This window comes from Mesocricetus auratus, unplaced genomic scaffold, assembly GCF_017639785.1.
Source record: "Mesocricetus auratus isolate SY011 unplaced genomic scaffold, BCM_Maur_2.0 Super-Scaffold_6730, whole genome shotgun sequence".
Taxonomy (NCBI): domain Eukaryota; kingdom Metazoa; phylum Chordata; class Mammalia; order Rodentia; family Cricetidae; genus Mesocricetus; species Mesocricetus auratus.
In genome coordinates this window covers 92,599,991-92,660,938 of record NW_024429184.1, presented here as the reverse complement: position 1 = coordinate 92,660,938, position 60,948 = coordinate 92,599,991, and the positions used below count along the sequence as shown (strand labels likewise).

General features: G+C 43.2%; 1 protein-coding gene and 1 long non-coding RNA gene across 2 annotated transcripts; both read right to left on the bottom strand.

The window, feature by feature from the left end:
- Positions 1-6,577: 6,577 nt before the first annotated feature.
- LOC121138841 lies at positions 6,578-19,199 on the bottom strand. The gene is made up of 2 exons (XR_005875709.1): positions 9,618-19,199; positions 6,578-8,669 (listed from the first exon to the last, which is right to left on the bottom strand). It is a non-coding gene; the product is annotated as an uncharacterized LOC121138841 (long non-coding RNA).
- A 5,470-nt stretch (positions 19,200-24,669) lies between these two features.
- Adrb2 (adrenoceptor beta 2) lies at positions 24,670-26,683 on the bottom strand. Its single transcript, NM_001281948.1, is given in 1 exon segment — positions 24,670-26,683. A coding segment is annotated over 1 exon segment (1,257 nt). The 5' UTR covers positions 26,474-26,683; the 3' UTR covers positions 24,670-25,216.
- Positions 26,684-60,948: the final 34,265 nt, after the last annotated feature.

The following is a 60,948-nucleotide window of genomic DNA, read 5'->3' as shown; positions in this document are numbered from 1 at the left end:
TGCCTAACCGCCCACAGCCCCTCTCTCCACTTCTTCCCATCCCCCTTTGTGCCAATCTTAACCTCTCTGTCCCACCTTTGATGATGACTACTGCAACAGCTTCGTTCTCTCCTTTACAATCCACACTTCTTACTGCATCCAGGAGCCTTTGGAACTGTCAACCAGCTTGCACCATTTGTTTGTGTAAGAGCCTTGAAAGACTTCCCATTTTTAGAATAAACCATGTATTCCTAACCAAGGTCTATGAAGCTGAGCTGACCCCAAACAACTCTCCCAGCAATTCCCCAATTGCATCTTTTTTATTTCATTCCAGCCATACTGGCTGCCTTCCACTCATTATAGCAAACAGTTCCTTGCCTCAGGGCTTTTGACTATCCCATTTTCTCTCCTCCTCCTCTTCTTACATCTTAGTTTCCACAGTTCATTTCACCCCAGATTCAGATTTCGGGGTTAGTACCTCTTTACCTCCCCAACCCCAATGTACTAAATGTTCATGAAATAAAGTGAATGAACGAATTCGTCACATTACATCTTTCCAGCAAATTTTTACAAGCTGTAGCTACTACATTTATTTTCTAGTTTCGTGGTTGTCATGTATTTTATTCCATTAGTATGAATGTTGTCAAAACCTCTTACTGGTTCATAGCATGGGGCTTGGCACATGGTATGACCACAGTAATTCTCTGGAAGGGACTGGTGGATAGGCTTCAGAGCTTAGGCCCCTCAATGCTCTCATATCAAATGTTGACTGGTGTTCTTTACGTACTGACATTTCATGATGCCCCACAGACTCAGAATCAGCAAAATGTCAATGTGTATAGGGCCGCTGGGAATTCCATGAGTCACTCAGGGGGTTACTGTTATCTTTGTGTCTCTGTGACCATAATAGGCTTTTGGTGGAGTGGTACTTATTTTTTACCATCTTGAGGACATGGAAACCTAGAGGAAGTCAAAGCACAGCTTCTTCACTTGACAAGCCAGGAACAAGGCATTTAACATCATGGTTTGCTCACTAAGTGCTGGAACATCATGTGAAGAGGTAAAATGGGCTTAGGATACAGTCCAGTGGGTGAAATGCCTGCAATAAAAGTCTCAGGACCTCAGTTTGGGTCTCTGAACTTACAATAAAAATTTCTAGAGGTGGTGGCATGCAGTTGTAATCCCAGGTCTGGGGAGATGTGGAGACAGGTAGATTCCTGGAACTCATAGGTCAGCCAGCTTAGCCTACCTGGTGAGTTCCAGGCCAGTGAGATACCTGTAGTTGCCCTCTGGCCTCTACATGCATGCTCACACAAGTACCACTCCATATAAGCACTCGTGTGTACGTATGCATACGCGCGCACACGCTTGCGTGTGTGTGCACACACACACGTGTGCATACACACATATACAAACACACACACACCCAAAGAGAGAGGGAGAGAGACAGAGACAGAGACAAACAGACACACACACACAGAGAGAGAGAGAGAGAGAGAGAGAGAGAGAGAGAGAGAGAGAGAACAACTTGTATCCTTGCCTAGCAGGCCAAATAGCCTTGCCCCACTGGTGGAAAACCCTGCTGCTGTTTTTGTCCACCAGACTGACATGCCCTGATGCTTACTTAGTTCAGAGCTCTGGCTGTGATCTGCACCTTAAAGGAAGACTGAGACTTAAGACTTGATTCTCATCAAAAGCCCGGGATTAACAGAAAATCTTGTGTCCAGAGTCTGTGCTGCTCCTCACATCTGTTTTCAAAGGTGAGCTGAGTTACTCAAGGAAATATTGTATTCTCTCAAGTTAAAATAGCCTTGGCTTAATGTGGGCTTTCACTATCCATTAGCGGAGCAGAGGGAGGGGAAAGCTCATGAAACAGAGTTGTTAAATGTCATTAGAAATGAGAGATGAAAAGTCCAGAAGGAAAAAAAGGAGGCAGAGGCATCATAAGAAAGGAAGGATGTGTTGGAAGCACAATTATGAATAAGACCAATTTGAAACCTCTAAGTTCAAGGTAAAGGGGATGGGTAAAGTAGGGAGTGCGGGTCTTCTGTGGTTTTGTCTCCCTCTGTTAAGAACATGGCAGGTGACATCATAGAAGTTCCTTCCCCTGTCTAGTCTTATATGCAATGTGAAGACTAGAACAATGAACACAAGAAATTCCCAGAGTTTTACTTACTTCTCATTTTGATTAGAAACTCCAAGCAGATCCGGAGTCTGACATGTTTTTAGTGACAGACTGAGATATTAGTGGATGATTCCTTTACTTAGGTACCTAGCTGGCATAATGAAGTTCCCAGTGATTCCTGGACATTACAACACTCCTTTTCTCATACCCCCAAGTCCACAGGTGTTGGGTTAGAACCAAACATAAATATCGATTAGACATTGGAAATGCAGGTACTTCTAGTCTAAAGCCATTCTGCCACCCACTCCCAAGCCACACAGGGAGACTGTATCAGTCAAGACTTCCATGGTGTTGAATTAGCTTTGAGCTCATTGTAGTCATTTTGCACAGGAAGATATATTAATTAGTGAAAACGGACAAAGTTATAATCGTCTGCAAAAAACAAGTGGATGAACATTGTATGGAAGACACAGGAAACATAAAAAGACCCACTCTTTAAAATGACTTCAGTTTCCATGCTTATCCAGTGGACAAAAGAATTGTGCAGTGACCTGGGTTCAGGAGGCCTCACTGTGGGTCTCCATCTGCTGTTAGCCTAGTGTGTGTTTCTTTACTAACAAAAAGAGAAGGTAAGATAAAATGATCTCTCAGCATCTGGAGAAGCAAGTTCCCTTTTATTGTCATATCAGATGAGACCTCACCTATGCTATGCTCGGTTTTCCTCCCAGACCGACCTTCAGCCTCTCTCTCTCACTTCACTTGCTGCCCTTGTATTCCATCTGCTGGCAAGCTGCTTGTGAGCCTCGGTGTTATACTATGGATCCGATACATGCTCTGAAACATTATATGGTGAAAACTTGGTCTTCAGCTCAGCAATGCTGATTGGTGAGGAGTCAGTCAGCTGTGGCTTGAAGCCTCTGACACTACAAGCCATAGTAAGTCTTTCCCGTCTGAGCTTTCTTGGGTGTTTTGTCCCCGCTATAGAAAGCTGAACAACACACTTGGCATTTTCAATCGTTTTCACTCAATTTCTCTTCTCAGCTTTGTTTTTCTTGTTTGTGGCTTCACTCCATCTGTCTCCTCTCTGCAGTGCAGTGGACTTGGGTTTCCTTAGATGACAGGATCCCTTGTCATCAGGAGGCCTTCTGGAAGGCTGGCTAAAAGAGAAGACTTGGAAGCCAGAATGATGGGTATAAGTCCTGAGTCAGTGGTTTTCTAGTTGTGTGAGGACCCATGCAACTCCCTGGTGGTGGTGGGGCCTTTACCTGGGACTAAGCTTCTGCTTAGTTTATTCAGTTATAGAGGGTAATAGCGCTTATTGTAAAGCTTCTAGGTTGACATACAGAGAATGATTTCTTCCATCTCAGTTAGGCACAGACGGAACTGGCTGGCTGTGGAATAACTATCATGGAAATCACTAGCAAGAAGGAATGTAGACAGCATGCCACCATGGTGCATGCATGCGTGCATGCGTGTGTGTCTGTGTGCACATGCATGAAGATAAGTGTGTACACTTTACTATTAAATAGTTTGAGTCTTCCTACTATTATTTAAACCTCTGTAGTCTTGATCATCTAGCTTCTAGCATAGAGATTGATACTGCAGGCACTGGTGTGCTGACATTTAATCCTGGCAGGGATTAAATTATGTAATGCATTCTGTGCTTAAAACAGTAGGAGGCACATAGAGAGTCTCTTTGAGGTGGGGGTTATTATTACTTTCCATCATCTATGTTCTCCAGAGCTTTGCACTTTCTTATCAGAGCAATTACTATGTTGTCTTATCATATTTTGTGTGTTTATCTGTGTTAGCTGTGAGCTAGTGGAGAATGGGGAACTGTTATGGACTGAATTGTGTTCCTGCAAAACTCCTATTTTGCAACCTTAGGCCTTAGCACCTCATGACTGTATGTAGAAATAAGGTTTTGAAAGAGGAGATGAAGCTAGACAGAGCCTGTGAAAGTGGTCTCAATCCACAAAGGCTATTTCCAGGATAAGAAGAGATACCGAGTTGGGGTATACACAGACAAAAATACCAGCACAGCAGCAACACCAGGGTGGTTGTGTACAGAAGCTCAGGGTTGCCAGCCCTGCAGATACCCTCATCTTAGCCCACCCGCCCCTGCCTCCTCCCAGCCTCCAGGGTGGTTAGAAAATAGAAACGTCTATTGTTTAAGCTACCTATTCTGACATATTTTGTTATGGTAACCCATTAAGCTAATGTTGGAACTAGACTTTTGTTTATTCATCCGGCAAACACTTAGGGAACATCTACAATGTCCTGATTTGTATAATAGGATATACAAGACCGATAAAGGAAGGCAAGATAAAAAACAGCCTCTGCTTTCAGGAAACTTTGAGTCTGATGGGAGAGACTGATAATCAGAAGATGAGAAAAGCCAGGATGGTTTGTGATGACAAAGAAGGGGTCATGTGCTCAGAGTGGAGTCAGGTGGGAGCGGACGAGAAGGGGTCGTTCAGATGTATCTGCCTCTGACACTGTGGCAGTCAGGGCTCACACTCAGTACTCTACAAGGCTGTTGACTCTTTACCAGAGGAGCCCTAGACTGCTTTATTGCTGTGACACAATATCTGACACACAGGGGGAAAAGGTTTATTCTACTTCATGGTTTCAGAGGCTTCCATCCGTGATTGGATGACTTACTTTATGGTTTTGGGCCCACGGCAAAGCAAACACTCCATGGAGAAAGAGCAAGAAGGAAAGCAGCCCACAGTGCATTAGCCAGGAAGCAGAGCGGCGGGAAGAGGGCAGGGAAAGCTATCTCCTTTACACGCCTCCTTCCCCACATCAACCCATTTCCCCCGAGGAGGTCCCACCTCCCACTATCTCACAACTTCCCGAGAGTCTAGTGAATGTTGAACTCACTTATGGATTAAAACATGGCTTAGGGCAGAACACTTGTGAGCCAATCATCTCTGAAATACAGAGATCCTCACAGACACTCAGAGGTGTGTTTTGCCAGTCTCCCAGGGATCGCTCAGTTCAAGTCCGCAATCAAGACTTATCATTGCAGAAGCCGGTTGTGTCTCTGTTGTCTATATGGGGATGCATGGCTTCCTTAAGTTAAGGAAAGAACAGAGGGCCAGGTTGCCAAGGGTAGACTGTATAGGGCATACGGGAGCTGAGGCAGTAGAACAGTTGATAGATTAAGAGGAGAGGAAGTGGGTTCTCACTTCAGCCCTGCCACAAGCGGGCTGTGACCTGGGTCCACGCCCTTCCCCTCCCTGGACCTCCGTTTCCTCATCTTCAAAAACAAAACGGTGGAGGTACTTTATCTCTTAGGTCCCTTGTGGCTTTTTGAAGTCTTTCCTGAAATCTAGCAATTCTGGAAGGAGGGGGAAAGGACAGAGAAAAAGAAGAGGATGGAGGAGACAGAAAGAAGGTTGGCAAGCAAGAACAGCAAACAAAGAAAGGAAAGAAAGAGAGAACTAATGAACTCGAGTGGCAGGTGGGACCCAGCTTGTGGTTTCCCACCTATCCCATGTGCCTTAGCAATGAAGGTAGCCCAGGCCCCGTGGCCATTCATGGTAGTGATGAATTCAGCTGTCTAAACCTTGGCTCCACCAAGATATACAAACAAGCAAACTCTGCAAACCCTCCCTGGCCCAGTTTGATTACATGCACACAGGGAACAATAATATGAAAAGCACGTGGACCCTGTGTGGACTAAATAGAATGATGATCGACACACCTTTTATATAGAACCCCGTATGTGTACTTTTGTTAGTGTCAGCATGGGTACAACGTGGGACTTGGAGAAACAGAATTTTCAATTGTTTTCCAGGTAGTTTTTGCAAGTTTTTTTTTTCGAGATAGGATTTTTCTGTATTGTTTTGGAGGCTGTCCTGGAACTCACTCTGTAGACCAGGCTGGCCTCGAACTCACAGAGATCCTCCTGCTTCAGCCTCCCGAGTGCTGGGATTAAAGGCGTGTGCTACCAACGCCTGGCCCTTCTGCAAGTCTTTATACACTCACTAATATGCTGTCCCAGAGCTATATGTGAATCCCACCATGAATACGGTATATTTTTTGTGTTTCCTGTGTTATTGGATATGAAGGAACAAATCCCTTCAAGAGGATTTGGGGGAAGTCAATGGGTGGTATGCAGGCCTCTCTCTCCTTACAGTCCTATGTCAAAGCATGCTCTGTTAGCTATAGATTACAAGAACCGTTATTTTCTTCAGGTGTGGCATTAATCTCAAAGGGTGGGGGATCCTGAGTGCTCACAGAGAAGGCATTAGCTCAGTGGGACTACGGAAGCAGGGCCTGATTTTGAAAATGTGGAGAAGGCATGGAGGCCGGGAAATACACATTACTCCAAAATGGAAGCAAAGGTCAGGGTCACGTTATGGAGACATCAGTCAGAAATGGGCAGAAGACTGAGTAGGGTGGTGAGGCAGAGTCCTCAGTGGAGGTGTGAAACTCTCTGTAAGCCATTGAAAATTGGTCAGATTATGATTGCATTTTATTTTATTAGTTTTCTGTGTCTGTGTTAGCGTCTGAAGGTATGTAACTGTGTCATGTGCATACAGTTCCTGTGGAGACCGAAAGAGAGTGCCGGATCCCTTGGAACTCGAGTTCCACGTGGCTGTGAGCTGCCTGGTGGGTGTTGGGAACTGGGTCCGTGGAGCCATCTCTCCATCCCTACATCATTTTCCCACTTTAGATCAGCAAGCCATAATCATTTGTGCGCAACCATAATGTTGAGTTATGAGTTTAAGGATCATGGAAGTAATAGGCTGATGACTCCGATGGAGTCACACTTTGTAGAACACCTAGGACACCATCTCCCCAGACAAACCACGTATTCTCACAATACTTGAAAACATGCTTCACTAGGTAAAAGTCACCCAGCCTATGCAATCTGCTTTTTGTTTTCTAATTTGTTTAAGACTTGGTAAATGCAGCTTGATGAATGGACTTCATGCTCCACTGGTGAGCCGTGAGCCTTCCTTTTGGGTGAAAAACAATGATCTTGCAGAGTGGTTTCCAGAAGAGGCACAGAAGATAATTCATTAGGATGTAATGAGAATGTAGAACAGCTGCTGGTATTGTCTTGCATTTGTTTCTGCCCTAGAATAGTCTAGCTGTCTTGGGAAGGCACTGGCCACAGTAAATCGTCACGTATTAGAGGTTCACTGGAAAATCTTTACTGATGAAGTTAGAAAGCTGAGAGTCTACAACCTCGGCTATCTCTAGGTGAGCTTGATAACTGGACAATCACTTACAATGTGTCCTTCGTGAGTTTCTCGAAAACATTACAGTTCAAATCTCTGTCTTTTAATTTGGACACCGTGGCAGTTAATCTTTGCTAATTGACTGGATGGAGGGATAAAAAAAAGATTAGTAAAACACACCTCCTGGTGTGTTGGTAGGCCATTTTCTGAGATTGTTGACTTGTGGGGCACCAACTGAGGGAGAAAGACTCATCTTGAGCATGGGTTATGTTAACTAGTAGGCCGACCGCCATGAAGAATAAAAATGGAAAATGGAGGAGGCTACCCTGCACTTGCAAGCTCGTCTTTCTGAGCAAGTGTGTCCTTTGCAGCTGCCATCGTCCAAATCAGACCCCAACCTCGTGAGCCTTTGACTATGAGTCACCGTAGCAACTCTCCAGGGAGTTTCTAGGCTGATAGCCTTGCATGAGAGGTGCATCATCGAGTACTTGTTCCGAGACACACAGTTTCAGGACTAAGCAGCCAGTGAGCACTTCACTTCTCCAGCATGCAGACAGAATCACAAGCAATGGGCAAGGCGCACAATTTCTACAGGACTTCCCAAACGAAAATCTTTATTTTTGTGTACTTGTACCTTTCCTAAAATCATGGAAACTCTTCAGACACAGGGGCCCATATATGCGCAATCATTCACACATATGTACATGTGTATATGCATGTTGTATAATCGATTCTGCTCCTCTGAAGAACTCTGGCTAGTACTTGCAGTTCAAAACTCACTCTGCAGCAGGATATCAGCTTCTCTGCATGGAAATGACTCCACCTGGCCTGTGAAGAGTGGCGTCAGCCCTCAGTGCAGTCTTCATCAGGGTTTGCTATGGGGTGTCTGGGCCAAGACAGTACTCAGGTCTCAGTTTCTTTATAAAGGGAGAGAATGTGTTTGCTGTCTTTGTGTTCCTTTCAGCTCTGCAAGCTCTAGGTCTGTATTTGGAAATTCCTTAATCTTCTGTCCTCGGGTATTAGTTGGTTTCAATAGGGAAAGTTTTGTGTAAAGGCGACCAGGTCCTGCCTCTGTTCTCCCTTGATTAGCTCCAGCCGTTCACGAACACTGGCATCAGTTTGTGTTCCAAACGAGAAGTTTTAGAAGCACAACCACTAACTACTAACCACAGACCTTTGACTTAATGATGAGGTCATCATCGAAGTCAGCTGGACTGAAAGAAGCCACAGAAGGCATAGCAAGTTAAAGACGGGTTCTGTTGACACTTCCTGGAATGCAGCTGAATACCTCTTACTCGACTGCTCCTGGTTAGGAGCAAGTACTGCAAGTGTGAATGGTGTACAAAGAAAATGGGCCAACTGGGGAGCTGGGGGAAGACAAATCAGTTTAAAAGCCTGTTTTATAACATGTGCAAGTACAACACAACGGTAAGTAGGAAAAGCAGCATACAAACCATACCTTCAATTTTATTGAATATATACTGCATATCACTTATAGTATATATTACACACACATGCATTTTATATATATGTACACACACATTAATTTTTAACATCTGCCCATTTTACAGATACAGAGACTCATGTCACTGAACTGGCAAACTTTGGGGGAAAATGATTTTACTAATAGGTTCCTCATTTCCACTCTACCCCCAGCACAGAAATGTACCCCAGGCTTTGTCATTCCTAATGTGGATGCTTCCCCACCACAGAGACACAGAAGCCCCAGTCTTAGAGGCCTGGCACAGTTAGTGCCCACAGTCTAGGCTACTACTCCCTGCACCAAGGTCCCAGGTATGTTGGGCTTCTCTTTGCCCCCTGAAGACCAGGACTCTAGGAAGCCTTGCTGTTCCCTTGGGTGGAACTTCTCTTCTCCCTGCTCAAAGACACCATACATGGAAGGTGGAGACATGGCCTGTCTAGCCTCAGTCACTGGGCATCTTCACATGTGTGCCACTCACTGGGTCACTCGATTTCACCTCCAGTGTCTAGGGCATAGCTGACTCATCCTTGATATGCTAAGAACTGTTTGCTGCGTGACTGGGCCAGCAAATGCATGCTGGGGGAAACCTAACAGTGCTAGGTCATATGAAGAAGCAAAGAAGAAAACATCACGCTTCTGAACACTCCTTTTGAATACAGTTTCTGTTGGCATTAGGAATAGTGCCTTTTTCTCCCAGATCATCTCTCTCTCTCTCTCTCTCTCTCTCTCTCTCTCTCTCTCTCTCTCTCTCTCTCTCTCTCTCTCTCTCTCTGTGTGTGTGTGCATGTGTGTATATGTGTGAATATGTGATTTGTTCTCAGTATGAACTTACCTGCTGAGGACTTCACTCTGAAGACAACAGGGAGACAGAGAGAGCTCTTTCTGCAAAGCCTGGCCTTGGCATTTCAGAAACTTCACACGCAAACAGCGAAAGAGGCAGCTGCCAAGAGAGAAAGTAGGGAGACAGAGAAACACGAACTTTTAGAGACCCCTGAATGTCATGATCCTAGAGAGAGAGAGCCCACCTGGGACAAAACGGAAGCGGCTCCTGGAAGGAGCTCCCAGTTTGCACACAAGCACCTGTACTAGTCCCTTGGATACTGGGAGATGAGAAAGTGTGGGACGTGGCCTATTTATAGTTGGGGGAAATGAGGCACAAAGAAACAACGTGACTCATAGGCCAAGGATTTCTGACTTCAGAGCCTCCTCTTGGCTAATGTGAAAACCAGACTCCACTTACAGAGTCATGTAGTGAGGGAGAAGGCGTCTGCTTGTGCCAAAGTGACAAGGAGCACCATGAGTAGGGTAGGCTGGGGATGAGGGGACAAGCATTCCCTGCAGAAACTGTGACAAATGCTCTGATACCTTAACCAATGCTCCTGTAATCCAAGAAGGACTGCAGTGGGCCGCAGGAACTCATGTTAGGAAACAGAACCGATCAGACAAAAGAACTAATCAAAACTGGAGTCAGCCAGATGATAATCCGTGTGGAGAGTGCACAAACCCAGGCAAAAATAGATCAGAGACACTTTCCCAAGAGACACAGAGCTCAGAGATCCTCAAGTGAGGGATGGGGAGGATGAAGATGGGGGTAGGGTGAGAGTCACACCCAGCAGACAGAAAATAAGCTGTTGCCAGTGGACCCAGCATATTTCCTTCCAGACAGTTCTGGGATTTACGTCTTTACTATAGGAACACGGCCAAAGAACAGATGTCAGTCAAAGTGATTTCAGGGCACCTTTGCACACGCTGGCACACACGTGAAGTGTTCAGTTTGTGATGCTTTCCTTTGCTAAGTGGTGTGCATGGGTAGCATTCTTGGAAGAATTGCATTTGCGCCTCCAAAGGCACAGCTCAAGGAAACTTCCAGCAACTTTTTGCTTCACCGTCAAGGAGGATTAGGGACTGTGGTTAAGGCTGCAGATACTTTCCACGCTGGAGGAGGAAGGACTGTTGTCTTTTAATGTGTTTTCTCCTACTTTCTTTGCCCCAGAGTGTTCTCAAAGGAAGGTGTTAGAGAGCAGGCGATCTCCAGCTCATCCCTTCCGTTGGGGCCTGATCTTTTGGCACACGGATTAGTGACTTTCTGAAGAAGTCTCAAGTTCCCTGGAAGCTTGCTCCTGTGTGGATAGGAATAAACACAGTCACTCACAACATCAACTTTTACTGAGTGTCGGTTGCAGGAAGTCTGTGGGGTTCTTTTTGTCCCTTTTGTCACTCTTCATTTTTCCAAACAGGGAAATGTAGGCACTGTCGCTTTAGACTTTATTTTTTTTTTACAAGGGGAAATAAAATTCACTCAGGTTTGGAAGCTTTCTCCAGGTCACAGAGGCCAGGAGTGGTAGAGGTGGGACTTGAACCGTGTTGGAATACCTTATTCCCCATGTCTCGGATACCCAGTAATATGGGTTCTATCAAATTCCACAAGATCAATCTCACAATACAGACTCTTCTGCACTCTTTCTTCTCTGCCAAGTGGGGTCACAAGCTTTAGGTATGAACATCCGAAGTTGATAAGCCCCTCCCAGAGTTCCAGGGTGATTAGACTATAAAAAGGCTTAGATGAGAGCGTGGGTCATTCCAGTTAGAGGACTGACATCCCTGAGAAGAAAAGTGTTTGGCTTACAGATGTTAGGTACTGTGTTAATGGGAGGCATAGAAGGGATGGATATAGGTTTCAGAAAAGATACAGAACACAGGGATAAATGAAGCTACATTGTCGCAGCCGTCAGAGAGAGCTTCCTACACAGAGCAAGGGTATCCTCTAGTGTCCCCGGCAAGATTCCATTTCTGATTTAGTAAGTCCCCAGAAATTTACTCATTAGCTCTGTACCGTTCCAACTGTTAGAAAGGTCTAGACTTCATGTTGGACCAAGCACCTGCTTCCCAGATGGCTGCATTCCTTGAGCAAGTATCTGCCCTTCGGTTTATAGCATCTGAGTTCCATTTCCTCCTTACCCAGCAACCCACTGGGTATATGAAGACAAGTTTCAGTTTTAATGCTGGTGTTCTCCAAAGTGTGCTGAGGAGAGCAGTTGGTTTGCATGATGTTACTAGGTGTCCTTATAAAACAAACAGATAAAACTGGCTCCATAAATAGCATCTGTGGGCAAGCCAGGTTAAACCAGGCCAGTCAGGTACACTTCCTGTAAGGGTCTCAGAGCTTTTATGACACGGCCAGAGCTTGGATTCCAAAAAGGAAATACAGGACAGACTGTTCCCTAAACCTTTGACCTTGGAGCCTTGCTTTCCCCTAGTTTACCCTTGGCTGATTCCCGTAAGCACTAGGAGATATGGCTTTAGAAACTCCTTCTGCACATCTAGGTACTTGCTGTTATATTCCCACGCTGAAAGCTGTGTAACCCTGCTACTTATTTACTTATTCAGAGATTTTTCTTGCCATCTCCGATTTTTCCCTCTATGTAGTTCCAGCTGTCCTGGAACTCACTCTGTAGACCAGGCTGGCCTTGAACTTAGAGATCCACCTGTCTCTACCTCCTAAGTGCTGAAACTGAAGGTGTGCACCATTACCACCTGGTGGTCAGTTACCTTTGAATAGCATGGAAACATGCATGAATCATGCAAAGTTCAGGACAAATTTACAAAACAAATTATCTGCTGTACATCTGGAATTCAGATTTAACTGGGTGGTCTCCATTTTAATTTGCCAAATCTGACATCCCTTTACTTGAAAAAAAAATGGCCATGTTGTCCCCCTGCAGAATAGGACAGACCAATACTGAGGCACTGCTTTTCCGTGAGATATTTTTAGGGGAGAGGTAATTAAATTTTTATGGATTATTAGAGTCCAGTCTGAGGTTGACAGACACCATATACCTATTTGAATCTGCCAGCAAAATCCAGAAGACCATTTCCCACCCTTCTTCCACGCTCTTAAGTATGTGTGTGTCTTGCTGAATTCTAATTTTAGAGCCCTAGGTGGCTATGTGCTATTGCTAAATAGCCCTAAATACTTTTATTTCTAAGTCTCTTCTCACTGTCTGTCTTCCTATTTAGACTGAAACTAACAAAAGCAAGACAAGCCATGCATCTCTCTGCTCTATCCCCAGGAGATAGCAACGGCTTGGGCATGGAAAAGTGTTCAGCATGAATGAATGAATTACTCACAGTCTCCCTTGGAAAGCTGGGTAAACCATATTGGTTAATACTTGGAGAAGAGATTGCCAGCCCTTTTCCTCCACTCTGGGATGTGTCATCCACCCCAGACTTTCCCAAACCTATTAATGTACATGCCACTCACCTGTGCTGAAGGCGATTCTGTTGAAGGATGTTGTGCAAAACAAGAACATCTAATTGCTATGATTAAAATAAAACATTTCAACCACACACAAGCTGTTTTGAAGAAGAAGTTGAACTACTTCCCGGAGCCTGCAGTTTTTTTTCTTTTTTTCTTTTTTAATTGAGGTGTGGAACTTGGCCCTTAAAATGGGTTGGATCATCTCCAGTGGGTGTGGGGTTGGGGCAAATCAGCTGGGTCTTCCTACAGAGATGTCCTGAACTTGGAATCTGAGGTCCCCTCTGGACAGGCATGGGGGGGGTGGGACCTGGGGTTCTGTCACTTCACAGTGGGGAGCAAGTAAACAAACAGAACACGGAGGGTTTTGGGGGCTTTGCTCTTAGCCATGTTTGCTAGAGCTGACCAAGCTCATGACTTATCATCAGCAACAGCATTCTGAGGACAGTCCCTGGGGCAGCCGCCTGCTTATCTTTAGCTTGGCACCTGTGGCTTCAAGGCTGGGGGCACTGTTAATCCTGACTAAGAAAGCAGAGGACCCCGGGGGAGGAGTCCTGGGTCTCAGGAGAGTGACAAAGACTGGGAACACCATGGAACTGGTGTTTTTGAAAGATTAGAATGAAGATTGGAATTGAAAATCAGCTCTGCCCTGTGCTCAGGCTAGTCTTTTAACCTCAGTCTTCCTGTCTGTAAGATGGAGTTCCTGTACTACCTTAGGGTTGTGGTGAGGGTTAGACACAATGGCCACTAGAATATCCTTTGTAAATTGTGGAGTAATGGGTTGGCCTGGAGAATCAACGCTACCCAGTGTCCACTTGAACCCTGCTGTCTTCAGCAGCTTTGATGAGGCTGGGAGGTTGCCACCAGGATTATAAAGAACAGTGCCCAACTGAGGAGAAAGAAACATGTTTCCTACACCGCCTGAAGCAAAAGGAAAATATTCTGGAATTCCTCTTAATTATGGAAGAAAACATTTTCTAAGATAATTTTGGAAAACAAAATATGAATGGGTATCCTTGGGATATCAACAAATCCCTCAGAGACAGCTCTATGAAGACAGGAGCTCTAGGTAAGTTTAATTCCTACCTAATGTCTCAATGATCTCCCTGGAGTCTGTCATTAGCTCTGTCCAAGGCTCTCCCTGGCTTTGCTGTTAAAAAGGAGCCCAAATGTACACACGCATCGTTCCAATGCACGTGCTATGGCTGATAAATTCCCTACTCCTTCCTCCACTGTGAGATGCTACCCCCATTGGAGAAAAGGACACAGCCATCATTGATGTCACATGTCACAGAGCTTCATGGCTGTTCCTACTGCTGTGCCAGCAGGTCCTCAAGTCCCCTGATTCCTCCATTGTGCCTTGTGTTTACAGCTTAGGGTTGCCCACTGTGTGCTAAGAGTACACCAGCTCACCAGCTCATGGCTGCCAGAGGCCCTGCTCACAGCCCTGAGAAGGCACAAGGCAATCTTTATGCAACCTGACCTGCCCATCCTCCTCTCCTTGCCCAGGCCAAGAATAGTCAATGATCATGTTCTGGAAGAAACCCCACCTTGTCACTGGACGCTCTGAGCCAAGAGGAGGAGGAGGAACAGTGCTGGAGGCACATGCATGATGCCAGTCAGCCAAACTCAGAGGAAGCAGCAGAGGCAGAGCGCTCCTTTCAAATCCATGACTTTTTCAGGGTTTGCCCCCAAGGACTGGTTTAGGCCTGGTAAAGAGAGTGCTCCTCGCCCCTCAGTGCCCTCTAGTGCTCTCTCTTTCTCCGGTCTTATATGTGACACATGTTTGTAAGATATGTGAGAGACAGTGTAATAAATATGTATGTAAATATGCATTTTAAAGAAAGCACTCGGCTATGTAAATCTTCTGTGTGCAGTGATGTGCGTGGAAATCCCTTTAAATATATCTTTAGCGATAGCTCTCAAAATATAGACCTGACCGCTGTGGTAAATGCATCATTGGTGTAGACATGCTCTTGGGATAAAGACCGAGATCCTAATGCTACCCGAGACTCTTCACGGTGTGGCTGCTCCCTTGCCTGCAGTTGCGGGGACACCACAGCTACTTCCTCGTGTGTCAGGTGCCCTTACTTACATGTACTTGGTTTCTCTGATAAAAGAGACTTCCTCTTAACACAAGACACTGCACATGCCCTTCTCTTCAGGTGGCATTCTTCCCTCTCTGCCCTCTTCTAGGAGTTATCTACTTATCCTTTGGATGTCTGCTGAATCTTCATTTCTTTGAGGGTAACTTTACAGACTATTCTGAATTAGTTGAATTCTCTAAACATTCCATATTACTTTCATAGTACCTATTATAATTGCAACTTTATATAGTCCCACAGTCTATTTAGTCTGTGTGTGTGTGAGTGAGAGAGAGAGAGAGTGAGAGTGAGAGAGAGAGAGAGAGAGAGAGAGAGAGAGAGAGAGAGAGAGATGCACTGGGAAGTGGGTATGCTTTTTAAAGAATTATCTTTCCCATAATGTACCAACAGGAAAAAAGTAAACTTTTGTTGGTGTTGTTAATTCACCAATTTTCAGTACCTAAGATCTTCCAGGCACATAATAAGACTTCAGTAAACATGTAATGGATAAAGGGTGTATACACTTGTATGGGGAGGGGGGCTGGCACCTGGACCTGTGTACACTTAGCTAGTAGTATGACTATGATTACGTGATGTGGCATGTTTTACCTACTTGAAGGATACAGACGTATGTCTAGGAATCTGTGTGGTGTGTATGTGCAGAGGAGAGTGTTTAAGACTGTTCTTGTTCTACATATTAAAATGGAAACACACGGAAAAGAATGAACATATATACACACCAGTGCAAATATACATACATGAACATCTTTGCTCATATGCCTGTAGACGTCTGCCTTATTTCATTTTCTGATGCTATAACGGAACACACGAGACACTTTATAAAGAAGAAAGGTTTATTTTAGCTTATGTTTCTGGAGGCTAGGAAGTCCAAGATTGGTCAGCTGCATCTGTTGTCTTCAAGCTCGATAGGCAAACAGGTATGAACAGTAGAGACAAAACAGAAGGGGAAGCATTACTTTACAGCAGCATGTTCTTGTGAAAAATGATCCATTCCCTGGAGACTGGCATTATTCCTCCTTAATAATGTAACCACCCTGAAAGGCTCCACCTCACAACACCACCAAAAAGGAAATCAAATTAGCATATGACTCTTAGAAGAGACAAGCCATGTTTAAAAATACAGCAACTTCAATGCAAGAGTCTGTGTGCTTATTTGGGTGTGTGCAACCATGGGCACATCATACGTGTGAGTCACGCTATTCTCTGAATCTGGGTGCGTCTCCTTTCAGACTTCTAAGTAGGAGCATTTATGTACATCAAGAGAACTGATTCATATAGACCGTAATGTGCTTTGACTTAGCCCAAGGTAGACCACTGTGAAGGAAGGAGCTGTGGGCAAGGAACCAAACTGAGGGGCTACCTCGCCACTCCCATGCAGAGGGTTGGGGAGCTGGCAACAGTTGGTGGTGTTTAATGTCATGTTGTAACTAATCACAATTGTATTAAATGTCTCGATTCTGGAGACATTTTATTATCCTCTTCCTCTTTCATGTCATGTTTTATCACTGTTAAATGGTTTCCACTTAAATTGTTTTATTAGAGAACAGAAGAAAATCCTGATTCTGTTTATGGGACAGAGTAAGGTCATGTGTGTGAACACACGATAGGAAGCAGGACTCTACAGCCATGCCTGCACTTCATGATCGGGAGCAGGAAGGGAAGACGGCAGCTATATGATGTCCAGGCGCCTGTCTGTGGTTCTGGGAGCATCTGTTCTAAAATTCTCTGGAAATCTAGGACAAATGCAGTTTTCTGGCCTTCAACTGCATTAGTACTAGCTAAGAGTCTCAGAGGTGGGCCTTGGGGATATGTGTTTTCTCAGGAGGGCCCCCCAATCATTTTTTTGTATGTTTTGTATGTTTGGGGCCCACTTTGATAAAATAAAATGGTTTCAAGAAACTTAAAGTAACACTAAGACCCCCCTCTCACAAACCTGTAGAAAGAGATATTGCCAAGAAGGACAAATTCACCCCCTGGAGGGAGACCTTCACCTATGTCAGGCTAATGACACTAGATGAGGAGGGATTTGCCAGGGGACTTTGTAGGCAGTGAAACAAGAAACCGAAACAAAAAGTCTGTGAGCAGAGTTGACAGATTATAATACATATCAGAAGAACTGTGAGTTTCTAGAAAAAAAAAACCACAACCAGTCAAAAAAAGAAAAAAGAAAAAAAGAAAGAAAGAAACAGAAAAAACAAAACAAAAAAACCAACGAATCCCAAAGCTCAACAACAGATGGTTAGAACGCTCTACAGTACAGCAACACTAAAGGGGCTTTTTTATAATGAGAACGGCTAGCTAGTAGACCAGCAAAAGAGCCAGATGACAAAGAAAATCCCCAGACAAAGGCACTGTGGCTTTTCCGCACAGGCCATAGTTTTCAAACCCAGTGTGGTGGAGCTGAGAAGCAGGAGGGGAACTCTAGGATCCCGGTTCTGCTGTGTCATGGGTGTTGCTGTTGTGATTTTAAGAGTTGTTTTCTCTTCCTGGATATGAACACATTTAGAAAGTCCAGCTTCCCCTCAGAGTGTCTGAAAAATGAATAGAGCAAGCCAGGAAAGGCTTTCCTCTCTTGGCCGCTGCACTACCTTGCTGGGCCATCCCAGTCACTATACGCCTGGGTTGCACAGATAGTGAGCTCCAAGTGAGATGGAGTAAATCGGGGTCCATCCTGGGCTTCTGCTGCTCATGCTGACCAAGGCAGAGAAATAGGGAAAGCATATGGTGTTGAGGTGTCAAGGTCTCAGGGAAAATGGAGACTTAACTCACTCCAGTGACACTTGGACTATACAAAAGTGGTTGATGCTGAGGGTTCATGGAGTTGACACTTAGTGACAACCTACCTAGATGGTTTGGGTTCTCTCTGCTGTTCCCAGGATCACAAATGAATCCAACCCTTCAGAGACATGTTCCTGGAGAAAGACAGTTATGTCCCTCCTTCCTTTAGATCCTTTACATAATCCCCTTGTAGTGTGTGTGTGTGTGTGGGGGGGGTGTGGGTGTGGATGTGTGGGTGTGTCCTCTATCTTGCCTGCTTCTCCCCAGGGAGTAGAAGCAGGCATGTCCTAGGGGGCTCTGGTTTCACTCTGGCCGGTCACGTGACCTTGGGCAACTTAGCCTCTTCAAGTCACTTTCCTTATTCATAATGTGACAACAAACACAATGGTATTAGGTTTTAAAGCCGCTTCTGGTTACCAGATGAAAGCATGGCAGCTGTTGGGGCAGTGTTTGGCCCCGAGGGGGGTGCGTAGCTATTGCCCACCACCCAGCCCAGCTCCCGAGAGGTGCTGTGGAATAGGAGCCCTACTGACATGCTTTCCAGTAGCTGTCGGTTACTGCATGACTTGAACAGACTAATCTGAACAAATGTCAATGGGCAGGGCTAGGGGCACGGAAAAATGCAGAAAGAAAACTCAGTCCCAAGAGTTCAGTGGGTTAGTTTTCTGTGTGCTAAAAGCAGGCCAAGATCCTGCCTTCACCAAGATGTAGTACAGAAACAGCTGCCTCATCCTTTTGCAAGGATGGGAGCAGGGGGCATTCTGTTTTATTCACAAGGGTTATGTCTCTGAGAAACACATTCTTCAAAATGTAGTCTGATTTTTCAAAAATTCTATGTGTGTCTGTCTTTGAAAATAGCAGACCTGAATGCTATTTAAAGAGTGTTCACAGATGCTCATTTTGCTAAACCCCAAGGAGCTTTCTGAAGTGTAGACTCTTGGGGATTCAGGTCAGGCATTCTGAGTCCAAGTTTTAAAGAATGGCAGTTCTTTTGTACTCCAGCATGTGACAGGTTGGGAGGACTCTGCCACCAAGCCAACAGCTCATCAAAAACGCTGGGATCTGGTTCATGCCACATACAGAAACACTTGGGAGAGCATTTGTGAAAGTATTAGCAGTGAATGCAAAGCGCTGTGAATAATCTAATTGCATAATAGTTTAAAATACATGTATGTGAGGCCGGGCGGTGGTGGCGCACGCCTTTAATCCCAGCACTTGGGAGGCAGAGACAGGCAGATCACTGTGAGTTCGAGGCTGGGCTGGACCGACAGCCTCAAAAACAATACAGAGAAACCCTGTCTCGTAAAAACCAAAAACATAAAAAATACATGTATGTGGCTGGGTGTTGGTGGCGCACGCCTTTCATTCCAGTACTTGGGAGGCAGAGGTGGGTGGATCTCTGTGAGTTTGAGGGCAGCCTGGTCCCAGGACAGTCTCCAAAACAATACAGAGAAACCTTGTCTCAAAAAACCAAAAAAAAAAACCCCAAAAACATGTATGTGCACTTGTGTAAGCATACTTCAAACTAAGATGGAAAGCATGTGCATAAAACCCAACAATGGCCATCTCTGGACGATAGCATAATGCTTGATTTTGCTTTCTTGGTGCTGTTGTATGTTTTAAAGTATTCCATATTAGGCATTTACTACCCATTTAATGAGGGGGAAATGTGCTTTAAAATGAAAGGCAAAACAACCAGATGTGCAACATGGAAGACATCCTGGACTCCTACAGATGCTGGAGGATGAAGGAAAACTAGGAGCTCATGGAAGTCAGAGTACCTCTCTGAAGACAAGATAAAATGTGTAGAGAGAGGAAGTGGCCTGGCAGAGGTTCCCCACCCTGACCAGTAGTGGTTGGGCTACCACAGACCTTAGGTCTCTGGGTTGGGGTCTAGACCTTTTGGAGTATTTTGTGCTGGCCAGGGAACTGCCTCCCTTCCTTCCTGCTCTGTGAGGGTGACTGACAGACCACAGGAAGTGTGGTGATTCTGAGGGTAGAGAAGGATGTAATAGCCTTTGCAGAGAGACCTTTGCAGCTCCCATTACTCTCTCCGTGGGAGTTAGTAGGTCATTTGCAAGAGGCATGGGAAGAGCAGCTGATGAAAAGGTCTAACAATGTGGAAAACTGCTTAACCTTATTGCTCTATTTCTGGATGCTCCCCGTGGCCTAGCACGGTTGAGACCCTGGTTTCCCCGGGAGGTTTCCCAGTTATGGATGTGGTGAAACCTCTGAGATCCAGAGGAATTGGGGAGAAGGCCAGCTGGAGTGATGAACACAGGGCAATCAGGTCTAATATTTTCAAGAAATGGGATCACAGATGGAAGAAGCCTGGCCCAGCTTGCTGTAGGAGACTTAGTGCTTCGTCCTGAACAAAGCTTCGTCTTGGATGCTTCCGAAAATGGAAGGCTCATTACTCTGAAAGGCAACCTCTTTCGTGCTTAGGAAAGTCTTCTCTTACCTGCCCTGGAGTCTGCCTATCCATGAGCCCATGCTTGCACTCCAGTCTTTACAAACAATAGACACTGCCTTGTCCTCACACTGTCTTCCAACACTTGATAGCACTTCGCAGCATGTCCTGAGTGGACTCACTACCCTCAGAATACTCAGCTATTATTTCCATAACAAATGTCATCAACTCTAACTAGAAACATGAGATATTTAGAAATCTCTATTTAGCCTCTACATGAACTGCTGTACAAATTCAGGGCTTACTTAGCACAGCTTGGAAACTATCTGTAGTGGCTCCATTATGCAGACAAGTAAACTGAGGTCCCCCGAGGAAACTGCCTTACTGGACTATAAAAAGACAGAGAGAGAAAGAGAGAGGTTGAGCCGAGACCTATTTATCCCCACCCCAGTAGTAAGAATTGAAGTAAAAAAAATCTTCTCATTTCACCCACCTCCTATTGTTCACAAGACACCAGCATTTCTTTTGTTTTATTTTTGTTTTTGTTTTTCCAAGGACAAGGTTTCCCTGTGCAGCCCTGGCTGTCCTGGAACTCACTCTGAAAAGCAGGCTGCCCTTGAACTCACAGCGATCTGCCTGCCTCTGTCTCCTGAGTGCTGGGATTACAGGTGTGAGCCACCACTGCCTTGAAAGACACCAGCATTTCAAGCTCCTGAGAGTGCTTGGAAAATTTGTTCTCCAAAGTATTTTAAGCATTTCTCCATTAAATTCTATTTGTACTGTCTGTCAATAAAGTAAGGCATAGCACAGAACTCAGCCTGTGCGGCTGACAGGAAGAAGGGAGGTTCTACTGTTAATGAAAAGTGTCACTCAAAGTCCTCCTTGCTCTTCACAGTCAGAAAATAATTGCCCTTTGCCTTACAACAGTAGCTCAAAACAGACAGCACACCTCTAGGACAGCTCAGACTGGTGTCCACAAGGCTCAGCGATGCATTCAACTTACAAGACCTTCCTGACTTTGGAACCGAGGGTGACTTTGCCGGGACCTGTGGCAGCCTGTGCTTCGGTTTTACTCTATTGTGTTCACTTTCAAGTTTCATATCCTTTATTCTAGTTGACCTCATCCTCTAAGAAAAGCCAAAGGCAAGACCCAGAGAAGTCAACTAGGCCCTTCAGTGATTGACTTCCTGACCCAGACCCCAGCCATGCAGCAGTCGCATGTTTTGAAGGGACATTCCTCCTTGCCCCACCCATGACAACCTCCCTCTTCTCTCAACAAGGTATTGCGTTTCCAGTCCTGACACTTGTTTTGGCACACATCATGAGCTTCTCCCTGCCCCCTGCCACTTCCTGCTTTGCCTGGGTGCTAGGCTCCTTGTGTTCTCGAATCACACAGACCTAGGTTCTGATATTTACTTGGCAACTAGGTGGCCGTGTGGCTTTTTGAACATCAGTTGCTTTATTTGCTGGATGACAACTATTCTACCTGCAAAGGGAACCCAGTACTCAACAGTGGCCTAACATAACCGTAGCTTTCAGTTCGATTTCATGGCACATGACTGTTTAGCATTATGTATCATGCTCCAGAAAGAGGAGACCACAGCCTATACTTCTCTGACGCTGTACACAGCAGGTGTGCTACAAATACTCCAGGACTCCTTCTGGTATGGACGAACTTGGCAGCAAATCTACAAACAATCTCAGCAGCATGTAAGGACAGCTCCTACTGCCAGGATCCTTTCCCCTCCTAGATTCCTTGCCTCAGTAATTATCTTGCAGGCAGGCCCACCCTGTCCGCCGCCACTCACACCTGTCAGCTTGAGTCTCAGGATAAGGTTCTCATTTGACAGACCCTGAGAACTTGCTGTCCAGGCAAAGAAAACTTTATCGTGATGAATCCAACACAGACCTTATGTAACTGGCATGTCAACAAACAGGAGACACGGAGGGACAAGGGAAAACAAAACTACATAAAAGGTGAAAGACAAGGGATTGTGACAGGCCCATGGTGTTCTTGTTTTCCAAGCCCCTTAAACCTGATCCAAATTCTCAAGCTTAAAGCATACCTAAAGGGACTCAAATATTGCAAAAGTCTCCTTTAGCTGAGAATTGATGTTAACTTTCATAGCTGAAATTCTAACAAAGTGTTAGAAATGCCTTTAGCCAAGGGTATTGTATGCATAATATTAGCTTATTTATTAATAGTTTTTCCTGTCTATTTAATTATCAAATGAGAGGCATGTTTTTAATATATACTATATTTAATACACACACACACACGTGTGCGTGTGTGTGTGTGTGTGTGTGTGTGTGTGTTAAAACTGTGAGGGATTCTAACTGAAGTTTTTTGAAATTACTTGCTGGTTATAAAGAGTCAGGGGATCATCCAACTTCCCTAATGCTGGGAATAACCTAGTAGATTCTTCTTAATAAAGCCAAGTTCTTGTTCCTTTTGCAGACTATTTATTTAGTCGATGGTTTTTGTATAAAAGACGACAACGACAACAGTATGGTATATCCTCAAGGAAAGGCTCCATAACTCAGATGAGGGCAGAGCTCAGTGGTGATGCTATCAAGGGCACATAGTAGTTGGTGGCAGGCAGTTGGGCTCCTGGCTTTCCCCTGCTCTAAGCATCTTTGGTCACTTACCTTTGGCAGTTTCCTCTATTAGGCTTTCAGGCTTGTCAGATTACCAGCCCTTCCAAATTGAAGACCTTGTAAGGCTATGGGGGTACGTAAAGAATATCTGGAGAGCTTGCTGTACCTTCAAACATGAGGCCCGGAGGAGGAGGAGACTGTGGTATGAAAACCTTGACCAAAATGTGTTTGCACAGAATAACATACATTGCACTTTGCACAGCATGGGTTTAGCCTCCCTTTGAGAGATCAATGCGCATCAGAGGTCCCGTCACTGAGCTTTTGAGAAGCTAAGGAGGCCAGTGTTGGGGACCTTGGACAGTAGGGGAGAGAGGAGAAGTAGTGTCAGCTTTAAGAGCAGAAGGAACGGCATCCACCCTTGCAGGCTGATCTTTCCAGCCTGGTGTTGCAAGGGAGGACGATTCACTCCATGAAACCTGGGCCACGCTCTGGCTCCAACACACAGGCAAAAATAGAATGGGGCTGCGAGAAGAAACGTGTTTACTTTTGTGATTTCCCTCTGTGCCTCTTAACAGTATTATAATCTCTCTGCAAACAGGCAGTGAGGGCCTGCGGGCCTCACCTCTACTGATAAACCCTCCCAAATAACTCGTGCATGAACCTCAAGCCTTAACTTCTTGTGGCAACTACCTGGGCAGCTGGAACACAAGTTTAGACGGCAGGTTCATGAAGAAGAAGGAAGAGGGGTTGAGGGACGGCCAAAACCGAGTGAACTGGGGACAAAACAAACAAACAAACAAACAAAACCAAAAAGCAAAAACCCTCTCCTAGGTGTCAACAATACAGCATTTGTAGTAAATAGCAAAACCCAGCTGATTTATGTTTTCAAAGTCTACAACAGGCTTTCTGCTAAGGACTACTTTATCCTGAGGGGGTAATAGGTCATAGTTGAGGTTATTTTGGGCTATGATTTATAAACTTGAGGGGTGCTACTGGAATTAACTGGGTACAGGTCTGCTGCTAAGTATCCTATAATACATGGAAATGTCAGGCATGAGAAAGCCTGATTTACACAGAAGTGCAGAGAACCAGGGGAGAGGGGACCAGGACATCAGGAAGGAGGGAGGAGAGGCTGAACCCTTGTTCAGGGTATGAACTATTCACCAGCAATCTTTGAAAGCTTTGCTCTCTATGACCGAGGTCTCCGATTTCCTTTGGAATTCTGAGATTCTTGAATAGCTTTACACAGAACATCTTCCTCATTCTGAATACACCAAGCCCTGCTGCAGTACAAAGGGCACTACTGTAAAAGACGCCAATGATATAAATCCACACAGTTATTAAACAAGTAGGGCTGGAAGGTGGGTGGCAGGAGCTCGTGGGAGAAAACATATGCCCATAACTCTCTCTCTCTCTCTCTCTCTCTCTCTCTCTCTCTCTCTCTCTCTCTCTCTCTCTGAGTCAGGGTTTCCGAGGTGACAGCAGAGAATAGCAACTGTAGGACACACTGGGTTATGCCGAGAGTAGGCGGAACTGATTTGGGGCACAAGTAAATTAGGAAAGACACAGGAGATCCAAAGGCACATGGAAGGGCTAGGCAATCAGGGCACGCCATTCTGGTATCTTCCACATTAAACCACTCAGCAGTTGTGACACACAGTTACCTGTGGTTTCCAGTGGGAAGGACAAGGGCACTCCAGAGTCAAGAGGTTTTGGAGAAACAGGTGCAATGAAATCATGGTCAAACAATTTATTTACTGTAAACTTTAGACTTTGCTCAAAAAAAAAAAAAAACCAACTGAAGCTGTCCCTCAGATCCCTGTCTACACACTCCATTTGAGCAAATAAGTGGAGCGGGAGAGAGTATATATTCACAGCAGAAAGGTCCAAGACACAGGATTGACAAGTGTAAGGGTACAGGAAGGAAAATTTCCTTCAGGTACAAATTACTAGCAGCGTATCCCCTAACACTTGACGAGTGAGGTAGATGCATGGGAAAATCATCTAAACATACAGACAGTCCTCTAGAACCAACATACTTCAGACAGAAACTTTTAAGTTCCACGCAAAGAGGAACTGAATTGCACAAGAAACAAACAAGCACTCAAGTACAGTTTCTCTCCCTCTCTATTTTTGCGGCTTAAAAAAATAAAATAAAAAAGGGCAGAAGGATGCTCCCCTTCTGCAAATCTCTATACAGTTTTATTCTAAAGTTATTACACTCAAGTTAAATAGTCTGGTTAGTGTCCTGTCAGGGAGGGGTCTTAAAAAGCAGAAAGCCTGCATTACAGCGGTGAGTCATTTGTACTACAGTTCCTCCCTTGGGAATCAAGGCTAAGGCTAGGCACAGTACCTTGACAGTTCACAAAGCTTTCCGTGCCTGGGGGGTCCTCACACAGCCGTTCACTTTCTTTTTCCTGCCCCAGCTGACATCCACTCGCCTCCCCCATGTAGTCTGTTTTGCCATTACTGTTGCTGGAGTAGCCGTTCCCATAGGCTTTTGAAGAAGACCTGCGGAGGCATAGAAGCTCCTGGAAGGCAATCCTGAAATCTGGACTCCGACAGTAGATGAGGGGATTGAAAGCAGAATTGACATAGCCCAACCAGTTAAGGAGGATGTAAACTTCCTTAGGGATGAGGTTGTCCTGGATCACGTGCACGATGTTGACAATGAAGAAGGGCAGCCAGCAGAGGGTGAATGTGCCCATGATGATGCCTAAAGTCTTGAGGGCTTTGTGCTCCTTCAAGCAGAACTTGGAGGACCTTCGGAGTCCGTGCCCACTCCGCCCATCCTGCTCCACCTGGCCGAGGTTTGGGGAGTGGAATCTTCCCTCAGATTTGTCTATCTTCTGGAGCTGCCTTTTGGCCACCTGGAAGACCCTGGAATAGACAAAGACCATGACCACTAGAGGCACGTAGAAAGATACAATGGAGGAAGCAATGGCGTAGGCCTGGTTCGTGAAGAAGTCGCAGCAAGTCTCCTTGTGATAGCAGTCGATGGCTTTCTGGTGGGTGGCACGGTACCAGTGCATCTGAATGGGCAAGAAGGAGGTAAGGCCGGATACAATCCACACCATTAGGATGACCATTCGGGCCTTATTCTTGGTCAGCAGGCTCTGGTACTTGAATGGCGATGTGATAGCAATGTAGCGATCCACTGCTATCACGCACAGGGTCTCAATGCTGGCTGTGACGCATAACACATCAATGGAAGTCCAGAACTCGCACCAGAAGTTGCCAAAATTCCACATTTTCATAAGGATGTGACTGGCCCCAAACGGCACCACCGCTAGGCCCATGACTAGATCAGCACACGCCAAGGAGGTTATGAAGTAGTTGGTGACAGTCTGTAGCCTCTCGAACTTGGCAATGGCTGTGATGACCAGCACGTTGCCAAACACGATGGCCAGGACGATAACCGACATAAGGATGGCCATGCCTACCACCCATGCTTCGTCCCGTTCCTCAGTGACATCGTGGTCTGGCACATGGCTTCCGTTGGTTGTCAGCAAGAAGTCACTGTCGTTCCCGGGTGGCCCCATCGCTGGCAGACGAGCAGGTGAGCGCACCGGCTTTCTGGTGCCCTGGCGCTCTCAGCGGGTGCACCTCCGACGGGGCGCAGCCGGCCGGAGGCAGACTCCTGGAAGCTTCATTCAGCGGCTGTAGGTGGCTGTGCTGGGGGCGCGTCCTGCACACTCAGCTCGTGGGGTGCCCGGGGCTCGCGGTGCCTGCTAACAGCAGCTTGAACGCTGGAGAAGCAGCCTTGCTGTGCGCCCTGCCCGTTATGTGCACCGGACTTTAGGGGAATTGCTCGGTGACGTGCAGCAACTTTGAGCCAATGGCTCGGTCGCATGCCCAGAGGGGCGAGGCACCAAGAGCCAACCCTCCCTGCCTAGCCCGCCTCCTCCTGGGGTTGGTCCGGGCGGGGCCCCACTGCTCCCCGGAGGCCAAGCCACCACTCCCTCCCAGCTACCCTAGCGGGGCCTCAGAGACAGAAATCTGGGCTGCTGTGCGATCCACCAACCAAGCGCAGTCTGGAAGTTCTACCTGTTGGTACAGGTCACCTCTGCGGGCTGAGGTCTCTGGATGCAGGGTGGCACACAACACATTTTCATTCAGGAAAAGAGCAGAGAGACTGAACAAGCACACTTGGACACGACACACAGGAACAAATGCACCAGACTGACATGGACATGCTCAGACTTATGCCGAACCACAGCCACAGACACCAAGACACACCCGCGCCCGCTCACGCTGGAGACGACAGCTGTCTCCTGGTCCAAAGCAGAAAGGTGGCTATAAACAAACAAAGGGACGCCTAGAAGCACGCAGAAAGAAATGCACACAGCGCTCAAGTGGAGATGTGGAGTGCAGACCGTTTAGACACCCACGTCCACATCCAGGTACCACCCTCCTGAAGCACTCATAAATGACACCCTCTTTTCCCATTTCCAGACTCTCAGGATATTCCCTTTCAGTTAGCTGGCGAGAGCACAGGACGGGTCTTCAACAGCTACAGTTTCTCAGCACACTTTTTGAGAAATACATTTTGGCATCCTCTCCCCTTAAGAACTTGCAGGCACTGAGGTAGTAATTTGACTCTTTGTATTTCATTAGGAATCGAAGTATTTACACATTTTGGGGAGAGTTAGGTGGTTTTATTTTTAATTCTTGGGAGTGTTGCAGCATTTTCTTGTTATATGGTGGATATCTGAGAATACGTTGAAAATGAAAATTTAGTATTTTCTTTTTACATTTTTAAAAGTGAAATTCATTTATTTTACACGTTTTATCTCTAGGTATGTCTGTTCATCGCATTTGTTCTTATTTTGGAGGTCAGACGAGAGCATCAGACTCCTAGGACTGGAGATACAGACATGTACCAGCTCACAAACTGACATGTGGGTGTTGAGGACTGAACCCTGTTCCTCTGGAAGAGCATTTAATGTTTTTAACCGCTGAGCCATCTCTCCAGTTCAGATAATTTTCATTTCAAACAATTTCTTCAATAGCTCCATTGCAACTATAAAAATATCATTTCATGTGTTGGCTGGGTAATTTGTTAATCTTTTAAGCTGTGCCATGTGAACCTGCTACTGTTGGACTATTTCTGTCTTTTAAAAACCCATAATTTCATATAACATCTATTAAAAATATGCTCTATGGAGACCATTTTAAAACTGCAGAAAGTAAATGATAATTGTTCTCCCCTTTAAGAAAAGTCAGACAAAGACTAAGATTCATGAAATACTATCCTGTGCATCTGACAAATGATTTGACTGTTGGGAAAAAAATAATTTTCTGGGTTTGATTTCATGTGTGTTATCATTAACAAACTGCAAGTCTTTCACACTGCATAACAAAACATACTTTGTAGATTACATAATAACATAACAATAGCTGACATTTAGGGAACATTCTGCTATGTCCCCTTTGTGCATTATTGCATTTAATTCCTCCCACAGTCCCATGGGGGATATTTTTAGCTCAGTTATCCAATGGGGCTCAATGGGGCAAATAGCTTGCCCATGATCACTGGTGAGGCTGTACCAGAAGCTGAGTCTTAACCTAAACCTGTCTGACTCTAGGATCCATTTTTTTCAAACTTTCTAATGTACTGTGTTATTCCATGAAGAAAAAGGAGAGGTGGGTGTCTAGAAGAAACCTACAGCTGGGATTGGAGCCCTGTGGTCCTGGTGCTCCTTGGAAGTTTTACTTTTGTTTTCCTTAGTCAAACCACAATGAGAAGACCAAGTTCCCTCGATCTCTAAGGGGGTGCGTGTGTGTGTGTGTGTGTGTGAAATGATAAAGTGTGATAGTCATTTTCATTGGAATGAATGAGAATCAAATGCGATAGAAACTATGAAAGTGCTGTTACTTAGATAAATGTCAGACCAATGTAAGTTTGCTAGTGAACTTTATATCATTTACTTAATCCTTTAGAACATATTACTAGTTTCCTCCAGCAGAACTATAAAATACTTTATGAAAAAGGTAGGTGCAGTGTTTACTTCAGAAATTGAGCTTAGAAATGAAACCTCCATGGACCTTTTTACTTTCTTCAGTAGCACACACTGGTTTTTTTTGACAAGTGTCTCAAAATATTTCCCATAAAACCCACAAATATCAATTAAAGATCTATTATGTTCACATAGTTTTAAAAATACACCCACCTCATATTTGTGTTTTCCAAAATTGGCTCTGGTCTGATGCATTTTAGGAAGAGGCTTTGTGTTATGCAACAACCTTTCTTTAAATACACATCTACCCTGAATTGTGGAACTAGAACATTTAAAACATACTTCCTGTTTGAGTGAGGGTATGGAGTAAATAAGTATGCAATTTAATCTACACCGAACAACAAAAAAGAATAAGGCAAATCCTTTTTAGGAAAAGCACAGACCAATCTTTTATTTGGTATACACTTCAGTTGCCCCAGACTTTAACTAAATAATTTGGGAAACATCTTTTAAAACCTCACACATACTAAATCAAGAAGAAATAACATTCAGCAAAAAGGAGGTCCTGTGACGTTTCTCAGCAGTTTTGATAAACAGACATACTCTTTCCTCCTGTGGTAGAAATTTCAGAATGTTCTTTTCTTGGCCCTCCTTTTAGAATTCTAAGTCTAGACACAATTAAAATAGGGATGAGCTTAGGAGATGGTTTAGTCTATTTCCTCAAGTTTGAAAAAAAAAGAGGGGCCTGAAGTGAAGAAGTCGGGGAGTGTCCTGTTCAAGGTGTTAGGGAAGTTAAGAGTCCAGCTCTGTCCTCCTGGCTGTGCTTGGTTTCCGGACCCAGCAACTATGATTTCATTCTGCAGTGAATGAGACTGCTATGGCTGCTTTCATGGAGCTTGAGACCTTACAGAGCTAAGTCATACAACAGTAGACTAAGCCACCTTTATCTGATGTAAGAAAAGTCAAGCTCTTTTATGGTGATTGATAGTGTCTAATTACATGTTTTGTCAATCCCTTAAGACACTGATTTGTCATTTCCTGCCTGCCAAACAGGAATAGAAGGCATAGTTTGATTTATCTAGTGAGTGTTTGAACAGGAGCAGGGCTCTGTGTTGCCAGAGAATGCCCTCACACCAACCACTGGACAGCCAAGGAACCTCCTCCTGGGTCTTAGCTCTGACAAAAATTCTTCCATCTTTTCAATTCTTAGATAGGGAAACATCTGTGGAATTCTTTTGTTTAACATGCCCATCTTTTAATAATATCTAGACAGGGTTATCTCACTAAACTCGTATTAAATGAAATTAAATACATGTGCATACTTCAAAAAGAAATGGTTATTTCTATTGTCCTATCTTTTTTGCATTAAAAGGTAGATATAGAATGCATATTTATCTCATTATATCATATGTGTGAGAGGACCCTTTGGGCATGAGTAACATGCAATTTAGTTTTGATTTGAGTTATGATGAGAGTAAACAAAACTCCATTTCCTTGAGAAAAGGAACAAAATTTCCAGGGAGAAGAATGAATCTGAAAATTATTATTGCTTATATTTGAGCTGTCTAGCTCGATGGGGTGGTAATGGCTTGGGGTGAAGCATCTTAACTTCTTACACAGTGTTTTCCCTAAAGTCTGGGAGAACCATTTCTAGTAAGGAAAAAACCCACCAGCTTGTTGTATTTTCCCCACTGTCCAGATGTTGAACTAAAACCTGTCTTCTTTCCATTTATACCCATGACTCTTAAGTCTGCCCCCTAGAGGCCACTCAAGACAATGACCCCTCTCTTTTCTAAGGCTGTCCTTGAGCTCTTGACAGCATCTCTCTCCTCTTGAGGTTTAGTATCCCTGGGTCTCGGATATCTTGGACCACTATGGCCAATTTCTCCCTACAGTGCTTCCCTTAGTTGATGATGTTAGCATCGATACCTGGATCATCCTAGAACAAGTCATCAGTCACTTTATAATCACCTTGGCAACCATGAAGTAGAGCAGAGCAACCAGCAAAGCTCTCCAAACAGGTGCTTATGCCAGATGAATTTAATTTCCTGCTATGCTTGGGTTTTATGAGAGACACGCTAATAAATTCTCTACATCCCAGGGGCATTGGACAAAAGGAGATGGCATTAAATGAAAACAAGGGAGGGGGAGGAGATAAAAAGGGATGGATAATTCGGTTGGCCATATAAAGGACTCTTTGACCTGGAAAGAATTAATCATTCAAAGGCACTAAACATCAGCAGCTTTTCTCAATTGGGATTTTGCAAGAGAGTTAAACCCCACAGAAAATTATTTGACTAAATAGTCTTCCTAGTTCCCTAAGCTGGTACAAAAGTGTCCCCCTAAGGATATAAGAATGGAGTTGTAAGCATATGCAGAGTGATGGATACTCAAGGTTCAGTGTGTAATTCTCTTGATGTGTATGACTCAAGGCCTGCTTGGTGTCTCCTTCAGGAATGGAACTGAAGAAGGTGTGATGCAATGTGTAAGGCATGCATGTCTGAATGGGAGGAAAGTACTGGCAAGTATTGTCAGCATAGACAGGGCATGAGTAGGGGATGAGCACTTCACACCTTAGGTCTGATCCCAGAAAAGCCATGGAGTTCTGAATAAGACTAGCCAGTCACCTTCTCTCTTGGAGCCTCAACTGTGACCTATGTGATGGGGAGCTTTCCGCCAGAAATGCACTAGACTTCTGTGGGAGGAAATGACTTGAGGGCCATTGAGGAGATGAGTTCCTGACTGTGAAGAGCCACTGTGGAGTTGGCAAGGACAACTTAGAATCCTACAAAACAACTTGCTTACATCCCCACCACTCATATTCTGCTTCTCACCACCCTGACTTTGCTGTTCTGAGAAGCAGGTGTATCATGATTTCCTAGACTACTCTAAAAATGCAGATACCCCTATTGTTTTTAAAACAAAATACTGTATTCAGTCCTAGCCACATGTGGAGAAGTGGTATCACCCGCCATAAATAGGAAGCAACTATGGAAACAGAACAATGTTAGTACCCTTCAGCTTGATTTTGCTGCCTGTCAAAGTTCTGAGCCCAAGGCAGGCTCTCTTTTCAAAAAGAAAGATTCTGGAGTGCTTGGGAGACATCAAGGTATTCTAGTACCTAAAGAGAGTGCTTCCATGTATCCTAAAATACCGAGTGGCAATCGCGAAGGGGATTACTCCTTGGGAGTCTAGAAGGGAATCAGTCCTAAGTAGTGCACTGTCATCAATGGGTAGATGCTCAATTATTTTTTATTACTAAGAAACCAAAGATGTCTCAGTATGAGACTAGTGCTAATGGGATAAAGTGCTGCGAATGGGCATGGACTTCGGAGCCAGAGTGATGCTCTTTGGGCAACATGATTTAGCCTTCTGGGCTTCAGAATGTTAAAATGCAAGGTGAAGATGAAATCTTTTCTGTGGTTGCAGAGGGACTAGAAAGCATGTATGAAGCACTAGGCTTGGAAGGGGAAAGAAAACCAAGAGACTTGGAGCACGACATCCCAGCAAGTTATAATTGGGTTTAGCTGGGGGTAAAGGGATGGATTGAGGATGTGGAGGGTCATTACCAAACAGGGTATAAGAAGAGCAGGAACCTGATGAATTCAAATGAGACCACATTGAATTTGAGGTATTGATTAGACACTGAAACGGAAGATAAAAATATAACGATTCAAAGGTGAGTAGATTTGGAGAGAGCTGTGTGTGGGTGCTTCATTATGGTGGAAGTGTTTGGAGGATAGCAGCACTCTCAGATGTTTCCAATGGTCAAACAAAACAACACATTTAACAACTTTAGCACAGTGTTTCCAAGAGGAAAGTTTGTCGTCGTCGTTGTCATTGTGGTCATCATCATCATCATCATCATCATCATGAGTTTCTGGAATAGATTCTATTTCAGGAAATCCTATTCTTTTCCTTAAGGGCAGTCTTTTAAATGAATAAACAAATTGGCCCAGCTGGAAAGTATCCTGTTTATATGCCAAATTACCTATAGCGGACTTGGCAAAGGTTTTGCATTAGATTGGCTGGCAGCTGCATTCAGGGTGAGAATTTGCTGGCAAGTTTTGAGAAAGTCTTTGTGAAGGAGAAGCAGCCTAGAGGAGAAAGAAACAAAGAACCAGGCAAAGCCCGATGCTTGGAGCAGCATTGGAATAACCCTGGAGCCAACTGCTTCCTCCAATTGTTAGTGGAAAAACCCTGAACCAGTTACTTAATCTCCCTGTGTCGCACTTTCCTTATCTCTAAGGGGAGCTGTTGATATCTCATGACCTCATGTGTTGCTATGAATATCAAGTCAGTATCTGTGATGTGGTCAGGATTAGCTTGGCAGACAATTTGTGCTATATTAATTACTGATATTAAACCAGGAGCATCTATGGAGAGGTCTATTACTGACAGAATTCAGAAAACGTGCTACAGAGAAGAGACGGGCCATGCAACTTGGACTGAAGGACTCCTATGCGCAAATTACCTGGTGCCGTGGCGCAAGGCAAGGAGATGCAGGGTCTTGTGGGCTCTGGAAGAAAGAAGTAAAGGGGTTGTGGCGATCAAGCCTTGTCTGTCAGAGCAGAGACGGGAGGAAGCAGGGCTGATGGGGAGAGCATGAGATGAAATCCATCATAGAAAGGAGACAGAAAGAAGGGACACTTTAGAAAGAAGACACGGTGGTCTTTCTCCAAAGCAGTCTTCTGCAGGGGCGCAGAAGGAAAATTACTTCCGGGGTCAATGTCTTCGTTACTTTTCATTTGCTGTGGTAAAGCACCATCACCAAAGGCAACTTACGGAACAGAAAGAGTTTATTTTGGTTGTTCACTCCAGAGGTGTAAGAGTCCACCATGGCGGGGAAGCGTGGCAGCAAGTAGTTGGCATGGCAACAGGAGCAGGAAGCTGAGAGTTCACATCTCAGCCTTAAGTTGGGAGCAGAGAGACTGAACTCTCAAATTCTGCAGAGCGATGCCCTTCCTCCAGCAGGACTGTATCTCCAAAACCTCCCCACACAGCTGCTACCAAGTGTGAGTCAAATGTTCAAATACCTGAGTTCTGGAGGACATGTCTCATTCAAATCACCACAGTCAAGGAGAAGTCAATGTGTTCCATCTGTGTCTACTGACTGTGGGGCAGGGAACATGGAGAAACCAGTCCTGGTACTTCCTTGTACTATATGACAGTCCCTCACCTGGCCTCTGTTTCCAGATACATAAAGTGATAAGGTCAAATCAAGAGACATTAAGATCAGTTCCTAGTACATCGTAATCAATTGGTACTTAGAATGCACTCTGAAAAACAATAAGCATATTTTTCTGTTGTTGCTCATCATGTATGCTACAAACCAGGAACTGGACTTGAGTGCCTTTATGTTGCTTTCTTTCATTGTCTTAGGTTTTATTCTCATTTCTGTATAACTTTGCAAGACAGATAAATCTATTCCCATTCGTGGACCAGAGAGGAGGTTTAAAGACACGGGCAGTCTGCCCCAGGTTGTGCAGGAAGTAACAGAAGAAGCCCCTTGCTGTCTCAGTGCATGTCACAATTCTGTACCTTTGGTTTTATTTGTGAGATTTTTTTCTACTGATCTCTTTTCCCAAAAGACTTCTCGGGGGCAGAGACAGCACAGATTTTTATTTGCTTTTGATGAAGCCCATTTCCACTAGAGTTCTGTGCATGTTGACACACAAGGCATTGTTGTGATAGGTGAGCTCCCATCACAATGGTCCTGTTACTTTTCTCCTTCATTTTGCGTGTTTCCAGTCCCCTCACCAGCAGTTCTCAACACGTGGGTCTCAACCCCCACAGGGATTGCATATCAGATATCCTGCATATCAAATATTTACATCATGCTTCACAACATTAGTAAAATTACAGTTATGAAACAGCAACAAAATAATTTTATAGTCGGGGGTCACCACAACATGAGGAACTAAATTAAAGGGCCAAAGCACTGCTTTAAGGAAGGTAGGACTAGGATTCTGATCATTTGCTTGTCCTCCAGGGACCTGTTACTGAAGCTGGTTAGCTCCACGTGGCCTTTCTGCACCTCCACTATCAAGACTTCACCCTCAAGGCTCACAGTCAATGCCTCATTCAGTCTTTTCCAATATCAAGTCACCCTTCCTCTGCAAGTTGTCTGTTGTCAAACAAGGCACATTTCCTTCCTCATATTTAAGCAGCGGGCTCCCAGGGTTACAAGACAAAACTGCTCTGGGGTCACTCCTTTTAGGCTCTCGGTTCCCTCTGCACCACTTCCTCAATGCCTCAAGTCCTCTCTTCATCGGAATTGCCCCTGTCACTGCGGCTAGGTTTTGTTTGCTTGTTTTTATCATCGCCCGAGTAGAGTCTTCCATCACTTCTCTCCTTCACCCACACCAGTCCTTCTCTACGCTAACTGCCTCGGGACTTTTCCCAACCACACAGCCTGCTCCTGTTATTTATTGGTACAGGGACTTCAATTAATTTATCCCTACCCTCACTGCCCGTAGCAGTGCCTGTAAATCGGCATTTGCAGGCTGCATCTGGCCTACAGATGTGTTTTGGGTTAGCCTGCAGAGTTTAAAGAATTAACCAATCTCCAGAAGTTAAAATTGAAGATGCACACATAATTTTAGAAGCTTAGCTTCTTATAAAATCATCAGGGAACCAGCCATACCAGAAATGTGAAAATAATAAATTAAGAGCAGCCTAGAGGAGTTCTTCATTGGGACACGTGGTCTTGAATTTACCAATTTTCATATTCCCTAAGTTCTCCTGGGTTTCAGGCTGCTAAGTGGTCGACTGTCATCTATCAACACCAGCAGTGTTTCATTCCACACTAGTGCTAGTTTCCTTGCCTTCTGAAGGCCCCGACCTTGCTATCCATATTTGGTTTGTATGAATACTCAACTTCAGACTGGAGAAATGGCTCAGTGGCTAGAGGCTTTGCTGTGCAAACATGAGGACTGTGGTTTAAATCTCCAACACCCATATAAGAAAGTTGGTGTAGCTGTATGCAGTTGTAACCCCAATGTTGTTGGATGGTAGAAACAGGAGAATCAAGTGAGACTTGCTCACTGCCAGGCAGTTACAAACCATGGACAGCATGAGGTGAGAGAATCTGTCTCAAGTGAGTAAGCCAGAACATCTGATATCATCCTTCCAGCCAATTGTGGGAATCAACCCACGCTGGGCGCCAATTGAAGGCAGGGTTTAAATGAGTCCACAAGACCCAAGATAAATGATTAACAGGTATTTACTAGGGAAGCACTTACACAATTAATAGTAAATAACAGCCACAGTCTTCCTGCTCCTGAAGATGCAGTCTCTGTCCTTCCAATGCTCTGACCACAACCCAAGAGAGGGAGCCAGCCCCTCCTCTTCCTTATAAGGGGTCACATCTGCACACCTGAAGCCATGACCCTACAATGCAGTTACCACAAGTTCACTGGCCAAGCAAGATACCACCATACTACACCTGTGGTGGTATGTGAAGTCACACATGCAACACAGGCACACACACACACACACACACACACACACATGCATGCACACACATGTGCATACACACACACTTACACAGCACTTAAAAGTCACAGATTACTTTTTATGTGTGTAGGCTGAAGATATGGATATTTTAAATTTCCATTTTCACATTTCCCTACATCTCCTGTAAACATACTTTCCTCTTATGAAGCTAGAATTCAAGCAGAGGAGGTGCCCACTTATCTTTAGCTGTGGATGTTAACCAGGAGCACTTGGCTCCCTTTGTACTATTTGCTCACACTACTGGGTCCACTATCTAAGTAGGTCACTTCTTATCTCATGGTATCACTCCCAACTCTTGAATTAAAATAAATTCAAATCACTCTTCACTTTCACATTCTTGCAATTGTCTTACTGAGGTAAAACATGTGGATGTGCAAGCATTTAAATATTTCATGTGTTTTTGAGTATATTTTAGTTAATTCTTTTTAGTTTCTACATGGAATAATGTGTGACATCATGGCATCTTCACATATTATATGTTAATGAATGTTCATAAAGAGACCCTCTTCTGTGTACGGGATTTTGTGCTTATAATTCCAGGACTTTGGTGCAAAAGTCAGAGGTTTGCAAATTCAGGACAGGCCCAGATTATACAGCAAGTTCTGGGTCAAGAAACTCAAATCAGACAACAACTAGAAGAGACAAGGACATTCAACAACAGACTGTTGGTTTTTTTAAGTAGTGCCCGGGATGAGAGTGCTCATCTACCTGTATCAGCTCATTTGATCTTTGCTATCTAGAGAGGCAGGCAGAAGTGCACATAGGAAACAGGCTGCTTTTGGTTTCCCAGGTAATGAATGGCCACACTGAGACACCTCTAAGTCTCCCAATTTCCTAAATTCCCAACTGGCCCATGGGAAGCAGAGAGGCAGAGGGCTGGAGACAGCACTGCCGTGAAACAGGTGAACGCAAACCCTCTTGTGTAAAAATCAACTTAGTCACCTCCCAACTTGGTTCCTTTTCCCTAGACCTCTACTCCCCCTGCTGTCACTTGGGTAATTTCTTCCTTTACTTCTCAAAGTTCGCAGTCAAACAGCCCATGCAGGGGCTCATTTTGGAATCAGTTTGATCAAGAGTCACTGTGGTAGAGAAATGCAGGGCCAGCTTCTTTCCTTTGTTGGGACACAGTGACAGAAGCCACAGAATCAAGGACATGAAACGTTCTATTCCTGCGCATGATAGTCAGAGGTAGAATACTGTAGATTTGAGGGTGTCGGTGTCATTCGAAATTCCCATGTACTTCTCATTTCAATCCCTGTGCATATAGGGAAAGGCCCTCAAGTCACCTTGCTCCTCCTTCCTGCCATGGATAGTGAAACTGAATCTCAGAAGAGAAAGGTGTTTAGGGGAAGGATATGGATAATGTGTGACAGCTACCAGTAGAAACCTATTTTCAGGACTCCTTCCTAATCTCTTGTAGTCCACACACCTCTGGTTCAGGCTTCTGGCTTGTGCTGCTCCTGTGGGTTGTCGCTATTGCCTCTCAGCAACTCTTTGCCTTTTGTGATGCAGGTGCTGAGATCTGCAAACTCTATTTCTGAGCGTTTCTTGCTGGATATCTTGATGATCATGCTGTCAGTGAAGGACAGTTGGTATTTAACCTCTAGTTCCTTTCAGCATCCCTGGACAAGCTGTTCACCTGATCTGAAATTCAAGCTTCAATCATATGACTCCTCCTCTTTCCGGGATCTGTTGCCCAGATGTGAACGTCCTATGCACGGCATCTCTCTGGCAGCCTCTGCATTTCCCTTCTGTTCTCCCATTCTTGCTGGTGGTAGCATCTTCATCCATGACTTTCTCAGCCTACTGTCTGCAGACCCTTCCAACACCTGTGTAGCACATCCCTTGCATTAAGTGCCTTTTATTTTAAACAACCAGCACACCTTCTCATCTTTGAACTCAACTTTGAGCAATACTTAAAAACTTTTCTAGTTTTTGCACCTTTTAACCTTATGAATATCCATAAAAATCACAAAACAGGTCATATCTGAAAAATAAGATGAGGCAAGAGGTAATTACTCAGGAACCATTTGGGTTCTGAAACATGGTGACAAGTATCCAGGGCTACCGAGACTTTGAAGTCTTACAGGGAGGGCAGGTATGATAAGGGCTGTGATGATGGGGGCACCGGAAGGACAGGAGCAAGGCCTTGAAGCTGAAATGTTGAGGAGGCAGAATGTTAGGACACACTTACAAAGCAAGATGTCACCGGAACCTGAGAATCAAGTAGGAATTAGTTTGTCAAACAAGTTTGTGGGTTACAGGAGGCTGGTAAAGGAGACACTGAGGGCAGAGATGATGAGAAAACATGTCAAGGCCTGTTCAGGTGGAGTTGTTTTGTTCCCCCAGATATCTTCACTGAAGTCCTCGCCCTAATCAGAATGTGACCGTATTTGTAAATAAGGTTGTTGCATATATAATTAGTTAAAATGTGGATATAGTAGAATAGGGTAGGCTTTTTAATCCTAAATAACTGGTATCCTTAGATGGGGGCCAGATCTGGAGATAGACAAGTACACAGAGGTACAGTATCATACAAGTAGGAGGTTAAGAGTGGAAAGATGTATCTACATTCCAAGGAATCCCAAATGCTGCCAATAAACTGAAGAAGCCAGGAAGAAAACCCACAGAACAAGTTAGATTCTCCTCCTAGGCCCATAGAACCAGTTAGTCCTCATAACACCATGATTTCAGACATAGACTGTGGGATAAGACATATTCTCATCTGAGCCACACAGTTTTTTATATTTTGTTGAGGCATCAGCTGATACAAACCAGCAAAATAACATAAGAACCAGTGGTGAAGAGTGCTACATGGCTTGTTAGTTACAGTTTTCACTCATGCTTGTAGGATGTCAGGATCTGGGCTTATGTGTATTAGCCCATTTAACCTTCATGACCACTAGAAGAGGCAGCTACTGCCGACTGTGTTATTTTCACAAATAAGGAGAGTGAATATTGGAAATTTAGATGACTTGACTAAGGTTATTCATTTCATATTTGATGTTAAGATTGGACTTTGAATCTAGACGGAGAACCAACCATTAACATCATTACCCCATGAATGCAGGTTTTCTGCTTTTGGCTTTGGCTTTTTGAGACAGGGTTTCTCTGTGGCTTTGGAGCCTGTCCTGGAACTAGCTCTTGCAGACCAGGCTGGTCTAGAACTCACCTGCCTCTGTCTCTGGATTGCTGGGATTAAATGCATGCACCACCCGGCGAATGCAGATTTTTTTTAATCTTGAGAGTAATACCCATATTTAGAGACTTTAAAAGATTCAGGTTACTTGAAGTCTAATTTATAAACGATAAAATATACTCTCTTTTTCCTGAATTTTACAAGGAATTTGACATCCAAATAATGTCATCATCACGAGTTGAGAACCATCATTATTAGAGGCTTTTCAGGAGAGCAGTGGCACATATAGTTTTGATTTGAGGACTGTCATTGTAGCTACAGAATAGAGAATGAATTGGACAAAAGGATGAGTGGACATTGATTGTTATTAGAAACCATTTCTCTTGGAGACTTCAGCAAGGAAACATGGATCAGCTACAATTAGAAAGATCTCTGGATCATGTGAGTTCCTTTAATAAGGACTCCCCAAAAAAGTCTCCAATTAGATGGTATGTTGTCAATAAGAATGAAGTTTTGGCTGATCACTCAGTTAGGCTTAGCATGGTTAGCAAATTCAACTGAATTATGTGAATTAAGTCATTGTGAGCTTATGTTATGAAACCAGATCTCCATCTACAACAGTAGAAGGAGAGGTTTAAACAAAGCTTCCATATGTAAACCTAACAAATGTCAATCACTCTCCAGAGTCACTTGGGTCTCTTGACAATGAATTCTGTGTATCTCATTCCTTGTGCCTTCTTTTCATTTTTTCCCCTAGACGTTCTCTTCAGTAGACCTTCCTGAGGACTCTAGATGAAATATGGTGTTCTTCCCAAGACTCTCACTTGACAATCAGTCTCTTCCTCTGTTTTATTTTATTCATGTTCACCCTTTCAATATCCCCTAAACTCCATGAAGGTATGACTTCTGGTAATTACTTTACTTTCAGGGTCCTGGATCATACATGACTATCAGTAATAAATGAAGTCATGGTTCAAAATTGACAGACTTTGATGCATGTGGTCTATTTTCACATTTTTTTTGGTAAAGGAAATTCGGCCCATACAGGTAAGGATATTTGCTTATGGTCCAATTCCAGCATGGAAAACTGTGTTAAGGAGATGGATTTCAAAAACCACCACACTGAATTAAATTGGGTAAATTGCTTGATTTTGGTAAACTTGTTTGGCTCACTTACATAATAAAGGAAAGAACCCTTTTAAAAAATGAAAAACTAAATGTAAAACTGACCAAATAAGGGTAACACCACTCTGGTATCATTTCTGTGATCCAGAAATGAGAACATTCAGCTGTAGTATTTGGTGAAGGGGAACTTGTACCAAGTAAATTCTCCATAAATAGTAGATGTTGCTATTTCTTCATGAAAACCCCCAGCACTCTTCATACATTTCTTGGCTTCAGGAAAGTATAGCTCATCTCTCATTTGAGTTTTAGACTATAGATGAGAGAAAATGCTAAAAGAGCTGAGAATTTGTGTGGGGGGAATGGAATTAGGTTCCTGTGAGGGGGAGACTCCCATATGGAAAGATTCCATCCTCTTCCTCACTAAGACCTATTTCTTCATCTGTAACATTGACAGAACTCATTCACATTCTCCACAGTGTGTCTACTCCTCAGAATTGAAGTAGGATACAACGAATGGTTCATGCTTTGTAGAAAGGAGATGTTAAAGGAAGGTTATCTGGCATTGTAGCTCTTCTTTTTCTCCTTTAACAGTAGTAGGATACTTTGAAGTACACTTCTTTTACAAATGAATGATCACTGAATATCTACTAACATGCCTGCCCCTGTGGCAAAGCTTTATCTCTGAGTGTCTAGATGTGTGTGTTGTCTATGCTTTGTTTTTTTCAATTTATTTTTATTTTTTATGTGAATATGTGTGCTTGTCTATGAGTGTGTCTGTGTATGCTCAAGAAAGCAAGAAGAGGGTGTTAGCTGCCCTGGAGTTAGACTTATTAGATGATTATAAGTTGTTCTGCTTGAGTGCTGGAAGACGAGCTTAGATCTTCTGGAAGAGCAGCAAGCACTCTAACCACTGAGCAATCTCTCCAGTCTGTGTCATTGCTTCTTTTGAGCTGAAGAAGGTGCTCCTTGGATTCTCTTCAGATACTGTGTTCTTTCCAAGATCAAGGCTAGCTTCTTCTCTGTCACTATCCTAGCTGGTGGCCTACTGGTAATCTTTTGGTGTTTCTTGGGTTAAGATTTATCACTTTAATCTCCGTTGTCACCATGAAGCATTCTCCTTGTGTACAAGACTGCATAACCTTTATGTTGTAAAAAATGTACACTGTGTGAATATATGATTGGTTTAATAAACAAGCTGACTGGATAATAGCCGAACAAGAATTATAGGTGGGACAACCAAACTAGGAGAATGATGGGAAGAAGAAGGGTGGAGTCAGAGGAGATGCCAGCCAGCCACCGAGGAAGCATGATGGGTAGAAAATGAGGTAACAAGCCATGAGCCATGTGGCAAAGCATATATAAGAAATGCAGGTTAATTTAAATGTAAGAAATATGTAGTAAAAAACCTGAGCTATTGGTAGAGTGTTTGCAATTCATACTAAGACTCTGTGTGGTTATTTGGGACTGGCATCTGGGGATTGGAGAAGAAACATCCACCTACATCTTTGTGTCAGGGTTCCAGGCGTATCAGATATACACAGTCTCATCCTAGGCATTTTGGACATACATTGCCTTGTACCAGCTCATCCTCTGCCAAGTTATTATTCTTTAGTAAAGCCACCTTTAAAGGTCCAGGGATTTAGATTGTCAACATCTCCTTGGGACAAGGACATGATTCAACCCCTAGAAACAATCCTTGGAATCCTACATAAGAACCTTGAGTCTTCCCTACAAGAAATCTAAACATGAACCATTGGTCCTAGGTCCCCATAGAATTAGGATCCCTGTTTCTCAAATGTCAAAGGTTCATGAACATAGTAAGATATTCCATTTACTTCCCACTACAGGCTCATGTTACACTTGTGGTCAAACAAAAGACTCTCTCCCTCATGCTAGTTGTCAATGTACTTTACCCACCTAGTACTTCAATAGCTGGTTTACTGACACTATATGCCACATAGATTCCTAAAAGATTAATCTTTGAGAGACTCAATTATTTTCATGAGAACTGAACTCATTATAAACTCTAGGTTTACAAATGATTATTCAATTGCCAGTCAATTCTTCATGACTCTATGACCCAATCGCAGAAGAATTGACTGAGTGATCTGTTTCATTAGTCAGAAACAAGGGTAGGTATCTCACCTATAAATACTTACAGGCGTCTGCTCCTTTTCTGGTACTTCACTGGTATTTGAGAATATCAAGATAAGGGTACGGTAAGTGATGAGAATCTTAGAAGTATAATGTTGAATCCATTCTCTTTAAAATTTGAAAATTTTGTTCACTAAGTAATATTAATTTTAACCTTAAAATGTTACATATATGTCAACAATATTTATCTCAGTTACAACTCAAATTTCTTATATGGCTGAAGATTCAATTCATGTTAGTTCTGGCCTTTCTGTTTGTTTACTGATAAAACAAACTAGAGTTTGGGATCAGTATCTTGGCAGGGAGTCAGGGTACCCAAGCCTTCCTTTACCTAAGCTACTTCACTGTGTTCTAGTGCATTGTTGAATAAATTCTTCAAACTTCCAGTTTCTTCAATTGTGGAATTATTTGCATAGGTCCCATGGTTTCAAGGTACAAGTTTATTACAAGATTTTGTGATGTTAATCAGAGTTCTGATTGTAGATCAGGGGACATCCCTTCTGGTACTGATTGTGGGCAAGTAATTTATTATCTTAGTTCATTTTCTACTATCACTGAATAAAACTAAGTAACATATATATTATGTGTGTATATATTTATACATATAATGCACTTATACACACTGTTTTTTTTCAAATAACATTTCTAGGAACTGGGAGGTCTAAGGTTAAGGGTTATATTTGGTGACACTTCTTATTGGAGACTCCGATGACTCCTAAGATAGCTTAGAGCACTACATGGTGAGAGAGATATAGACCGTGATAGAGCCAAATTGGTTTTCGTAACAGATTTATTACAGGGATAATCCATTAACCCATTAATCTATTAATTCAAGAATGGACTAATACATTCATGAAGGCAGATCCCTCATGACCCAAACACTTGCTTAAGTCCCATTTCTTAGTATCTCACAGTGGGATTAAAGTTCAGTGTAAGTTTTGGTGAAGACAAGTCAATACTTCCCAGTTAGAAAGAGACAGGCTTGCTTCTTTTCATTAGGAAGGGAATTAAGCTGATCTACAAGGCTCTGTTGCCCCATGTCATTCTTTGATTCATTTTCAGCTTAAGAACAACCAAGAATACATAAATACCAGAAATAACTCAGAACATGACCAGATATCAGCTAAAAGCAACTGTATTTAAACAAAGGGATCTCCTCAGAAGTAGAGCTGGCAATTTGATGGGATGCCAAGAAGATATCTCTAGGCTGAAAGGTAATTCAGTTTCAAATGAGTAATGTCTAATTATTGTTTAATTCTGAAACACCTTCATTGGAAATGTGAGTGTTATATATTATGGTGCCACTCACCTTGAGAACGTGTATTGAACACTTATCTGTCCCAGACATTTGTCTACACATTACAAGTAGTGCTGCGGTGTGACTATGCAGTGATAGCCTTTCTCCTCCCCCTTTCAATTTCTCCATTAAAGGGAAACTTGAAGCCATCTCAGAACTCCTAGTCTTGCATCCATTCTTCACTATGCTCCATTCTCATTTTGTTCTTGATGCTTTTGACCACTCTGCAAGACAGCAGCCTTTCTTCTCAAACCCTACTCCCTCTCTCCCTCTGCTTGCATTCCTTCCTCTTCTCTTCTGTAACCAGAGCCATGGTGCAAAGACACCTCTCTCTCTCTCTCTCTCTCTCTCTCTCTCTCTCTCTCTCTCTCTCTGGGACAGCTCACCCTGCTCTAAACAGGGCAGAAAGTGACCTTATGTATTTGTTTATCATGAACCCTGGCATATCAGTTATTTACATTGTATTATAATATCCCAGAATATCCAAATTCTTGGCTTTGTGGGTTATTATGCAACAGCATTTTGTTTTTATCTCTGAATAAAAATTTAGCTTGCTTTAAGATGGAGTCTTTGTGATGGGATTTCCTGGTCTGTCTCGTTTTCACATGGAAAGAATACTGCAGCAAAAAGGTTCCAGGGTGTTACCAACTGCAGCCTCTTTTTGAGCACTCTCAAGATTCTGTGAATTCTCAGGTGCTGAGCCATGTTTACCTATGCTGAGTAAAGTGTTTCCTATGCTGACTCAACTTTTCATTGTGTAACATTGATTCACATACCTTGAAACTTGTGTTCACAGAAGCTACTTTGGGAAATGCAAACTTACATAACTCCCAGCTCCTGCCTACACCACCACACATGTATTTACTATCACCAGAATGGCTTCCCCTTTCTGGAAGCTGGGCTGGCTTCTCTTTGCTCAGATAAACATTCACACCAGATAAACCCTGACCAGCCATAAAATTCCACTTACTTAAGAAACCACAGTTTTGTGCAATAATCGCTTAGGCAGTCATCTTTCAGAAACATAAATTATATGTGTCATTTCGCTGCTCAGATTCCTCCAATGGCTTCCCAAGACATCAAGAAGAAAATATACTCTTAGGGCTCAAAGATCTTCCCTTTCTGATTTTTTAAACCTAGTTTCCTGTCTTTCTACTTTTTGTGTCTCTGGTCACACTGGCTTTTTAGACTGTTGCAAAGACACCAAACTTATCCTGCTCTGGGTTTTTCCTCTTAGCCTTTAGGTATGCTTTTGAAACTCACCCCACCACCCCATGTCTCAATCTCCCTCATTACTTAGGTCTCTGGCTAGTTCATTCTAGGTCTCTGGACTCAAGTCCTACTTCATCCATCTGCTACTGATTCCTGCTTCCGTTGCCTTTATTCTGTGGTTTCATCATACTTACATTTTGTTATTCATTAGATTATTCATTTTCTGTTGGCTGCCCCACAGCAGAACGCTGGACCTGAAAAAGATGAGAATTTGTTTGCCTTCTTCATCATTCTGTCTCCAGAAACTGGAAGAATGCCGGGCATGGGGTAGATTACAAATAAGTAAAAAATGCGTTTGGCCAAGATCCCAATTCTGGTTGATTCATTGAAGTAACTGAGCCTCTACTTCATTCCCATCTCACAGAGTCAATTGTTTTAATAAGTAAGATTGCTTTATTTAATTTCCATCATTACATGTATCTCAACCTCCATCCTGAATGTTACACTGTAAATTAAATAAAAAGGAATAGCATTCTACTTATGATTTTGTAGCTTTTACAAATAAAAGATGTTGTAGACATGATCTAATCAGCACAGATTATTAAACACCTTAAAATATACATTTTTAAAGTGTATGTGAAAGCAACAAAAGCTTTATTGAACTTCATCTATTATTTTAAAAGTCAAAACCATTTGGCTATGTAAATCAATTTTTATCTTTTGAGGAACCTATCTCATTGCAATGTTTGCTAATATTGATAGATTTCATTTTTTTGTTTTTTCCATTTATTTATTTATTTTTTAATTTTAAATAGCTTGTTTTACATGTCAATCCCAGTTTCCTCTCCCTCCCCTTCTCCCTCATCTCCCCACCATCCCCCCCATCCTCCCACCCTATTGCCAATTCCTTCCGCATAGGGGATATCTAGAGTCTACCATTTCATTCAGGGTAGGGTCCAGGCACTTCCCTAAGAGTCCAGGCAGAGAGAGCAACCCTCTTTGTGTTATGGACACACGACGTCTGTTAGTATTCGAGGGATAAACACTGATCCCCATAGGTAGCCCAGGCCTCCTCATTGACTCTCACATTCAGAGGGTCTGGATCGGTCCCATGCTGGCCTTCCAGCTGTCGGTCTGGGGTCCAAGAGCTCGCCTCTGTTCAGATCAGCTGTCTCTGCTGGTTTTGCCAGCCCATTCTTTGCCAATTTGCTCTTTGCTCCTCTCTCTCTGCGCTGGGTTCCTTGGGTTCTATTCAGTATTTAACTGTGGGTGTTTGCCTCTGCTTCCATCAGTCACTGGATGAAGGCTCCAGGATGGTTATAGACATCAAGTTCACTATCAGGAATAGGCATTCGAGGTGGTCTCTACACTATTGCTTAGCTTGCCAATTGGTGTCATCCGTTTAGATCACTAGATGTCACAATGGTGCCTGATCTGTCTTCTAACCTATGATTCCCTCTTTCCCCTATCCTACCCCCCCCAGTCGACCTTCCTGTTCCTCCACGTCCTACTCTCTCTTCCACTTCTCCCTGTCTCTATTTCCCAGGTCCCCCTCCCCCCACCCCTCGCCATGTTCCCCATCTGTTCAGAGGATCTTGCCTCATTTCTCATCTCTTGGGTACCATGTATATCTTACTAATTCTCAGGCAGCAGGGCACTAGCCTTGGTTTATACACTCATCAACTTTTTTATTTATCTAGAATTATTTTTAGGTCTTTGGAATCTGTAAATGAATTTGGAAGGAAATGAATGGATAAATATCAAGTTAAATAAAAATAGAAAAAGAGGAGTTCTCATTAGTTGAATTAATCAGCAAATGGGATGTACTCAATTCTGACATCCATTTCAGGGATGACAAGGGGCAAGTATAATTCTTGACTCAAAGTTGGGCATGTTCATCCTGGAAGCAGAGCAGCTGTGATCACACATGGCACCCTTGTGAGATCAGACAGACTGACACGAGGAAGGTGGCAGAATTCGTGAGATGCAGAAGCCGCCTTTGACAGCTGAAGTTATAATTGCTGGTGAGTGTGTTTGCCTATGCTCTTTGGTGGTAGAGTTATTTGCAAGCTGTTCAAGGATGGTGATGCAGTCACTTTTTAGTCATCTCTGCTCCTGTAGTAATCCTCACTGGTTCACCACGTCAGACTTGGATGAATCCTTTCTTTGTCTGTTGGTGCCCCACCTGGAGTATATACCTTGGGGGAAAGTAACACAGTGACTCTCTTCCCCAAATTTCCTGTGCTACAAAATTAATCCCAATGCATCATTGCTGGAAGGTGGAGCCTCTGGGGACTCTGCTCTCATGAATGGGTTAGTTTCACTGTGGGAATGGATTGATTATTTTTAGAGTTTGCTTGTTATATTTAGTGCTCCCTCTCCCTTCCTCCCTTCCTCCCTTCCTCTCCCCTCTCGCCCCTTCCTCACTTGTTTATTACATCCTCCCTTCCTTTTTACCTTTGCACACTAGTGCAATGAAACTCTCAGCAAATGCCAACCACTCAATCTTGGATTTTGTGCACTGTAAAACATAACTACTTTTTATAAATTATGTTGTTTGTATATTCTGTTATAGCATACTAAAACATAGTAAGACAGCAGCTCTTAATGTCTTCAGATCTTAGTTTCTCCAACTTCGGAATGGGCATAATATAGATTATCCTGCTTAGATCTGTTTTGAAGATTAAATAAAAAAAAATCCATGCACAGCATTGGGTACAGAGATAGATGACCACTTTTTCACTTAATTTCATCCCTTTCATCACTAAATTCACCGCCTAGCATATGATAAAGGACAAGTAAGTGTTCACTAATGTGTTCTCCATCTAGACAGTTTCTTATCCTAAAGCGGATTGATCTATCATCAATGTACAGTTTCTGAGGGCCTTTTCTATGTCTGGCATTATTTCTGCTCATCTCCATGATGGATTTTAAAGACTGGTGGCCACAGTTGGAGAGATGGCTCAGCAGCTAAGAGCACTGGATGTTCTTCCACAGGTCCCGAGTTCAATTCCCAGCAACCACATGGTGGCTCACAGCCATGAATTCTGGTGGGGCTGGCATATACATACATCAAGAACACTGTATACATAAACAAAGACTGGTGGCCACTTTGAAGCGTACATGAAAATGAAGTTCCAGACCCAGGGTTACACAGTCCTTTATAGCAGAGTCTGGATTTAGAGCTTTAAATCCTTACACTTCCCTATTACCCAAGGGTGTGAAAACTGCCATGCGTGTCCATCTTATAACTTTTTTTTGATAATTTACCTTTTGAGGCTGGGTTAGCCTTTCCTGTTAGCTTACAGAGTGAGTCAGTCTTAGAGGAAAATTAGGACATAGAGTCAGGGAGAGAGGAGAGAGAAAGTCTTTCAGGATGAGATGAGGATTTAAGGAAAAAAGGTCATAAAAAACACTGTGGGAGAATGTGTTAGAGAGAGGCATGAGGAAATAAGGAACTGTAAAAATCAGGAAAGCATGTGAGACCACACACAGACACCGAGAGAGCCCTAGAGTGAACTTGGGGCCACACTGGGGCTCTCTTCAGCAGGCAGCACCCCCAAATTAACTCTACCCACATCTCTCTCTGCTCACGAGCAAGCAATACCACCCTCTAAACCTGCTGAAGGTGTGGTAAGCTATGGTGCGTGGGGAAGTTGTGGGCTTAGTGGGTCTGAGAGTAGGCTGGACCTGTGTTTAAAGCTCACTTCCTCACTCAGGCACCTTAGAGCAAGTGCTTCCAAATAGCCATGGGAGAGTGTTACATAATCTCTAACTCAGACTGTTCTACTCCACCCAACATGTGTTAAGGCCTGAGAAATACCAAGTCAAGGGTGAAAGGTATGGCTATCAATTTGGTTTGAAGGGAATTGTGCTCCAATAAACTTCGGTGAAGCTAAAGAACTGCATGCAATATTTAGGTATTTTTCTTGCTATGAGTCCAGAAATGGGCTGTACTAGTCTCAGTTCATTGGGCTAGCTTTTCCCTGGCCTTCTTAATATCTCTTAACATCTGGTAAACTTACTCTGACTTTATGACAATAGCTTATCCAAAGCTATTGCGCCCACAATATTTGCACCCACACTAATTGTACCTACACGATTTGGTTTCTCCTTTGAGGTCCAGCCTCCAGTTAGATGCTCTTGTCACTGATGTATCAAGGAAGATGTCCCTGGTGAGATTTCTTAAAGGTTCTATAGATACCCATCTCCAAAGTCTTATTTGTTTGTTTGTTTATTATGTGTATGTGTGGACACACCCATGCATGTAGTTGAAGGTCAGAGGACAGCTTTTTGGAGTCAATTCTTTCCTTCCAACAGGCTGATTCTAGGAATCAAATGAGTGTTGTCAAGTTGATGGCAGGAACCTTTACCTACCGTTTTTCTGTAAATATGATAAATAAATGACATCATTACTCTTCTACAGACATGTAGTGTTGATGAAATGTCACAGGATTGAGTCCCCTAGGAATGTTAGATGTGACAGCCACGGAGTCTCACCAACACGGCTGCCTAAATATAACTGAATGATAAAAAGTGCACTACTGTGGACAGGCAAGACTGAAGCAGTGCTGAGAGAGGGAGAAAGGGTCTTTCCTGGGGATGAGCACACCAGCTGGTCATCCAGCATCAAATGGTCAGCCCTGAAAACATGCATGCAAGTCACATTATACAGACCGAGAAGGTTGTATTGATGTATACGGGATATAGATGTACACACACACACCACACCACACCAAAAATTAATAAAAACAGGTAATGGATTTGAGAGAGAGCAAGAAAGGATTATATAGGAGGATTTGGAGGGAGAAAAGGAAAGGATCAAGTCATTATAGTCTTGAGGAGAGAGTTGACACTAGTGAGATCTCCAGAGATCTACAAGGATAACGCCAACTGGCAAACAATAGTGGAGAGATACATTAATAGCCCCTCCTTGATGATAGGGTTGATGACTACCTTATATGCCATCCTAGAATCTTCATCTAGTGACTGATGGAAGCAGAGACAGATAACCACAGCTAAACACTGAAGTGAACTCCTGGAACCCAGTGACAGAGATGGAAGAGTGATGAGCAAAGGGGTCAAGACCGTGATGGTGAAACCCACAAAGACAGCTGACTGGATAAGGGAGAGCTCTTGAATCCCAGACTGATGGCTGAGAGGCCAACAGGGGGACTGATCCAGACTCCATGAATGTAGTGCCAGTGAGGAGGCCACAGAAACCACTGGGGCCTTGGGTAGTAGATCAGTGTTTACCATGGTGTATGAATAATCTTTGGGAGCCCATTCCACATGGAGGGATGCTCTCTCAGCCTGGACACATGGGGGAGGGCTTAGGTCCTGCCCTGGATGAAATGACAGACTTTGGAGATACCCCAAGGAGGGCCTCACCCTCCCTGGGGAATGATGTAAGTATTGGCTGGGGGCTGGGGGTTGACTGGTGGAGGGACAAGGGAGGGACAAGGGAGGAGGGGTGGGAGAGGGAGCATGTGAAGCATGCATGTTTCTAATTTAAATAAAAACATATATTGAGGGGGGAAAAAGAAAAAATTAAAATGACACAGGTAATTACTCCTTGAACATATGGCAAGAATTGCAGTGAGGTATGAGGGTGGAGAAGTGTAAGGAACAAAGAAAACAAGGGTAACCCCTCCGAAACTCCATTTCTAGTTACTTGTCGTCTCTGACGCTTACTGCCTCACACTGTCAAATAGTGTTTTTATCCTTGGGCTGTTGTGAGGGTGACAATGGATAGAACATCTAATACTGGTCCCAGTGAAGTATGTACTGAATATCAAACCCCTTGTGTTTCTGCTATGCAATCTAGCACAGATCTACAGCTGACTTAATTATTTTTTAACACATGGTAGATGTAGTAAAACCAAAGTCTCCAGGAGCTTACACTAGTGGTTTGAGAACAGACTGAGTCACACGGCTTGTTTCCAGAGTGAGTCACTCGGTAGCTAGGACTTTGCCTTGGGAAGCTTCAGAGCTTGGCAAGAAGGGAGACCCGTTGTCAGGGCTGGTGCCAGATGGGATCAGATAATAGGGTTTGTGCTTTCTGAGAGGAATAGATCTGTAAAGAATAACTGGTGTTTCATTGCATGAGTTATTTACGGGTACAGTTGCTCCCAGGGTTTACATTTTTTTCTGGCCCCTCTTTATTCCTCAAAAAAATTCTCTTAGAAACATAAGCCATATTTGTGTGACCTTGGTCAAGTGTCCTTCCTCTCTGATCTTCTTTATAGTCATCTTCTAAGTGATGGCACTGGTCTAGTGTCTCTACAATTCATTCTGATTTGGTGTTTGGACTCCCAATGCCCAGGGATAAAGTTTAGGTTTATTCTTTTACAACAGAGACAAAGCAAGCTCCATCCATTTCCTAGATTCTGACACATCATCCTGTAATTCCTGCCTGGCTCCCAGGGCACCTCATGCCAACTGGTGGTTTTCCATCCTGTCGATTCCATAGCTCTGATGCCTCTCAGGCATAAAGGAATTGGTGCTGGTGTGGGGAGATGCAAAGGTCCCAAGTAACTCAAAGGCCGTTTGTTTCTCCAAGGCCCCAGCTGATAGTCGAGAAGCCAGAAGGCTGGTCTCAGTTTCAAACAAAACCGTTTGTCTGTCACTTCCCATTTATGGCTGGTTGTTGCAGTTACCAAACAGATGGACACACATGGCATTTACTTTTGCTCTCCCTCTCTCTTGTTTCTAACAGCAAGGTGGAGCCACTGTGGGATTAGCTTGATGATATGAGTCACTGGGTACAGGGCATGTTTCCATTTGTCAGTGTTTTATTAGTAGTGCTATTGAGGTGCCATGTCTAAGACCTGTGGATACCAGAGGCCTAGACTGACCCCATCTTTTCATCTAGATGGGTTCCATGTCTTAAGTATGCCCAGGCAATGGTTACATATCCAATCTGTAATGGAATATGTGCTTATTGATGTGGTGCACAGACTTCTACACACCTGACCAGTCTTCAGGCTGATAATGGTTAGAATTATTGGATAAGTTTCAGAATGGGGCAGGTGAACAGAGAACTGAATTGTGAATGAGTTGAAGCTTGATTGCCAACCGTTATATAAACTTGGGTCTTAAATTTGAACCCATTTGGGAAAATGAAGTGATTGAGGGAGGGGAGGAAAGCAAAGTTTACCTTACTTTCCATTTTCCAGAACCAGCTAATTGGAGGGAGATGGCCGATGCGGTATTCTGAGAAAGACGGAGCAGCATTTGGGCTCTGGAGAAGAAGAGCCTCTGGGAATGGAGCATCAGTGTAGTTCTGGAAGAGTGCTGGATTTGATGAGCAGTGCCTGTCATGGTGGGTGAGTGTGAGTGTGAGAGAGGATGGAGGGGTACCCAACATGCTGGCATTAGATCTTTAAAACCCCACCCAGCTCCACACATTTCATTTCTAGAAATTAAAAAATATATTTTGGAGACCAACCCTCTGTCAGATGTGGGATTGGTGAAGATCTTTTCCCATTCTGTACACTGCCATTTTGTCCTATTGACAGTGTCCTTTGCCTTACAGAGGCTTTTCAGTTTTCTGAGGTCCCATTTATTATTTGTAAGTCTTAGTGTCTGTGCTATTGGTGTTTAATTTGGGAAGTTGTCTCCTGGGCCAATATGTTGAAGGCTATTTCCCACTTTCTCTTTTATCAGGTTCAGTGTAACTACTATGCTAAGGTATTTGATCTACTTGAACTTGACTTTTGTTCAGGGTGATAGATATGGGTCTATTAGCATTCTTCTACATGCTGACATCCAACTATGCTAGCACCATTTGTTTAAGATGATTTCTTTTCTCCATTGTATAATTTTTCTTCTTTGTCAAAAATCAGGTGTCCATAGGTGTGTGGATTTATGTCTGGGTCTTCAATTTGAGTTCATTGGTTTACCTATCTGTTTTTATGCCAATACCATGCAATTTTTATTATAATAGCTCTACAGTAGAAACCTGGTGCAAGAGAAACTCCCAGGAATCTACAAAGATGACCCCAGCTAAGATCCCTAGCAATAATGGACAGATAGTCTGAATTAGCCATCTCCTGTGATCAGATTGACTACCCCCGTTGTCATCAGAGATCATTAGCCAGTAACGGATGCAGAGACCCACAATCAAATATTAGGACGAGCTCAGAGAATTCAACTGAAGAGAGGGAGGAAGGACTGTAGAAACCAGAGGGGTCAAGGACATCACACGAAAACTCACAGAAACAACTAATGTGACTCATAGGGGCTCACAGAGTCTGACCAACAACCAGGAAGCCTGCATGAGACTGACCTAGGCCCTCTACTTGGAAATGGCAGTTGAGTAGCTTGGTTTACCTGTGGGACTCCTAACAATGGAGCAACTGTTGTCCTTAACACTTTGGCTGGCTTTTGAGAATCTGTTTCTCATACTGGATTGCCTTAATACAAGAGGAGATGCTTAGTCTTACTGCAACTTGATATGCCATGCTTTGTTGATACCCATGGGAGGCCAGCCCTTTTCTAAACAGAAACAGAGGAAAATTAATTAATTAATTAATTAATTAAAAATGTAATAAACTTTAAATTTGTAGACAGTTCAATTTTCTCAATGAGATCAATAACTGGAACAGAATTTTCAAACACAGTTCGTTACAAACAATGAACATCTTTGGGACAATTATCACATGCATCATATACATTAGATTTGTTTAAAAGTTCTGTACATTAACCTTGAGAGCATAAAGCAATCATGAAGGAGGCGTTTTCTGAAAATTCCCAAGGGATCTGAACACAGGGGTGCGGAACAGTGTGTGCAGTTTTAGAAAAATACAGAATCTATATACATATTATTTTCATACAATACACTGTAAAAGTAAGCCTTTCACCTCTCTCGGGTCTCCCAGTGCTCTGCCCGTATTTGGTGCATGTGTTTTAAAGCCAGCCGTAAAGTGTCGGCAGTTCTTTGAGAGGTGGAAATGTTTGGATGCAATGGGAGGGAGCTGCCTTGACAGAAAGAAATATGGGAGTGGTTGGGAAATGCAAGCGCCATATAAACCAACAGCATTTTTGGGCTGCTAGAAAGTTGATCTAATCGTCGGCTAAACTATAGAAGTGTGAAGAGTATAAAATTGCCCAATAGGCTAGCCTTCCAGGTCCACACTTAGAGAGTTATATTCAGGTCTGAGTATCAAATTAGCAGAATGTTGAGCTGTATGGAAGCATGCATAATTAAGCAAAGTTAGGATATTTGGGAGAAGAGAAATGGAGAGTCAAAATGCTGTAGGATTCCATCTGGGTATCGTTCACCTCTGCTGTCTCGGTCGGCCCCCACCCTTCCTTCCTCAGATGAGATTCCTGCAGACAGGCATGTCTTGGGGCATCTGGAAAAGCAAACCCTAGGTTGGAGATTTGCTCCGAGTAGCCTTATAAAGGATAGCTGGCTGAGAAGGAAAGAAGCAGACAAGTGTGGCAAGAGACGACAGGATGCGGTGGTCTCACAATAGCCTTAGCCATTCCCTGAGGTCTGGAACTGGGACAGGTCTTCAAGTTCTCTTGAATTGAGACAGAGGAGCTGGGTGCCTGTTTATCTCCATAATCCAGCCATTGGGTGTGGGCCGGCTACATCCAGGTAGGACATAACCATGTTAGGCAGCTCTCTCTACTCTAGTGACAGTTTCAACGGTGTAGCTCCATGGAGATGGAGCAATGTCAGTGGATCCATTCTGTTCTTGTCCATCACAACAACCACTGCAGTAGAACACAGCCATCAGCAGCTCTAGTCTGTATTTGTCTAGCTTCATGATTACAGAGAGAAACATTTTTCTGCTCTTGTTTGAGTTTTGAAAAGTCTGGAAGAAGTGCAATGATTGCACTGGTTTGGGTCATATTCTGTAACCGGAAATAGAGGAATTATGGCAAATTGACTTTAAATCTTGTTTTCCATTGTGACAAGATAAGCAAAGTTAGGCAGCTGGCCACCCACATTTAGTCCACCTTATTTGTCCTGAGAATTGGGAGGTGTCTTGATTCTGGATGACACAAGAAAGCGTAACTCCATGGGCAAGAAAGAGCACTGTCGTTTCATAATTCTTATGTCTTCTATGGAAAAGACACTCCTGTAACTGGAAGCATTCCAGCAAAGGCCAGATGTTGCCCTTTTTCTAGTCCTTTATGGAGATGTTTTACATATTTGGATTGCATCATAATTACCAGAGGAAGTTTCAGCTGATGGTGATAGTTGGGGTCCATGGTCGGACATCAACTCTGTAGGTAGGTCAGGTGTGGGGCCTCAGACTCTGTTTTCAGGACTTCTCGTCATGCCTGTGCTGCCATCCTTGGAAATATCAGTGTTGAGTCAGATATTTCAGCACTGTGGCTCTGATAGAATTGTTTTTGTGTTTGGAGTTCCAGGGTGGAGTGTGGGAGGAGGGAGGAAGGAATTACACCAGCTCGTTCACTGTGTCATCTCATTATCTAAGAAGTGGGATTCTAAGCCATCCAGTGGAACAGAATTTAAAATCCACCAGACTAGATTTCTATATGATCTCCCAATTATGAAGACTCATTAATAGCATGGATTTTCCAGGGGGAAACAAAGTGTCACTGTTGTTCCCTGTTGTTGGCATTTGATGAAAAGAGGTTTGATGAACATGTCCTTTTTGTTCCTTCAAATTTTGATTGTTTGAGAATTTCATACATGCATATAATGTGTTTCAGTCAAGTCCACTCCCTCATTCCCTCCTGGCTATTTCCTCCCCATCTTACCATCACCACTTTTGTTTCCCAACTTCATGTGTGCTTTTAAAAATCCCCTGAATTCTCTTAATACTGCCTATATGTGTGGGTCTACCTTTTATTTATAAATGCTCCCTCAATCCAGCATAAACACACAACATCTGTGGACCCACGCATGAGAAGAAAACCTCATGTGAGTTCCTTTGGAAATTTTTGCAGTCAGGACATGTCTCTTATGATTCAACAAAAGAGATTATTTTGGGAGCAACAAAAGACATTCTTTTTCTTTTTAAGTACAAGCATATGTAACACTGCCAGAGAAACAAAAATAAAGTTTAAATCGATCAACTCATGTTCGTAACTTCCGGCTGCCATTCTAAATGTGCAGGGATTTAATTTAGTGATAATCCTTGTGTTTCTTTTTCCTCTCTGGGCATTATTTTGTATTCATGTCTTTGTGTATCTTTATGGCCTTCATAGTTCTGGCATTTGAAGTTATGTATTGCATAGCTTTAACTACTGTGACTGACTTCATTCATCTAATTTGGGGATAACTGGGGTATTTCCTTCCATCTTGCCACCATTACACAATGTATTGCCCTGGATAATTTGATATCTGCCCTCATAGGTGTCTTTTCCAGCCCCAGAATCTCAGCTACCAAAGTAGTTCCTTTCCCTCCATCACCTAACATGTGACCTATTAGGTTCCTCATCTGACTGAACCACCCATCTAATTTCCCCAGAGTCAAAGAACTTCTGGTCACAATTACTAGGCTAGGCTTCCAGCTTTATCCCATAGAGTGTACTAGAGATATGTAATGCACTATGGTAACAACTGTTATCATGACCATGGGTATTCTTGAGTTCATGACCATCATCTTATCCATATTGGTCCAATAAGCTATTCCAGAATGTCTTTCTGGTGACAAACATTCCAGAGCCATTTGCTCAAGGAGTGACTGACTTCAATAGTCATTGTTTGAAGGGTAGACATCATGTTCATTGAATGTTAAATAAAATTCCTTTTCTGTATTTTCAGAAATCGAAATGTAACAATCCTGAATTTCTGGAAGACATAACATATGTCTCACTTTTCCTTTTATTGCCAATGCAGTCTAGTTTCTGTCAACGATTGAATGAGAATTACATTAAAAGTCCTTTTCTTGGGGTGGTGGTGACACACACCTTTAATCCCAAAACCTGGGAAGCAGAGATAGGAGATAGGTTAATCTCTGAGTTTGAGGTCAGCTTGGTCTACAGAGAAACTCAAAAACCAAAAAAAAAAGTCTTTTCCAAGATTTTTACTTTTGTTTATTCTTGGTAGTTTTCCCCTTTTGAAATAGTAGGACTAACTGTTTATCAGAGAATAATCTCTTACCATGTGGATGAATTATCTTTCTTAGATTCTAATTAGACTAATCCACAATTAAATGAATCATTTAACATTTAATAATATTTATTATTGACACATGCCCCTTGTGCATGACATTATTACAAGTGAAGTGTACTTTGCTCATAATTACTGCCCCTAAGAATTTTCTTGTTTGAAAGCAACATTTGATGAAAATTTGGAAAAAACCTAACTGCACTATTAATAGGAAGAATAATTATTTTAATTTTACTCAAGCTTCATCCTTGGGTCATTAGTCAGTTTACACCCATTACTTTCTGGGTTAATTTTGTTCACTTACAGTTGAATAAAGTTCATTCATGTCGTTGAAAACTCAAGCATAACATTTTGAGCAATAAACTGTGTTTTTCAAAGTGATAAAGTGTATGTTGTCATGATGAATTTCAGCACACAATACAAAAAGCTGCTGTTCAACATCTGCAGTAGCTCTGTTCCCTAGAGGTGAACAGTTTCAGCTTTTAATGGAGACTCTACTATCCGTTTGTCTATTGTTTTGTCCACTCTGAATAACCTACACCATGGTCACCTTGTAAAATATCCCTGAATTTTGTTTCTCTCCTGTCCTCCAGATCTCAGAAATCCCAAGGCCCCTAATTCTCTCCCTCCACACAAGATGCTGAAACCACGCACTTAAGTGTGCCTTCTCTTTTCTTCTTTGCATCCTTGTTGACTTATGACTAGAAAAGTCATTGTCTGTCTAGTTAGTGGGTTCCAGGAAGAAGTGGAGATAAATCATATTCATAACCTCCCATTTCAAATAACTTAAAAAATTCTAAGAGTGAGTCAATGAATAAGTGATAAATATATCAACAAATGATGGTGGACAAAATATTCTCAGTGTCCAAGATTCAAACGGTACAAAATGTCTTGGAGTAAAAGTACTCCCTCTTACCATGGCCTCTGCCCAACTAGTTCTGGGCAACCAATGTCAACAACTTTCTTGGCAGCTTCCAACCATATATTATGCAAATTCTTGTGAATATTATTTTGCCACTTTATGCACAGGAATCTACTCTGTTTTTACCTCATACTTAACAGTATGTCTTTAAATTTCTTATCCTTATGTGAAAAATGCTTCCTTCTTTTTATACATTCAGTTAGTTAGGTAGTTTGCATGTTGTGATGCAAACATCTTACATGTGCCATATAGGCAAGAGGTCTAACACTAGGCTATGCCTCTAGCCCTTGACATTTTGGAACAGGTCTCACTATGTAGCTTAGGGTATACTTGAAGTCTCATGTAATCCAGGCTGGCCTCTAACCAGGGTCACAGAGCCTCCAACATAAACCACTTCTATTGACAACCTTGGTTTTGGACTTCTAGTTCCTGTACTGTGATAAGATGCATTTTTGTTACTTTAGAACACTTGACTTGTGGTAATTTGTTATGACAGTCCTAGAAAATTATTGTAGTGATTTTTTATGATCTAATAAAGTTTGCCTGAATATCAGAATGCAAAACTGGCCATAGCCATAAAGGCTAGGCAGTGGTGGTATGCACCTTTAATCCCAGCAGCCATACTAGTTAGCCATATAAGCTGGAAAGTGGTAGTGCACTCTTCTAATTCTAGCACTAGAATTAGTGCTAGACAGGAGGTCAGGGTCTCAGACTATTCTCTCGGCAGTCGAGGCATTTGGAGGAGCAGTGCAGTTTGGAGATGCAATCAGAGGACACGATCGGCATTTCTGTCTGAGCATTGGCAGAGGTAAGAACTCTCTAGTGACTGGCCACTTTGCTTTTCTGATCTTCAGCTTGAACCCGAGTATCTGTTTCTGGGTTTTTATTATTCATGTTACAAATCATGAACACTGATTTGAACATAGGAAGAGCTAGTAATGTAGGTGGCATGTGAAGAAGTGATGAGTCAATAGATATTAATAAGATCATCTATTCACACATGTTTACATCCTAAACACCGGACTACTTTGGGGTACATATCTTATAAAAACCTTGATGAATCATACATACATTAGATATGCATACAACTTAGGATATCTGTTCCCAAAAATGCAACACAGAAAGCCTTAGGAAATACTGTATGTGGGGGAAGTTGAGCAAAGATGCAGAAGACAGGTTATGGGTTTCAGAAAAGGAATATGAAGCAGAGAAAACCATAAACCAGTTACTATATTAACACATCATTGCAGTACTTCAGAACAAAGAAGTTTTCCATAGGTTGTTGCATTTTATCATCTTGTTTTTCTATTGGATTGTACTGAACCAAGTGCAAAGACACAATGGGGAACATCAAGGGGCCAGTCTCTGTTCTTTGTGGCTTCTAGTACTGACCCGACATTATAAAATTGTATTTTATTCAACCTCCAACAGGTGGCACGTGGGGGTGGGTGGCATGAATAGGACCTTTGGAAGACCCATACAACCTACTTTTCATGGTGTGGTGGTTTGAACAAGAATGGTCCCCATAGGCTCATATATTTGAATGCTTGGCCATCAGGGAGTGGTGCTACTTGAGAGGTAGTAAAAGGTACTACTCCTTGTTGGAATAGTGTGGCTTTGTTGAAAGAAGTATGCCATTGGGGGTGGGCTTTGGGGCTTCAAAGCTGCCTGCAGATTCAGATGTATAACTCTCAGCTACTTCTGGGGCACCACATCTCTGCATACCACCATACTTCCTGCCATGGTGATAATGGACTAAACCCCAGGAACTAAAAGCAAGTCCAAACTAAATGCTTTCTTTTATAAGAGTTGCTGTGGTCCTATTGTCTCTTTCACAAGGAGAATTGACAGTATTAGAATATCACAGAAGCATAGCATGCCTCATGCTTGTATGTCAATTGACAATAAAGGAAGCTTGCCATTTTTGCTTTAAGTATGAGAAATCTGAATTGCAGGAGAATTCCATAAGTGCCATGTTTTGCTGGAAAGGCAGGGTTATGCTTCTAATCTGAGTCCTGGTTCAATGTTCTTTTCTAAACCATAAAACACTCTCATCCACACACAGTTACATATGCATGTATCTGTAGCTATATTTGTGTATACATGTTATTTAAGTTACCAAAAGGCAAGTTTCACAAAATACTAGCTCATAACATTTTGATGCCACTTGTATGTGAAGAATGCCATTATAATAATATCAGTGCTTTACCTATATTGCCTTAATGGGTACCATATTCTTCCTTCTTTTGGAAACAGGTGTGTTGTTCATAAGTAATTCAAGATTGGTTATCTTGTCCTAACTGCCCGGTCCTTAGGAAATACTTCATAGATTCTATCACCTTTGTTGGGAGCTTCTGGGTCACAGCCTTTCCAGGAGGACTTAAGTGGATATTCATGGTAAGAAAGTTATATTTAACTCCTGAACTCTCAACCCTCGGGACTCTTGTGGATCAGTTGCCAAAATGTCAGCTGAGATGCTTTTCTGCATGCCACAGAGGCTTCTTTATGCTCACAAGAGAGCTCTGATTTTGCTGAGACTTGGCAGCCTCTCCTCCGAGCTGGAGCCACTCGGGGAAAATCTGCATTTATA